Source organism: Pyrus communis, chromosome 15 (genome assembly GCF_963583255.1).
Source record: "Pyrus communis chromosome 15, drPyrComm1.1, whole genome shotgun sequence".
NCBI classification, from domain to species: domain Eukaryota; kingdom Viridiplantae; phylum Streptophyta; class Magnoliopsida; order Rosales; family Rosaceae; genus Pyrus; species Pyrus communis.
Genome location: NC_084817.1, coordinates 22,451,570 through 22,523,658, shown reverse-complemented (window position 1 = coordinate 22,523,658; position 72,089 = coordinate 22,451,570). Strand labels below are relative to the sequence as shown.

Genomic DNA, 72,089 nt, shown 5'->3' with positions numbered 1-72,089 from the left:
TAGTTGTCAAAGTCAGAGTCTCCTTTCTCTCTAAATAAGTGTGGATTGATATCAATGTACTAAATTTCGCTAACCCCAATTTAGAACACTATAATTGATAGTATATTGCGCGCGCGCGCGCACACACACATATATATATATATATATATATATATATATATATGCTTGCGAGTTCGAAGCATTTTCCATTTTGGCCTATTTATGAAATGGTCCTAAAATTCAATAGCTTACTATCTGTATCACACCTCTCACCGACCAAGTCCCACCCCTAAACGCTGGTACACAGAGTCTTAGACCATGGCATACCAATTTTTCAGTAACCTTTTTTTTTTAAGAAATTAAACCTCGATAGCGATCTTTCAGCCTGGTTTGGTGGTTGGCGGGGAGGGAGGGAGGGAGAGAGAGAGAGAGAGAGAGGTGGCGTTGGGGTTGGGACGCATGTGGTTCCTTTGTGGCTAAACGATCTTCCCCGATCCCCCATTCTCAATCGTTTTTTTTTTTTTTTTTTAATTTTTAATTTTTAATTTTAATTTTATTACTAAAACGAATTTTAAGTTTTCTGTAAAATTTCAGTTTACTCAATTAATGAATATTGTAAACTAAAGACTAACGGAAGTGACTAAGATTGCTAACCTTTAACAACAGAGTGACCTAATTGGTTAAATTTCACAATAACCATTTTTAAGTACAAACGATATATTGCCACTTAGTGCTACGGTCTAGTGTTATTCCTCTTCATTTGTAAGTGAGAGATCTTAGGTACGATTATCGTCAAAGACGAATTTAAACTATATTATTGCTAGCTCATTGTGAGGTTTAACCCACTCCCGCCCTTTAGTTTAGATAATATTGTTTGTTTAAAAAAAAAAAAAAGTACAAACAATATATTTTACACTAAGAGGAGGAAAGAGTTTGGCCAAGCCACACAATGGACAACCTACTCTGGTTTCGAATCTCTTACAAGTGAAGAGGAATACTACCAGACCGTAGTACTGAACTATTGACAATAACCAAATAGATTTTAACCTAAAACATAGTGAAAACTTTTTTTTTTTTTAAGGGTTTTTATCAAAAATGGTATCTGGAATTGACACTCACCATCAAGATGGTTCCTGAAATTAAAAATCAATCAATGTAGTCTCTAAAAATAGGTGTTGCAAATCAATTTGGTTCATTCGTTACAGTTTTTTTAAGTGCTGATGTGGCACATAAATGGGTCTCATAAAGTCTTTTTTGTCTCACAAATGGTCCTTGAATTGACCCACAACATCAAAATGGTCCTTGAAATTGACCCGCGATATTAAAATGGTCTTTGAAATTGAAAATTGATCATTGTAGTCCCGCAAATAAGTGTCTCAAATCAATGTAGTCATTCCGTCACAATTATATCAAAAATTTTGTTATGTGCTGATGTGACACATAAATGGGTCACACAAGTTTAATTAAATTATATAAAAAAAAAAATACAAATAGGCTTAATAATTTAATAGTTAATAAAAAAAATTAACCCAAAAACCCAATCCTGCAATCACCTTCGATCCCAGTCCATATTTCTATACCTCATTTGCTTTCTATTCTCTAAAAAAAAAAAAAATCAATACACCCATCTTTATACACTTTGACACCCTTCACTGTATTGAACTTGGATCGAGATCACCTTTGGTGACGGCTTGACCCATTGGCAACGACTTCTGGGACATCACTGTTAACATTTAGGTGATCAACATCCTCACAACCTTAATCTTGGAGAGTTTGGTAGGTAGTTCCCTGGTGGTTTGGTGATGCCAAAAAAGGGCAGTCTCCCTTGAGATAATGAGGTTATAACCAATATGCGTCTATTATTGGTTGAAAAATATTTCCACAACCCCTCTTGGGCCTTAGTTAAGCCTTGTGCCTTTGAGAATTTATGGAAGGGATATCTTTTTGGAGTAGGCCCTAGCTACTAAAAGAAAAAAAAAAATTCATTGTGCAAAAAGGTATTTAGACAATTTTTTTAATTAATTATTAAACCTACATCAGCACATAACAAATTTTTTTACATAATAGTGGCGGAAGGATCATATTGATTTGCGACATCTATTTTCAAGGACCACATTGATTGATTTTCAATTTCATGGACCATATGGATGGTGTGGGTCAATTTCAAGGACCATCTTGATGGTGTGGTCAATTTTAGGAACCATTTGTGATAAAAACTGACACACTCCGACCCGGAATGTCCACTAGGACTCCAAATTGAGTTGTGTTGGCTGACATCTATAAGGTGACGAAGCCATAAAGTGTAATAATGTGGAAAATGTGAATAAATTTAAACCTAAAAGTGCCTAAATACAAGAGTGCACAGTGAGCGGGTATGAACCCATTTCACACGTGATGATAGAGTATAAGTACAATACAATAAAATAGGGTGAGAATTATACCATCGATGGTAATCATCTACACCAAGATTTGCCAATAATCCTCGTCGGTACAAAAACTCTACTACTAGAATCTGGAGGGGCGAAAAACAAGGGTGAGTGGGCCTAAAAATAAAATTTTAATAAAAACCTTTTGAAAACATTATAACCCCTCGCAGTAAAGCCTGTATAGTTTCCAGAAAATAATAATACTACATAAGTACGAAAATGAATGCAAAAGTGCAGTGAAAACAGAAGCATGCCATGCTACAATATCTTAGCAATAATAAATGTAAGTCTGGTGTGAAATCTCTCTAAACTAGCATAACAGTCGAAGTCACCTAATGTGACATGTACGATTGGACCTATTGCTCATAAATCTATGCTAGCACACGAGTCAGAGTCAACTAGTGCGACCTATACAACAGGCTGGGTGTAAATACGTACGCTCTAGTGCTATGATCACGTGATGACTAACGATAAATCACGGGTCACCTACGAGTCGGAATTGCCTAATGCAGTTTGTACGACAGGCTAACACCTACTTAGGTCCAAGGCGAGCATGCAGTGCGGGAGGTGAACATACATGTGAAAGCTGTGCCTTGGCCCGGGGCGGGAGCACTAACACTGGGGTCCAGCAATGATGAGCTCTAAATGAATATATGCATGCTCATATAATGCAACCACTTCAATCACATAATAACTTACTTGAACTTACCTGCGCCCCCGTAGGATCATTTGGCATAATCACAAATCTCATCATAATGCAATATTTAAATATAACACCTTTAAATCATGGCATGCTATGCATAACTCAGTTCAAAGCATTTGTGGAAACTATAAAGTTTATATAGATATACTATAAAAAGGAAAAGGACCCACTCACCTGAGGTCTGTGCTACAACTCCCTAACATGAATATTGAGGTGTCACAAATGATCGGCGCCTAGAACAATTATCAAATCACATCTCAGAATTCTTATCAATAGAACACGTAACTTACATATCTTATTCGGGAAGATCCGTACTTCGGATTCCCAATCCATAAGTTTCTAATATTCTCAAATATTATGTACTATAACGTATCAAAGTTTGCTGACAATCCAACGGTCGGATTGTTGATTCATTTATTAACCAAGTGGCGGCCCTTAACGGAAATATAACCAAACAACGGAAATTTCAGAAAACGAAGGGCATATTTGGGTTCGGCATATCGATGAACCCAAGGAAGGACCTTGGGTTTTTCCCTCATGTGCCGCCGCATCTGCCGCCGAGCATGGCGGTCGGCAGCCCCAACTCACCCGAAAATCCAACAACTCCAAAAATTCTCAAATTTTATAGGAATGAAGATCTCGATGAGAGAAATAACTTTCATATCTATGACTAAGGCCAATTTGGCCAAGAAAAACCTCAATTTCACCCAAACTCGTCATAACCCTAAATTTGGGGGTGCATTGATTCGACTCCTCCGGTGCTCCGCCACCTCTATGGTTGATTGGGGTTTATTCTTAGGTTCAAGGAGAGTCTAATGGTGGTAGAGATCGATAGAAATCAATTCACAAATGGTGATTCAAGGTCGAGACCTACCCGGACCCGTCGGTGGGTTTTCTCACCACATTGGGGCTAAAATTCGTTGGGTTTAGTTAGAATTAGGTGATGGGGTGTTGTGGTGAGTTTTGGTGGTGATGGAAGGTTGAAGAGGGCCAGAAATTGGACGGAAAACCATCGAAAAACTCCAAGGAAGTCGGGTCATCGCGCGGGTCAAGGGGAACCCAACCGATTCGCTCAATCTCCTTTTCCCTCATTTCCCTTCTTAGTCTCTCTTCCCATTGGTCACTCACTTTTCTCTCTTTTCCCGGTCGGGCAGTGCCCATCCTCCTTCCTCTCTTTTATCTTTCATCTCCACCGCCCAACTTTTCTTCCCTTTAATCTGGGCCACACAAGTGGCTTTCTAGATTTTGCTTCAAAAATCTAAAGCATTCCAGAAAATAATAAATTTACAATTTTTCCGTAGACTTCATTTGTTAATAACTCCTTCGTTATAACTCCAAATTATGTTTTGTTTGGGCCCACGCTTTCATAAAGACGAGTACTACTAGGATACGCCAAGAAAATGAACCTTACGTGACATGACAAGATGGTAAACAAAAGTCAACGTCTTTGCCTCGAAGGGCATTTTCGTAAATTCACATTTAAAAATTATAAAGACTATAATTTTTGGGGACAGGTCATTACAAAAAGCCATAAATCTTGTGGGGCCTATTTATGTACCACATTCGCATTTAACTAAATTTTAAACAGAATTGTGACGGAATGACCACATTGATTTGCGACACCTATTTTCAGGGACTACATTGATTGATTTTTAATTTCAGGGACCATTTTGATGATAAGGTTCAATTTCAGGGACCATTTGTGATAAAAACCTTTTTTAAAATAATAATAAAAATAAGATCGTACTATTCACACACCCATTTTTTCCTATACACACTCTTGTTAATTTTTGGTCCTTTATATTCTTCAATTCATTCAATCAAATGGTTGAAAATTAAGAAACCTTTATTAATTTTCTACGCATACAGTATTGTGGATTTTTTTTTTTTGGTAAATTGGAAACAGTATTCCAGGGTAAAAGCCAGCAAGGTACAAAGAGCAAAAAGCATAAGAGAGCCTAGTTACAAGATAATCACAAAGCAAAAAAAGACCCCCAAAACAACAGTTTTGAGCCCAGAAACATACAAACCAAAAAGAAAACCTTTACATTCCTGCAACCACCATCGCCACCAACACTCAACCAAGAAATAGCCACAAACCAAAAATCCAACCCGTCATTATATATCCAGCCAACCAAATCCGCAAAAGTGAAAGAGAATGCGACTCTAACAACATCCAAAGACCACCACAAAGATTGGCACAACAACTAGAAACCAAAGAAAGTTAGTGAGAGATAACCCACCAGATAACCCACCAGCAACAAATCTATCAAAGGCAACGAAGCCACCAAAGACAAATCCATGAGAGGTGGTGGTGCGAATACCCGAGCTGGAGCTCTACGCACTTCCCGGGAGAATCCCTTCAAAACGTGTTGATGGTCCAATGTTGCATATCCGAAAATACATGGAATCAATGACTATTGGAACCAAGTGGGAAGGGTAAGAAAAAGACGGAAGAAAAACATGGAGATTGATGGTGGGAAAAGAAAAAAAAAAGGACGGGAAAAGGAGATCGGAAGTGATGGCTGAGAAATTTGATTTTTAAAGCACATAGGGTTGGGGGGAAAGGGCAGATCGGAGCAAAAGAAGTAGGAAAAATAAAAACTAAAAAAAGAAAAGGAAGCAAGGAAGAAGGACCACCGACCCTGGCCATAGCTAGGGCCGGCGATAGAGGCGAAACGGAAAAGTAGAACCAAGCTGTAACAACTCGTCTCGGGATTTATGAAACAAAAAGGGTATTTTTGTATTTTCACTAAGTTTGAGGATATTTTCCTTTGAAAAATGGTTTTTGGGTCTTAATTGGTGAGCCTAAGGGGCCCACCTCCTGATTTGTCCCTTGGTTCCCTTCCATTTTCTTTTATTTTTCTGAAAAGTTTCTTTCTCTCTTTTCTCTCATTCTCCCTCTGTGATCTTTCCCTTCTCCCTCTTTCGAAACCCTCTCACCCTCTGATCCACCCACATGCACACCCTTACCATTCACCTGCAACACCATCACCATCACCTTTGTGCTCTAAGAAAATGAAGAAAGAACTCCACAAACCCTTCTTTTCTTTTCGGCCGGTACTGTTCATCATCTTCTCCGTCGTGTTTCATATTTTTCCAATGTTGGTAAGCTTCTAAAAACCCTTGGGATGTGTTTTAGGGTTAGATCGAAACTTGTTTTAAGTTGTGTATACGTTTGAATCGCAGAAAATAGCTTGGAGTAGCTTTTCCAAATTTTCCGGCGAGCACCGCCCCTTTCGAGGCAATTTCCGGCCAAACCATTATGAGTTAGCTGCGTGCAAGGTATCAATCTCTTCGGCTCATTGAGCACTACAACTTTTCTTTTTGAATTACCCAATTTCGTTGAGTATCAAAGAAGTTATGAGCGTTTAAAGTTTGCCCAGAAATCGGCCAAAACCTTAGCCTAAAAATGGGTCAACCTGACCCATTAACCCAAGGTCCAACCCAATTACCCAAGCCCAAGTTTGAAATTCCAAACCCAGGCCTTTGGGCTGGATCATAAGCCCAACCCCTTTAAGACCCAACCTAGTTTCCTTTTATTTAATTTTTGTTTATTTTTATTTTCAAACCCAAAACCCCCAAGCCCAAAACTCAGGTCTAACTCGGATCCAAGCCCAGACCGATTGACCCGATCCGACCTGGACCTGTGACCCATTGACTTTGACCCGGTCTGACCGTTAAATCGATCATCGATCAGCGTTAACTTTGACTTTGACCGGTCAACGATCAACGTTGACTTTTTGGAAGTGGCATTTATTGAGTGCTTAGAAATAGAAAAAAGGCCTATTTCTGATGCCCACTTTTTGGTGGGTCGTTTTCCAAGCACGAATAGAACGATTGTGAAGGGGGTGCACAACCTAGAGAGATGGTTGTATCTCTTTGATGAATGTGGTATCGAGGTTCGGTTCATTTGGAAACCTCCTAGGCTAATTTCAACGTCCTGAACCCGTTTCCGAAGTTTGTTGTCCCAAATTAAGTCGTTTGAGTAAAGTTTGACTAAATGTACCTTTATGTGCTTAGGGGCAATTAATTGTGGCGTTTCCGTCTTCGCTAGTTGCGTGGCTTTTCGGCAGCTAAGTACTGTGAGTGGACCCCTTCTAAAAATGCATGTTTTGATAATAGAAATGCATACATGAAAAGCATGATTTGATGACTATGTTTTATAAAACGTTTTATGAGATAACATGCTTACTGAGGCTATTTTGAATTATTACTATTTTTCCTATAACCCGTGTTCTTATAAAATATCTGATGGATGACGATATGATATTTAAAACATGTTTAGAACACCTCTTTATAGTATAGATGATGGATGACTTTATACTATGAAGTTGCTTTTCAATATATGTATGTTCAATGGTTTTGTACCTACCTAGTGGTCCTTATTCTGCTACGGGACGTAGGGATAGATTCTGGTCCATCCTGGACTACGGTTTGGTGTTGGCATAGGGCCTGGAGTGTGTTTCCTCTGGCTATTAGCACAGGGATGAGGAGCTAGCATGGGGCCTAGAGTGTATTTTCCTCTGACTGTCTGCTCAGAGACAGGGAGCCGGCATGGGGCCTGGGGGTTTTCGGACATTCACTAGTGATTATTATATGTGCAATTTATGATTTGAGACATTCACTAGTGATTATTATATGTGCAATTTATGATTCGGAAAGCCTATGTTTATCATAATATATATGTGTTTCATCAAATATGGGGGTTAGTACGCTAATAACTGTTTTATTATATATATATATATATATATATATATATATATATTAACTTGGTCCACTCATGTTTGTTTTGCGCCCCTTTCAGGACTTAGAATCGAGGCGTACAATCCTGGCATTAAGGCACTTCCGCATCGGCATTTTCGAGTCCTCTCGGCGTAGGACCCATTCTTTTATTCATTCAATTTTATATTATTTCTTTTAGTGTTCTAGTTAGTTGTATGCTCTGAACACATTTCTTAAATGCATATTCATTATTTTTTTATATTTATAAGCCTTATCTACCTCTTGTTTTCGGCATTTGCACTCAATAAATGGCTTTCGTCACCCTCGGGTATCGGCCAGCACGTGCCTATCTTGGTATTCGAGGAATATCGGGATCGGGGAGTGTCACAAGCTCACACACAAGCAAGGTTTTAAAAAACGCTATGCGTTAGTCGAGCAGCGAGTTAGGGCCTAATGCCTAGGCGACCAGGTGGGGTCTAGGCAAACTAGGCGGATTTAATTAAATATATTATATTTCGTGTAAATAATTGTCTATTTATACTTAAAATATATACGATTTCATCATAAACTACAAAATGGAATGACATATATATTATGAGGTATTGGAACATAATGAAAACATAGAGAACAAGTATATAATGTGCGTTCCTTTAAGTATTCAAAAAATCTCTTACAACTTATTGAAAAAATAAAATGCAAAATGAAAGTTATCTATTTTTTGTCTAAGTAAGTCGCAACGTAGGTAGGTGTCTAGGTGGGTCTGGGCGGGCTTGGTGGTCTAGGAGGGCTAGGCGGTCTAGGTGCCCTTTCTTAATTTTTAAATGCTTAGGTATTAATCAGGGCGGTGACCAACTGCCTAGCGCCTAGACGGGGCTTAGGTGGCGCTAGGTGGAGATTTTTAGAACAGTGTACACAGACAAGAAGAAACTCTCACAGTAGGGAAAGAAAACCTCTCACATGAGGGAGAGAAAGTCACTTCAGTATTGTGGATATTTTGATATCAAAAAGAAAAGAGGAATGATATTTGACAGATCAACACAGGCAGGTAATGATATCCAAAAGAGAAAAAAAAGGGAAAGACATCCAAGTAAGTAAACTACTACTTTCTGCCAATAAAGTACTGCATTTGAACCGCAAAATTTTAGGTCTTAGAAAGAAGAATGAATGTGGCCCTAAATTGGAGCCCTATATATACAAACACAAACATAACCCAAGCCCTAAGCCGTAATCTTATCAAAATCATATCCTATATTTCATCTCTTTCGTCTACATCTTGTTGTTGGCGTTGTAAAAATGGGGAACAGTATGGGACATTGTGGCTGCGCCGATGGGAAAGATGCAGTGAAGGAAGGTCCTACGCCATTGCCAAAGCAACGAGATCGTGTCGATGCCTCTTCGATGACCAAAGTGGAGGATGATGTCGTGGCGCTCGCAGGCCCTGATAAGTCTATTGGGACATTGCTCAAGGCGGTAAGCATTAACTTTTTACTTGTCTAGCAATTTCTTCTGTGATCTTATAATTTTGTTTCATACTGAGTTCTTCTTTTACTTGATATTGGTTTTGTTTATCCAAGATTCCATGTTTTAAATTAAGAAATTTTTTTTTTTTTTTTTTATCAACACTTCTATGTGTTTCTTCCTTGCGTATATTAAGTGAGTTCAAATATTAAATTCGTTGTGGCCTCTCTGTGGCTTATCTTCTGCACCCAAATTTTTTAGGACCTCTGTAGCCTATCTTAGAGTTTGACACCTATCCACTGCTAAATTCATTTTTAAACATTGTTAACCCTCTAAAAAAGATTAAGAAAATGGCATCCACCTCCATCGCAAATTTGCAAGATTGTTAAAAGTGGAGTTAGTGTGAACAAGTGTCAAACTCTGAGAAAGGTTCCAAAGAATTTTGAGTGCAGAATATTTGAACACAATTTTAGCAGTCTTGCTATACCTTCTTATTATTATTATTATTATTATTATTATTTTTCACCTTTTTCACAATATAGAGGTTTATAAATTGCAATCTGCAAAACCTCAATTGTTATGAGAAATGATCTATCGTTGAAAAAAAAAAAAGAAAAAAAAGAAAAGAAGTGATCTATCCAACAACAGAAAAGATATAATCTCCACACGCTCTTGTTTATCTTCGTACTATTAATTTATTTAATTTAAAAAAATAAGTTAGTAGAGAAAAAGACAATTAGGATGCGAAAGTTACTTCTTATAATTCTTCTTTTTCTTATTTGTTTACTCATTCTCAGATATGGTATACTGTGTTTTATACATCCTCTTATTTAAAAGCGGTGTGCGGCATCATGTTTTATTCTAAAAGAAAGATGATAAGTAACTTGGAGGAATATGGTGATAGTATAGGTGGTGCCATGGTGGTGGTGGTGGCAGCCATGCTGATGACAAGTGGTGTGCTATTGATGGTGGCACATATGTTTTCACTTTTGTTAAAGTATAGAAATGATAAACTATTTAGATGAAATTTAAAATCAAAACTTAAGAGCTTTAAATTTCAAATTTTTTACCACATAGAATTTATTAATTATTTTATTTATGTATCCAAACAAGTGCATTTATAAATGTCAATTAGAAATTTTGACTTTGTCTATATTCTAAGTTTAATTATTTTTCTCTCCTCCTAATGGAAGGTACATGTTCTTATTGAATATTCACTAGTATTTTGTTATTTTTACTTTTTAGAGTCTATTGAAGCCATACATACTGAGGCTTTTGGTTATTATGTTTAATACAATGATTATAACCTATACAAAATTAGGTTAATATAGACGTTTTAGATTGGAACCTATAATTTAACATAGTGATTTGGCATCTGCAGATTGAAGAAATGAAACAAACCCATCGGGAAGGGCCATCTGAAGTTTTAAGTGAGTCAAAATAAGAAAAGCCAAAGAATGAGGAAAGAGGAGGTTCGTCACTAAATCAGGGTTTAGGGTAAAGTTTTTGAATCTGCAACCAACCACAGAAAAACGAAGAATAAATCCATATATCTGTCAAGAAAAGGAGAGACTTAGGGATTGCCTCTTATTCAATAATTTTGTCCTAAAAAATGGTGTATTTTGTTTAAGGTGGAAAAAGGTTTTGAATATTATGATCATGTCATTGTGTATCTAGCTAGGTTAATGAAGAGAATTCATCCAAATCAATTTCTCTTTTTCCTGATACAAGCACTCTTCTAGGATTTTTAAGTTCTCTCATACACTAGCGATACTCTTCATGATGGGGCGGGGATTTGAACTAATGCCAATTTGATGAAAATGCTCAAATAGTAAACAGATTAAAACAAAAGGACCAATTAGTCAGATTGCAAGCACATATATGCATGATACATTTTTTTTTTTTTTGAACAAATGATATTTGCTTTTACAGAGAATTGAACTTAATACCTCTCACTTACAAGTGAAGAAGAATATCACTAGACCATAGGATAAGTGTCCATATATCCATCACACATAAACATTGAAATCTAATCAAGCAACTCACTATTGACCAAAAAAATCACGATTGAACCCAAATTCTCTGCTAGTCGGGTGATCATCTAATACAAATACGTACAACTCAGACACATCAATTTGCCCAATATTGGTCTAAAATGGCTCTATATGTACCACATACGGAGTATATAAAATATACTAAGACATTAAGATAGTTTATATTGTTCTAAAGTATCTTCTCAATGTTGTAAGAGGTCTCAAGTTCAACTCATTCTCCCCATTAATAAGAAAGAGAGAAAAAAAACACCATGGTGTTGGTGAATCACACAATGGTGGCCCGTGGGAGGCTGAAATACTTTTGTGAGTCTTCCCGGCCCCCATAAAAGTAGATTGCCGTGGCAAAGCTAATAGTTGGTCTCCTTTTTTTTTTTTTTTTTTTATTTTTAAAAACACCATCTAGCTATTTAGTGTGACAGTATTTCTCTCTTAACACTATATATACTTTTTCTAGATCCTTTATTAGGGGTTCATAATGTCCTATTCCTACACAGACACACCTAACTATACACATTATAAGGTATGAAAAGAAAATAAGAGTTTTTATTCTTTTTGTCATTTAATTCAACAACTACAAAATCTTGTCTATCAATGAATGAGATGGAAACTCAAAGATTGCCAATGCAAATAGAGTTTTAAACATGTACTTTAAAACTAAAAATGAATAAGAAAGTAAAAATAGATTAAATAATGAAATAAAGCCACGAAGAAGACGGTAAAAAAAACCTTGTTCACGGAGGAGCAGACAAATTTACAACCGAGAACAATGTGGTTGAGTAAGCTGGTGAAATCTCCGCATCCCTGGGGATGCTTGGAATTCTCTTTAAGAACCAAACGAATGATGATCATCAGTTCAGTTCTGTAAGCATCAGCAGCATTTCTCTATTATTAGTGAATAATGAGGATTCAGATTTCAGAGATAGTTAAAATAAGAGTACATAGAAGAAGAAACTGAAATGAAAGAATGATGAAGAGGCATTAGTAGATATTGTATTCCACATTCCACTGTTATTGCTATAGTACTGCAAAGTCAGATGAGACATACTAATGTCAGATTGATGAGCGATCTATTCACCCCTATGAAATGAGGATACCGACATCCTCTGTATTGGCTTAAGATACCGCCACATTGAGGTAAGTTTCTCTCCTATAATTTGGGATCTTAACAAAGAGGATAAGAATAACTTCTTGTGGCCACTTCACTCTAGGGTTGGCCACAGGCCGGGCTGGGCCCAATTTTGAAGGGACTGGACCGGACCTGAATTTAAAAGAAACAGGTCGAGCTAGGGCAGGTACAACAAATTTTAATACAGAAATCGGACCTAACCCAGTCAGTTTGAAACGGGCTGGTTTGGGCCTGGTCCACGGGTCCTTTTTTTTTTTTTTTCTTTTTTTTTTCTCTTCTTCTTCTTCTTCGTCGACCGAGTCGCACCAGATTAGGCGGTCACCAACCGAGTTTGGAGCCTCGCACCCATCGTCTTTTTCGATTTGCAACAAGCCATCTTCATCTTATTCGATTTGCAACAAGCCATCTCCATCTTCTCCGATATGCACGAAGTTATCTTCATCTTCTTTGGTTTGCAACAAGCCATCTTTGTGATGTCGTGAATCGTATGGTGGCTGCTGTGATGTCGACGCAGTCGATTCGAGGGGTGGGAGGGAGATAGAAAACACTAAAGTTCTCTAAGTCTAGGATGTCGTCGAGGACTCAAGGAGGACAATCAAGGTTGTTGGGCCATCATGGTGGTCACCAAGGCCCAGACTCGCGATGATGGTGACGTCGGGGTGGTGGAGGAGATGATTGACGGAGAGTTACAAAATGTAGGTGGAAGAATCGTGGAGGGGATGATGCACACGAGAGAGAATCGATCAAGGAATCGAGTGACAGACAGAGAGGAGACCTAGGGTAAAACTAATGGTTAATAAGGTATACGACGGTGATGGGGTGGTGATGGTTGCGACGGTAATGATGGGTGACGATGGTGGTGAATCGGTGGTGGACTATGTTCGGTGATGTCGGCAAGGAGAGATAGCAATGGGAAAAGATGAGTTGAGTGGGAAAAGAGTCTAGGACCGCTAAGTCACTCGGAGAAGAGAAACAAATCCCATCCAGATTCCATTCATTCCATTTTAGAAACGGGCCTAGCCGGGGCGTTGTGCTTCTATAGATTTGGACTCGCCCCGCCCCACAAATACCATTGCCCCGCCCCACCCCACCCTGCCCCATTTCTTCTTTAAAAAAAAAAAAAATTAAACCCAGCCCGTACCCAATCGGAACAGCGATTACCCGCCCCGACCCATGGTTCCTAGGATCCAAGCCAACTACACAAGCCTCATGGTTATAATTTGTCATTGGATTTTCTTTTATCTTTTTTCATTGGATTATTATCTTTAGTTCTTTTTGTTGGATAGAATCAAAACACCATAAGATGTTATAAATTATTCTCAATACGGTCTAATCCAAAATCCAAACGTGAAAATAAGCAATAAAAGCATAATTTTTTTATTACAGAAGACGTGCTACCGGAAAGCTCTCACACAGCATAACATAAAAAATAAAAAAATAAAAAAGATGAAGCGTCATGCACCTCTTCTGTAACCTATCGAGTGAAAACTCTAAAATCCCATATCTTCTAAGATATGAAGTATTTTTTTTTTGGTAAAAAAGATACGAAGTATTTTGATCAGTCATGAAAATATAAAGCTCAAAATTGTACACTAATGCAGTGAGCCTCAATGAAAAAACCTTCTCGAAGAGAATCACATAGGACAAAACATTAAGTAGGAAAAATAAATCAATTGTACCACATGTCTACGACTCTTCTATCAACATATCAGAGCATCCATCATGCCAGGCTTAATCTTTGAATTTGGATCCTTTTCGGATCTCTGTCTAGAGACTCAGGATTAGGAAATCTGAGTCCTTAGTTTGTGTGAATGAGAGATTGGAGCCCGTGGTTTGTAAGAGATGAGCCAGCGGAATGAGTTAATTTGAATGATTCGAATTGCATGATCTTTGGACTCTAAACAGTAATATTCGTCGAGGATATTTGTCCCTAATCTTTGACTACTAGAAGGACTAGTAGAAGATGGATAAATAAGCAGCCAAAGAAGGAGAGGCAGTTTATGGACTGGGCTTATGTAGTTGGGTTGGATCCTAGCAGCCCAGGATACAAAACGCAGCGTCGCGTTATATGCTAAAGCAATAGAAAGGGGAAAGAAAGAATAGCAGCTGGATCAAGCTTTGGTTCGCCCACAACTCCCAACTCCCGCAGCGCAGACTTGTCGTGGACTCGGTTTCCAGAGGTAAAACTCTATTTTCTTCTCCACCTGTTTCGAGATATCTTGGGACCAACCTCTAATTTTTGTTATAATTGTTAATCAGAACTGTTTTACTCTCTAATCCCCCCCCCCCCCCCCCCCCCCACCCCAAAAATAATAATAATAATAAGAAAGTTAAATTAAACCTGTATTTGTTCATGCGAGATGTGGATGGATATGTGGAATTGTTTTGGGATTATAAGAATTGATAGGCTTTCAAGTGTTGGGTTATTTTGTTTCAGATTATTTTGGAGTAGTTCTCTGTTTAAACTTGCATATAAATAATTTAGTAATTAATTGAACTAATTTGTGTCTTTGATAGATCTAATGCTTGTAATTTGTAATTCAAAAACACCTGAATGGTCACCGGTGTTAGATTTGTTGCTATTTTGTTTAGTGATTTGCATCTTATTATGCAATTTTTCGACCCGGGTATTTGAGATATTTTTTGTGTGGGTTACTTGATGCAGTCAGGTCATTTGGAGGCTCCCCTGTACCGAGTCGTGTGACTTCTCAACTGATCTTTCTTCATTTGCCATGTGAGTGTTATTCTTTTGTTTTATTGTTAGAATCTGCTCAAAGTTTTGTATTCGGGTTTTATACGGCTTTGCTTTTGTTTTCCAATCTGAACAAGAGTCCAAATTGGTGTTTTGTTACGTTTTGTGAACTTCTTGTTTAAAACCGTTAAAAATGGTGCTCCATGGATTGAAAAATGTTAGATAAGCAAAAACCAGTGATTCAGTGAACTAGATAACCCGCTCTTTTGGTAAGGGACTGCAAAAGAGCTAAATATGTTGTACAATATCCATCAGATAGAGAGAAAGATTACCACTGTATATATTCCGTTGATCTTTTGATTTGTTACTCCATCAAGTTCATCCATCCAGTTAGCTTTGAAGTGGGTCTTCTATTGAGGACCTGGTTCTAAAGAATCTTCCGATTAGTTGTCAATTGAAACTGTGTTTTCTTCTGTTAGATGGTGATGATTGGTGAACAGGAGTTACTAACTTACTACTGACATTTTGTGTTAGCAACATGACAATACACAGAACTAGGCTCGGTGGCTAGCTAAGTTCTACCTCCTGCTTCTCTAACCTGTAGATATTTTTCCCTTAAAAAAGCAGATGGCTGCTCAAATGGTTTCATATTTTCTGTTATATTATTAAAGATGGGGTTGGAGAGCTTACTTTATCTTGTGACTCATGTAAGTAAAGAAATCATATTGCTGTATCTCACGATATCATTCTTCTAGTTCTAGTTGCTTGTCAGATGATGCTTGGTTTAGATTTCATTAACTAAGTTTTGGTGTAATATATGATGATATTGTGCCATAGCGGGCTTACTTTACTTTAACCAATTGAAAGATCACGTTCATTTTATTTATTTATTTATTTTATTTGTGGTATGTAATTATGTATGTATATGTATGTGGTTGTGTGAATATAATGAGTCCCTGTCTGTTGAGGAATCCCTCAAATAACCTTGTTTGGGGTTCACTAATTTGTTTTAATGATCCGAACTTTCTTCGTTCAAAGTTCATCCTCAAATGAAACAAATCTGAAACTGTAAGACATCTTTTTTCAGTAGATAGAATTAGACGAACAAGGTATTTGAAGGAAACACTGAAATGAAAGCCATACAATAATGATTTCAGATTTGAGTGATTTGTTGCAAGGATGATCTTTGAGAGAAGGCATGAAAACTTATTGTTTGAATCATTGAAATACAATGCTAAGTGGGCCCTACAGATGTGTTCCCTCTAATAAGCTTATTTGAGGGATCCCTCAGTTTAAGCTTCCTTTTTATGTACTAAGTTATTCAAAGAAGCCTTTGGCTCAATATGTTTACACGTAGGCAGAAGGGAGAAATAATTTGGATCCATACACATAATAGGGATTTTCTTTTCAGCTATTTGGCTTGACTGTGAAGTCACTTTATCGTAATCTTCTTGTGAGATACCCTTTTTGGTTGTTTTCTTCATTTTGGTTTTTTTGATTTGTATGGAGGATAAAAGATGTGGCATAGAAAATAAGAAATAGCAAACGATTTTACCATTAAGCATTACAACATGTTTACCACAGGATTAACTTGTAAGGATATAAGAACAGAAACAACTCACTCTTTTATATGACAAACACATATTCTAAGTTAGACTCTAGGTTATAATAATTAGTCCTTAGATTTTATGATTAATATCTCACGTGAGTAGCTAGGTAAATTACAAAAATACATGATCGTTGCAGAATTAGCAGAAAATCTTCTTTCCATAACAAAATGGTCAGTTCTGGATGTTCGTACTACTGGATCCTTCCCTTAATAGTTGGTTGGTATTTGTAGCTCAATTCCTTCTCTAGTGATTATACTATTATGTATTCTCCAATGCTCAATTGGTTTTGTGTGTAACACCTCTATTGTTGATTTAGTTTTGACATGTCCCTTTTTTATTTGTGTGTGCATGTACTGTACGTCTCTTCTTTATTTTCATAATATTTTTGGTAAAATCTTTATTTTCGTAATATTTTTGGTAAAACATATTTAGGGCGGACGACGAACCTGTTGATCAAAAGAAGTACCTTGAAGAGTCTTGCAAGCCGAAGTGTGTGAAACCGTTCCTCGAGTATCAGGTATTTCCCACATCCTAATGTTTTCCGGCTATGAAATGTCTTTCTCCATTGTTTCATTACTCTGACCAGGATAAGGGTTGCCCTTGAAGACCAGCATGGCATCTAATGTCTTGCTAGCTAGTAAGGCACATATCGAACACCAAAAACAGTTCGACAAATTTCTGAAAATAGAAAGTAAATTTTTTTCAAGATTCACGAGTTCAGCATAAACTCACGATGATAGGTGATGATAGTCAAACATGTAATATAATTTACAAACAAACACAGAAAGAGATTGAGTCATTCATATTTTAGTAGTTTGATTTCGTTGTTTAAGCAATTGGTCAGTGGTGGGTAGTCATGAGGAAACAAAAGGAAGGCAGAAATATTTCACCCTAAGTATATGGAATTAATAAGTAGAGATAGTTAAGATATAGAATATTGATTGTCAAACAGTCCACTGTAATTATTTTGTGGTTTTCTACCTTTTGTGCATTCTCTGCTACATGCCAGAGATGAACAAGAAAACATGTCTTTCCCAAAATGGTTGACCAACACGGAAGTTTGTGTCCCTTGCATTTGAATTAGTTTGCAAAGGGTGTGTAAAAATGGCAATTTCATACTTTGTTGTAGGCATGCGTTAAGAGGATCCAAGATGATGATAGCGGACACAAGCATTGTACTGGACAATATTTTGATTTCTGGTCTTGTATCGACAAATGTGTAAGTAGTAGTGTTGAATCGTCTTGAAACTCATTTAGTTACACCGTCTTGTTTGTTCACCTAAAGCCTAAAACTACAATTGCGCGGTGCAGGTTTCTCCAAAGCTCTTCCCGAAACTGAAGTGATGTGGTGTCCCTGAAGAGACAGAAGTACATGAAAGCAAAGAAATCTTCATAAATTATGCATGTACTAATGAGTTGTGGGATCAAAATGAAATAATCATTGACGACATGTTCGTATTTGCAGTAGCCATTGAAATCATATTAAGTGATGACATTGAGTCCTACTCTGTTGATGAATGCAAACAAAGACAAGATTGGCCTAAGTGGAAAAATGCAATCCTGGCAGAATTAAATTCCTTGGAAAGGCGAAATGTTTTTGGATAGGTAGTCCAAACCTTGCCTGGTGTAAACTCCATGGGTTACAAATGGGTATTCACAAGAAAGCGCAATGAGAAAGACGTACTCTCCTGTAATGGACACAATTACGTTCCGCCCTGTAATGGACACAATTACGTTCCGTTACTTAATAAGTTTGGTAGTTTTAGAAAAACTTGGTATGCGATTTCTGGATGTTATCACCGCATATCTATATAGAGAATTAGATACTGACATATATATGAAGGTCCAAGGACTTAAGTTGCCTGAAACGACCAACAAAGCATGAGCTATGCTCCCAATCAAATTAAGGCGATCATTATATGGGCTGAAACAATCTAGACAATTGTGGTATAATTGTCTTAGTGAGTATTTGATCAAATAAAGATGTACTAACAATGTCATTTGCCATTATGTGTTCATTAATAAATCAAATTCTGGATTCGTTATAGTGGTAGTATATGTTGATGATATGAACTTAGTTGGAACCCCTGAAGAGGTCAATAAAACTGCTAAATATCTGAAAAATGAATTTGAAATGAAAGACCTTGGGAAAACCAAATATTGCCTCAGCCTCCATATCGAGCATTGTGCTAATGAAATTTTGGTCCATCAATCAACTTACATTGAAAAAGTCCTGAAGCGATTTGGCATGGAAAAGGCTTATCCACTCAGCACGCCAATGGTCGTTCGTTCTCTGGACATTAAGAAAGATCTGTTTCATCCAAAAGAGGATGATGAAACGGTCATTGGTCTAGAAGTACCATATATGAGTGCAATTGGTGCTTTATTGTATTTAGCACAATGTACTAGACCAAATATAACTTTTTCAATCAACTTGTTAGCAAGGTACAGCTCTGCTCCAACAATTCATCATTGGAAGGGAGTCAAAGATGTCCTACGATACCTTCGTGGGACAATAAACATAGACCTCTTCAACTTAGAGAAATCCACTTGAAGCTTACTCACAAACTGGTTATGTGTTCACTCATGGAGGTACAACGATCTTATGGCGCTCAGCAAAGCAAACATTAGTTGCTACATCTTCCAATCACTCAGAAATACTTGCTTTACATGAAGCAAGTCGTGAATGTTCTTGGTTAAGATCAATGATCCATCACATCCGGAATTCATGTGGTCTACCTTCAAAGACAGACGCTCCAACTATCATTCATGAAGATAATGCAGCATGTGTTGCCCAAATGAAAGAAGAATTCATCAAGGGCGATAAAACTAAACACATATCTCCAAAGTTTTTCAGTGTACATGAGCTTCAGAAGGTTAAAGTTCTTAAAGTCAGACAAATCCGTTCCAATGAAAATCTGGCAGACTTATTCACCAAATCTTTAACAAAGTGCACGTTTTAGAAGCTAGTGCAGGGTATTGGGTTACGTCGGCTTACCAATCAATTAAATTTGAAGAATGAGGAAATAAGGGGAGATACATTTTAGGGGGGAGCATCCATGATACATGCCTGTTGGACTCTTTTTTCTTCGAATAGGATTTTTCTCACTGGGTTTTTCCTTTCAAGGTTTTAACGAGGCAACATAAACATACTTAACACTATATCAACAATCCAAGCAAAGTTGTATTATTTTTCCTTCGCTATGGTTTTTTCCCACTGAGTTTTTCTGAGCAAGGTTTTAACGAGGCAGCTAATGTTGATATGTGGGCATCCAAGGAGGAGTGTTATAAATTGTGGGAATGTATGCCCACATGCTAATAGTTATATTTTCACATGCCAATAGTGTTGTTGTTGTATGAAATTCTCCAAAAAAAGGCAATCGGTCATTCTTGTAAACATTCATGGATGTGGCTTTATATAAAAAGCACTCCATGTGTGATCAAAACACACAACAAAGGAAGAAGTGAAAGAAATAATATCAGTATCTCTCCCCTCCTCTCTTTACTTGCAATCCTTTGGTGTTATAGTTAAGAAACTAAATAGTGTGATACTTTGCACCTACTTTGCTCCTGTCCCTAGTAAAGGTTATCTCTCTAACTTTTGCCTATTTATAACAACTTCCAAATTATACAAAAGATAACAATACCTTCTGGAAGTGTTCATGATAAGCCAAATATGATTGCAAATTAAGGCAAATTGGTTCCATTAAAAAAGGAAAGGGATGATAAAAACAAATACAGTAACCATTATGGGAGAAAGCGAAACAAGCAATCAAATAATTTCAATACTTGTGAATATGAAACTATATATTATATTATATCATAATCAGAGCGGATATAGGGATCGATACAGATTGAGACCCTTATAAATATATTCAACACCGTAATAAAATAATATTTCGTGGTTTTTTCTCAAATCCGAAAAAATACCTAAATTTCATCTCCAAATCTACCACATTCGAACGGTTATCAATGATTATTGAATTTAACAGGTTAAATTGTCATCCCTATATTAAAGTCACCATTTATACAGTTGAACTTTGAAAAATATCTATTTACAAGCACAAAAGTACTAGATTTTAGAAGTATTGCAAATTGGCAGTTCTTTGAACAACACGAAAAAATCATAAACCAGCTCGAAGTTTAACGGGTCAGATGTTTTATTGAGTCAACCTATTAAATGTTTTTTTTTAAGTCCATGTCATTTATTTAAAATAGACAGTGATGAATCCAGAATTTTAACATCAATTGATTTCAATATAAAAGCTCCAAAAAAAAAATTAGATAAAAATAATGTTGAAAAAATAAACGAAAAACTACAACTTTTTATTCATAATCTTTATGCAAATAACATTATAAGCTAAAAGACTAAATTTATCCCCAACAAACTTTCATAATTTAGAAATTTATCATGATAATTTCATGTTCAGCGCCAAGGAAAGGGAGTCTGGTAGTGCACTGCTGGTGGTGGCCTTCGGTGAGTGGGTGGGGCGGGGATTGGGGGAAAAGCCATTTGGAATTTGAGTTAGGTAAAGTGAAGATGTGAAATGGGATTAGGTTGGAATTGGAGTCTGACTCGTTTGGCTTTTTTTATTTACATGCTTTAAACCTTTTGAATTAAAAATGCAGCTGCTACTAATTCCTGGTGTCTGACTCATTTGGCCTTTTTCTTATAATGCTTTGAACTTTTGAATTAAAAATGCTGCCGCTACTAAATGCTCTTTCATGTGGATTAGTAGGATTTTTCACGTTGCTAAGCTTTTTAAATTTGTTTTATGATTTGGTCAAGATGATGTTTTGATCAACTCATTTTTTAAAAAAAAAAGAATTTTTTTTCTTCTTTTTTCTTTGCAGAACGTGCCCTGAAATCGGCAGCCATGGTTGCTCTTTTTCTCCACCACAGCCCAAATTTGATTGGGTTTCAAAGGCTCTCGCAATCACTTATTTGAGCTTCCGGGTGGTGACCACTCCAGTCCTTGGCCTCTGAAGATACATTTAAAAAACTTGGATGCACAAAAAAATGCGTGAGCATGCTCTAGAATTGCAGATTGAATCTTAGTTAAAAAAAAATATGTTAAAGGATTTGATTAAATCGGATCAAATGATGGAACTTTAACAGAATAGTTGTTAAATGTTATAAAATAGATGATATGTGTACAGTAAAATATAAAATAAGACAAAATATTTATAAAGTTCGAAAAATGTACTTATATGTTTGAAACAGTAATAATTTTTTTTATTATCTGAACTAATAAGAATATAGATCTCACTTCTTTCCTTTGCATGTGATATTTTATTGCGTGTACAACGATATCAATTCACCTCCTTATATAAAGGTTTTTCATCCGACAATTACAAAAAGCAAACTAATCTTGTGTACAAAGTCTTCATGTAAACAGTAAAGACTTCAATAATCAGGCTTAAAGTCTTCATGTGCACAGTAATATTGCAATTATTAGCTTTCAATTTCTACATTGGACCATCCACCATGTTTTCAACGTTAAACATTAAAAACAATATAACTGGTATAAACAATATAACTGGGAATCATTGAAGAGGACATCATCATCCACCATCTCATCACCATTTTTTTTATTGTTGTTGGAATCATATTTGCAACCACAGTCCTCCTTGCTATTTAATATGATCACCAGTCTCGTCTAGACTACTGATCATCACCTTAATTAATTATACTGTTCTCGTTTGTCAGTTCGAACTGTACTGATTATTTCAGTCAGATTGGATAAATAATCATCGGATGGTACAGAATAAATTAGTCAGGTGTTTGGTGAACGTCAGACTAATTACCGTATTATTTGTGTTTGGTACTTTTTTTTGTGTTTGGCACTTGTTAATAATATTTTTAACTTGATAATTCAAAAAAAAAAAAAACGAAAAGCAAATGAAAAACCATCAATTCTTTCGTCACCATCATCGTCTTCCTTTTCTTTCATCCACCACCCAATCAAATTTGCAGAAGCAAATCTCCAAATTATTGATCGGAGTTTGCTCACCTAGCAAGTAGAAAGTCCATGTCCATGCTTTACAAGGGAGTCACTGCAGACAAAAACGCAGGTGAAATAAAAAAACCCAGTTTTGAGTTTTTAATCCATTGAAACCAAAACCCAGATGAAATCTTTTCCAGTTTTGAGTTTAATCACCAAATGTGACATCCCACATCGCCCAGGGGGGGTGATCCTTAAATGTATATTCCCATCTCTACCTAGCACGAGGCCTTTTGGGAGCTCACTGGCTTCGGGTTCCATGGGAACTCCGAAGTTAAGCGAGTAGCGCGCGAGAGCAATCCCATGATGGGTGACCCACTGGGAAGTTGCTCGTGAGTTCCCAAAAACAAAACCGTGAGGGAATGGTAAGCCCAAAACGGACAATATCGTGCTACGGTGGTGGAGCGGGCCCGGGAAGTGATCCGCCCGGGCCGGGATGTGACAATTTGGTATCAGAGCCAATCCCTGACCGGAAGTGTGCCGACGAGGACGTCGGGCCCCTAAGGGGGGTGGATTGTGACATCCCACATCGCCCAGGGGGGGTGATCCTTAAATGTATATTCCCATCTCTACCTAGCACGAGGCCTTTTGGGAGCTCACTGGCTTCGGGTTCCATGGGAACTCCGAAGTTAAGCGAGTAGCGCGCGAGAGCACTCCCAGGATGGGTGACCCATCGGGAAGTTCTCGTGTGAGTTCCCAGAAACAAAACCGTGAGGGCGTGGTCAGGGCCCAAAGCGGACAATATCGTGCTACGGTGGTGGAGCGGGCCCGGGAAGTGGTCCGCCCCGGGGCGGGATGTGACACCAAACATGATCAAAATCAAATAACAATTAAACCAAAAACTTAGATAATGTCTCTCCACAACGAGAACAGCGTGACTTGGATTCGATTTGCCACCTCTGGTTTTCCGTTCAAAATCTGCTTGATGCTAATCGGAGGTGGGGATGGAGAAAGAGGGAGAGAAGGAATACCTTAGTTGAGAAGGAGTTCCTGATGTGAAGAAGCAGATGGCAAGATGGTTGGAGCAATTATTTTTGCTTTAGCGTGAAGTTCATGAACCCGATTAAATAATACCAAGGTATTGGACGGGATAAGCAAGCGGGCGTAAGGGGTATAAAAAATGGTGTGGCCGGATTAATAATCCGGTGCTTATTTAGTCCAAAACTCACCAAACACCTGTTTCGTATTATATAGTACAATCTGATGTCTTATACGGTGTGCCAAACGAGGCCTAAATGTTTAAAAAATAAAAAATGTCACTTAAACTTGCTTAGATTTCCGCTAAATCTATTCAGATCCACCTAGACATCCATCTAAATCACGACTCTTACTACAAATAGATCCTTACAACTAGAAATAAAGGTTCATTACGAATAAGTCCTTACAACTCGTGTTTTCTAGACAAAAACTGGCTTATATATAAATATTTAACAAAAATATTAAAATTCAAATAAACTGCCATACAAAAATATTTAAGTAATCTATTACAAATTATTTACAACTTATGCCACATCTCTGTTGAACTGTTTCTCTTTTATTTATTTATTTTTTATTTTTGGTCAAACATAGATTTTGTTAGATTGATGTTAGATTAGCCAATGACAGAGTTCGAATCTATGCTACTATGCAATAGCTCAACTCCTTTTTTACCACTGTGATAAAAAGGCACTCGCTTCTAAGCTGTTTCTCACTCACACTTGAATTTTGGCTCCAATCAAACAGTTAAAAACAAACAAATAATGTAACTTTTTTTTTATAGTATTTGTTTTTTAATTTTCTAACAATCTAAAGCATTCCCATATTTAATAACTACATCATTTAGGATTGTTTAATGGACTCGTTTTACATATAAATTAATTTCCCTACTAAAATAACTTGTCTACTCCTTATTTTATATGCAAATAGGTAAGCTAAAATAACTTACGTACTGTCACTCAGTACTATGGTCTTGTGGTATTCTTCTTTACTTGGAAGTGAGAGGTCTTAGTGTGACGACCCGTCCTTACTTTTACAATTTTATTAATTTTAAAAGCGTGAACTGACGAAGATGCCCCTAGAGGCAAAGATTTTGACTTTCATTGACCATCGGTTAGACTCAATTACTTTCGTTGACCATCAGTTAGACTCATTCTTTTAGCGTATTTACGTTGTTCGCGACAATACGAACGTGTAGGCACTAGCGGAAGTGAATTTAGAGCTACGACGAAGATTTTATGGACTTATGAAGTTCAAGGACATTTGGTAAATTCATTATTTCAGATAATGTTCTTCATTATTTTATTAATTTTTCTATGTAAAATTTTCTGCATGGTGAGACCCACCCATGTAGGTTTCCTCTTCCTTGCGCCCGCGTGTCACTCATATTCCTCTACTTTCTCAGTTCTCTCATCCCTCACCTCTCTTTTCCCTAAGCTCCATCTCTCGTAAACCTTTCTCGGACCTATCTCCCTTTTCGTTCCTGGCGACACCTAAACACACACACCCACTCCTCGCGACGACACCACCACTATCACTACCGTGAGGGACCTTCTCCCTTTCTCTCCCCCTCGTCCATGCGAAGCACCTGGACACCCAGAGGCCACCCAAACCCTTCGACGAGCCCCATGGCTTTCGAGTGAAAACCCGGCCAACTTCGACCACCGCACGAGGTAATCGAGGTACGAAAACTCTTCTCCTTGTCCTTACTTTCATTTTGGTAGTCAGATCACCCCTTAAGGTGGCGAATCAATGTCGACCAGAGCTCGGGATGCTTCTGTCTTCTTCCCCAACGAGAAATGGGTCATGACGACCCAAATTCAACCTTTTGAGCCGGGCTTTCAAGCCTTAAGCCCTTTAACCTAAACCTAGGGCCTTTGGCCCTATAAATCTAGAAGCCCAGGTCTTTGGGCCGTATTGACTTGGGCCTCAAGCTTAAAGAACCTAGGCCCAGCCTACACAGCCTAAACCTAATCCGGCTTTTAGGTCGTGTAGGACTTGGGCCTTCAGCCCATGAACCTAAGCCCAAAATGAACTGGACCAACACAGGACTCGAGCTCAGATTCGACCTGGATCCGACCCAACCCAATTGGATCCCATAACCCCAGGTCGCGCGTGGGCTGCATATAAGGCTAAGCCTTGGCCAGTGCGTGGCGGCATGTGGCCGTCGGAGCCGCCACCTTACGGCGGCACATGAGGGAACTCGAGGTCCCTTATTAGGTTTCTCGACGTGCTGGACCCAAATATGCCTTTCATTTTCTGAAATTCGGTCGTTTTAAGAAAGTTTCTTAATTAGCCATACTTTGTATGAAAATGCATATTTATACCAGTACATTATATTTACCAAATGGTTTCGTTTCTAGGCGAAACACTACGTAATAACTCTTAATGCTATGAGGCAGGTTTTACTCGACGACATGATTTGTGAGTGGGTTTTTTCTTTGATATACATATTGGTCAGTTTCCTTATATACATTTATTAACAAATTTCCTATGTGATTGCAATAATTAATTTAACGTTCGTAAGAAATGCTTTATTGTTGGGAAATGATGAAAGAATCATATGGGATGCACATGTAAGCTTATAATTAAGGGGACGCCTTAAATATATTTATGATCATGTATAGTATTATAATGACTAGAATTATTGAATCATTATGGCATGATTATATTTATGTAGTTTGCTCATTATTGTTGCAACCCGGTGTTAGTGCTCGCACAAGGCTAGGGCCAGTCTTTCATGTGTATGTTCACATTTGCACCACATGCTCGTCTTGGATCCTAGTAGGTGCCAGTTATGTCGTATAGGTTGCAATAGGCAACTCCGACATCTTGTCGTACATGTTGCAATAGGCAACTCTAACTCGTATGTGACCGCGAATAACACCAGTCTTCACATGATTGTAGCACTAGAGTGTATATTATGATTACACCTAGTCATGTCGTACATGTTGCATTAGGCAACTCCGACTTGTGTGCTAGCATAGGTTGATGAACATCAATTTAGTCGTACAGGTCGCATTAGGCGACTCCGACTTGTATGCTAGAATAGATTGTTGAGCACTTGATTTTACTTATGCTACTGTTGAGATTTTATGTTTTGGCATATCTTTGGATTTACTATTGTTTTGCATTTGGTTTCATACTTATACGTAGTATGATTTTCTGGAAACTATACATGTTTTACGGCGAGGGGTTATAAAGTTTTCAAAAGGTTTTTACTAAAATTTTATTTCAAGCCTACTCACCTTTGTTTTTCACCCCTCCAGGTTTTAGTAGCTGAGCTTATGTATCGACGAGGATTATTGGCAAATCTTGGTATTGGAGATTACCTTGGATGGTATAATTCTCACCCTATCTTACTATACTGTACTTATGCTCTAACATCACATGTGAAATGGGTTCATTCCCATTCACCAGCGCACTCTTGTATTTAGGCACTTTTAGGTTTAAATTTGTACATATTTTCCACATTACTACACTTTATGGCTTCGTCACCTTCCAGGTGTCAACCAGCACAGCTCGATTTAGAGTACTAGTGGACATTCTGGGTTGGGGTGTGTTACTTAGGTTTAAATCTCGTGGATGACAAATTCTATACCAAATTAGGCTACCTATTGTGTGGCTTAGCCAAACTCCCCCTCCCCTGGGTGTAAAAAACATCAATGTTCTAAAATAAAAAATAAAAAAAAAAGCTAACTTACCTACTCCTTATTATATATGCAAAAGGTAAGCTAAAATAACTTATCAACTCTTTATTTATAGGGAGTTCAATGAAAAAAGTTTTGGCTAAATTTATTTCAACCAAAAACCATCATATAACTTTATTTAATAAAAATGGCTTACACCTTAATGAAAATGACTTAAATTTTAATAAAAATGACAAAGGTTTAATAATAAAAATAAAATAGAAAAGTAATTAAAAACTAATGCATAGGACCTCGCGCATCCATCACACACACTATTTCTGAAACTGAACAATATTTCTAAAAACTGGACACTAATTATTTTTGAAACTAAACACGAGTACTACATTATTTCTGAAATTGAACATGAGTACTACATTATTTCTGAAATTGAACATGAACACTATTTCTGAAATTGAATACAGATTAGTGTGCATTGACTATTTCTTAAACTGAATATGGTACCTTTTCTTTTATCTGAAATTGAATAGGAAGTCTAACGACCATTCTTCTATCTCTCTTCTTTAATTTTCTCAACACTTTCTCACATTCCAAACACCTTTTCTTCTTCTGGCATCACAAAGGCATAGATCCTATGAGGATATGATTGAGAAGGCCTTGAGGATCGAACAGACGAGATGAGACAATCTTAACCAGGGTCAACCTTAGAGTTAGAACCAGTCTCGGAGTCAAAACTGACCTTGGAATCAGAATAAGAGGGATCGAGGATTCCGATCCGTGAGTATGAGGGAGACTTCTACTTCTTCTAATTCCTTTGGCCCTAGACGCTATCATTCGTTCAAACGACATGGTCAAGGTTCGAGATCATCTAGTGACGGCTCAGGCAGTGAGTCAACGAGGCGATCTTTCAGCCACTTTGATTCAGGCGCAGCTAGACCGAATGTGTGTTACAGGTGCAGCGGCATTGGACACATTGCCCGAGATTGCGGTACTCCACCTTCATCTGTTAATTATGCTGCTGATTCGGGTTACAATGAGAGTAATAACCTGAATATTAGTTATGGTGGGAGCAATAATACTCAGGGTTATGGCAGTACGTAGAACTATAGCAGCAGTGGTGGCCAGAGTACCCAGTTTTTTGCCCAGCAACAACCACAGCATTCCGGAGTAGCTTCAGGTAGCCATGCTCGGGGGAATAGAGCATGCCGTAACAACCACGTTCTTAGGACTTAAGGTAGCAGTAATAGTGGAGTAGGACGTCAGGTTCATGGATGTATCAACGCCATGACTCAGCAGAAGGCGGAGCAAGACCCTAAAGTCATTATTTGTACGTTACTTATGTGTGGTAATTGGGCTAGAGTTTTGATTAATCCGGGTGCCACTTATTCATTTGCATCTCCATTATTTGCATGGGTTGTAAACTCACAACCTACACCTTTCGGTTTTGATATGCTCTTGGAGACTAATTTAATTCCCTTCAAACTTGCGGAGTTCGATGTCGTCTTGGGAATAGATTGGCTATCCAGGCACCATGCTTATGTCGAATGTAGGGAGAAATTTGTGACATTCAATCAACTTACTCGACCGTCGATCAAGTTTCAGGGTGAGCGATGAATCTTTCCAAATAGTATCATTTCTACCATCCAGGCGACTACGCTATTGCAGAAGGGATATGTGGGGTTCTTAGCCCACGTAGTCACGAGGGATGAACCTTCTTTGGTGCCAAAGATGTATCCGTTATGAATAAATTCACCGATGTGTTTCCTGAGGATTTGCCAGGGTTACCACTTACAAGGGAAATCAAACTATTGATTTACTTTTTAGTAATAACCCTATTTCCTTGGCACCAACGGAGTTGAGAGAATTGAAAATTCAACTTCAGGAGCTCGTGGATAAAGGTTACATGCAACCCAGCATGTCTCCCTAGGGCACTTCTGTTTTATTTGTCAGAAAGAATGATAGGTCGATGAGACTTTGCATTAACCATAGGCAACTGAATCGAGTGACGGTGAAGAATTGTTATCCTTTGCCTCAAATTGATGATCTATATGACTAGCTGAAAGGTGTTGAAGTATTTTCTAAGATCGATATTCGTTCGGTTTAGCATCAGCTACTGATCTAAGATGAAGATGTGCTGAAGGTTGCCTTCCGCACTAGGTATAGACACTATGAGTTCCGTGTCATGCCTTTTGGGTTAACAAATGCACCTATAACATTCATAGATTTGATGAACAGAGTTTTCAGATCGTATCTGGATCGGTTTATGATTGTGTTCATTGATGACATCTTGATTTATTCCAAAAGTAATGCTGAGCACATGAAGCATTTAAGGTTGGTGTTGGAGAGGTTGAGAAATCATCAGTTGTATGCCAAGTTCAGTAAATGTCAATTTTGGCTAAACCAGATCAGTTTCCTCAAACATATGATCTCTGCTGAGGGCATTAGTGTGGACCCTCAGAAGGTTTTGGCAGCATCTTACTCAAGCTCCCGTCCTTGCTCTTCCAGACGATTGACGGTGAGTTCGAGATTTACACTGATGCGTCCTTGTCAGGATTAGGGTGTGTACTGATGTAGCATAGGAAAGTCATTGTATATTCTTCTAGATAGCTCAAGAATCACGAGAGAAACCACACTATCTGTCCATTCTATTACTGGTTTGGGATGAAACAGGATATGGCAGATTATGTGAGGATATGCATTATTTGCTAGCAAGTGAAGGCAAAGAGACAAAGACTTGAGGGGCTAATGCAGAATCTCCCGATACTAGCATGGAAGTGGGAAGACATCACCATGGATTTTGTGTATGGTTTACCGATGATGCAGTCAGGATTTGATAGCATTTGGGTGATTATGGATTGACTCACCAAGACCGCTCATTTCTTGCCTGTTCAACATACCTACTCACTAGAAAAGTTGGCAAGGTTGTTCATTGATAATATTGTCAAGCTTCATGATGTGCCCATCACTATCGTTTCGGATAGAGATCTAAAATTCATCTCCAAGTTTTGGAAAGCTTTTAATGCCACCATGGATACTCAATTAATGTATAGCATTGCTTATCATCCACAGACTGATGATCAATCTGAGAGGACGATTCAGACTTTGGATGACATGTTGAGAGTGTTTATTCTCCAATGGAAGGGCAGCTGGGATAACTATTTGCCGTTGGTCGAGTTCGCCTACAACAACATCTATCACTCTAATATCGGCATGACACATTTTGAGGCACTATATGGGAAGACGTGCTAGACACCGTTGAGTTGGACAGACGTCGACGAATGGGTGTTAGTGGGGTCGAAAATTGTTGACACAACTAATACTAACATCCAGCTGATGAAGAGGAACCTGAAGGCAACACAAGACCGATAAAAGAGCATTGCGGACCAACATTCTAAGGACTGTGAGCATAAGATTGGTGACTTAGTTTTCTTGAAGTTGTCTCCCTTGAAGGGTGTGGTTTGATTTGGTAAGCGAGGGAAGTTAAGCACTCGATATGTTGGTCTCTACCATATTACGGAGAGGATTGGTACATTTGCCTATAGATTAGAGCTACAACCAGAATTGGCTCAGATTCACAACGTTTTTCATGTTTGTTTCGAAAGTATGTGCCGGATCCTTCGCATGTTATTTAACCGGAACCACTAGAAGTGAATTAGGATGCAAGTTATGTGAAGACACCAATGGTGAACGTCTATTGGTAGGAGAAGATTATGAGGAATAATGTCATCCCGTTAGTAAAAGTGATGTGGAGAAACCATGCCGTCGAGGAAGCGACATGGGAAACGGAGGATTTGATAAGGAACCAGTACCCATACCTTTTTAGTTGAGTTATAATTTCGAGTACGAAATTGTTTTAAAGGGGGTAGATTGTAAAACCTCTCCCCAAATTCTTTGTAATTTTGTACCAAATGTTCATGAAATGACAATTTTACACCCGGAATCCTACCCCTATCCAGATCCCTTTTCAGATTTCTCTCATCTCTCTACCTACCACGTGGCAGCCCACTAACTCATTCCTATCTCTCTCTCATTTCCCCAAGTCAACACTCTCATTTCTCTCTCTCAGCTCAACACACACTCACACTCTCTCGAACCCTCTCCCTTTCCTTTTCCCGACGACACCCAACCATCCATCGACCTCACCACCACCACCTTCACAAGACCTCTCATCTCTCTTCATCGTCCATGTGAAGCTCCAAGGCACCTAGAGGATACCCAACCTAGGTCTGACGAGCCTGCAAGTTTCGAGCAACGATCTAGCCACCTCCGGCCACCATTTGACATTATCAAGGTACGAAATCCTTTCCCCTCATCCGTACCTTCTTTTTGGTTGTTAGATCCTAGGGTTTAGTAGTCAAACGACGACGATCGGAGCTCGGAAGGCTCCAACCTTTTTTGCCCAGTGAGAAACGGGCAGACTAGGCCCAACCTTAGGAGTCCAAGACCTTTATATGCAACCCAGGGCCCTTGGCCCGTTGAACCCAAAACTTTTTTCCTTTGGGCCGGAATAAAAGCCCAAGCCCATTGACCCAAGCCCAAACCCGGATCCGGCCTAACCCAATCGAATCCCAACAACCCAGGCCGTGCATGGGCATGTGTGTAAACGCACGTGTACAGCTGCCGGTGCTGGCACGTGGAGCACACATGCCACTGTACACAAGACGACGCTGGTGACTTTTTCGGCCAACTTTCCAGCGACCCACAACAATGCTTGGCCCCTAGAGCTGCCACCTTGTGGCAACGTGTAAAGGCGCGTGCGGTGACAAGTGAGGTACCCGAGGTCCCCATTTATGTTTTTCGACGTCTTGAATCCGTTTATGATGTCCATTTTCGAAATTCAATGGTTTAAGTATAGTTTTGTTAATTGGACCCTTTTTGTGCTTAGGTGTGATTATTAGCGACGATTTCGTTCCTTCTATTTCACACAGCTCTTCAACGACGGAGTATCTGTGAGTGGACCCCTTCTAAAATGCATGATTTTACTATTAGAAATGCATATATGAAAAGTATTGATTTAATGGTTACGTTTTATGAGTAAACTAAATTTACACTTTATTACTGAGAATATTTTGGGATACCATGCTTTATTGATTTTCATGTTCTTTGTAGTATATATGATGGATGACTATATACAATAAAGATGTTTTGAGATATGATGTTTGAGCTACTGAGCTCGGATGGTGTGTATATATATATATATATATATATATATATATATTATGTTTGGAAACATTATGTTTAATGTTTTGTGCTCATCTAGTGGTCACTGTTCTACCTACGAGCGATGATACTTATATTGACCTACGAGTTGGCTTCTGTAAGAGCCTACGAGCGATGATACTTATATTGACCTATGAGTTGGGTGTTGTAGGAGCCTACGGGTGATTGATACTTGTGAAGAAAGTTTTCTGAAGGAAGAACTCTATATGCCTTCAGGCGATACTGATACCACTAGTTAGCACACTATATATGATTTATGTTTTACGAAAGTTTTATGGCATGCTAGGGTTTCAAAAAACCTAACACATATTATGCTATTAGTTTTCATAAAACTTTGGGGGTCAGTATGTTGTTGTATAACTATTTCCGTAGTACTTATATATCAACTTGATTCACTCATGTTTGTTTTGCACCCTCTCAGGACTTAGGAACGAGGCATACAATCTAAGCTACGAGGCATTCCCCTACCAATGACATTGTGTCATCCTTTCTACTTTGACATCATTGTAATAGCACATTCCACTTGTATTCTGAATTAGCTATACGCTTTTAACATGTCATGCATTATCACTATCATTTTCATTATTGGCAGTTGAATTTTTTTTTTATATTTCGGAAAGTTTGTGTTTCGAATAATACTTTGCGTAGTTACGCATGAAATTTATATGCCTGTTTCACATGTTCTCGGCATACGCATTCATTAAATGGCTTGCGTCACCCTCAGGTATCGGCCAACACATGGTCATCCTACTGTTCTCCGGACATCGGGATTGGGACATGTCACATGTTCATGTCAGGATATCTCTACATGAACTCATGTGTCAGCATGTGTCGATGAGCACTTGATGTCATATGTTTATTTCTAAGAGATTTTGTGATTACTAGAAGTTAGATGCTTATTTATGAATTTTATGACATATTGAATTCTTGAGTTATTGCAGGTTACAGTAAGTATTTTCATACCATACGTAGTATGTATATTTTAGAAACTATACTGATTTTACGGCGAGGGGTTATTATGTTTTCAAAAAAAAATTTACAAATCTTATTTTTAGGCCCACTCACCCTTGTTTTTCACCCCTCCAGGTTTTAGTAGCTGAGCCTTCATCTCGATGAGGATTCTTGGTAAATCTTGGTATAGGAGGTTACCTTCGATGGTATAATTCTCAATCCATTATGTTGTACTTTACATATGCTCTGACATCACGTGTAGAATGGGTTCATTCCTACTTACTAGCTCACTCTTACATTTAAGCACCTTTAGGTTTAAATTTACTCACTTTTCCACATCGCTACACTTTATGGCTTTGTCATCCTCCTGGTGACGGCCAGCACAACTTGATTCGGAGTCTAAGTGGACATTCCGGGTCGGGGTGTGCAGTACGTAACGTATAACAATAAAATGAAATTGAGGTTTTACCATAAAATTGATTGGCAACTTAATGTTTTACAATGACATATATAGTTAATCTACCATAAAATTGGGTGAATATTTTAATTATCTTGAATTTATCTTGCAAAATAATGGAGAATTAGATGGAGATATCAACCATAGAGTACAAGCTGGATGGATGAAATGAAAGAGTGCATCAGGTGTTGAGTGATCAAAAAGCAACACGTGCAAAAAATGATAGTAACAGAGATAAGAATTCTTCGTTGGATGTATGAGCACACGAGAAAGGATATGAAGAAGAATGAAGATATCTAAGGTAAAGTATGAGTGACCGCAATTGAAGTTAAGATGAGAGAAAATTGGTTAAGATGGTTTATTACGTGAATTGAAGACCTACAATTGCTCGGTTAAAAGATGCAACTATGAGACGAAGGCTCAGAGTAAAAGGAGTAGAGGAAGACGTTGAAAGAGACTATAAAAAAAATATAGAGTACTTGGAGCTAACGGAAGACTTGGCAAAAAACTGAGTGCAGTGGTGTTTTAGGATTCATACAGCCGACCCCATTTAGTGGAGTAAGACTTTGTTGTTATTGTATATAATCATCTAAACCTAATACATGAAGTAATAGAAAATGCATATCTGGTAATGTGAGAGCACGTGGACTGTTAGGCTCAGCACATTGTTTAGTGTGCCTTGATACCAAAAAAAAAAAGGGTTCCATCATAAACCAAGTCACAATTTTTGGAGAGTAATCCAACTCTTTATAATGAAGCATGTGAGAGGTCTATTCATTCCTTGATGAGAGATTCACATAAATCGACTGCTTTGAAGAAGAATAATACAAAAAAGCCTCTGTTTGGTATGAAGGATTGGATTGGAATAGATCAATACCTATTTTCAAGTTATGTTGAAAGAAGAAAATGAAAATTTTGGTCTAATCCCCTTAAAATGAAAAATCATCCTCCCATAATTTTTTTTAGAGGTTTACCAAAGAACAATAGATAATCTACCTAAATTGATCTAAACTAGGGGGTGTGTTTGGTTATGTTCGGTTTTTTGCCTAAACCGAAAACCAAATTTAAGTCACTGTTCGTTGGTTCGATTCAGTAGTGGTTGAAGAGGAAGACTATATCTACCAAGGCAACTTACCACTTTGTCATTTTCTTCTTCCTTCAAAATAACTTAAATTAAAGAGTTCTTCATTCCAATCTCGAAGACGATGATGTATAGAGTATATATATACCAAGCTTTTTTTATTAATGGAGAGGGAAGATTTCGAAATCATAAAAACCTGTCTAATTAATCTTGGAAAGAAAATATTATTGGTCATTCTCAGAAAACAAAAGTAAAAGAGTAATGCTACACTTACAATATTTTTGTATTATCATTTGTACCATCTCACTAATAGAGGTAAGGCCTACCATCACATATGAATCTCATCTTTGTTGGAGAGATGATATATATATATATATATATATATATATATATATAATAGATAATATTTCTTTCTTAATAGTACTATAATTACTTTGGGCAGAGTTCCATACTCCTGAATGGAAACGAACAATTTGTTCAAGAGATCCGGAAGAAATTGACTGTTTGAGGATACCATAACCAATGTCAGACGCATCGGTTTCAACTATCTTAAATGAGTTGGGCGTTGGAATGCCAAGACAGGGCAAAGCTTAACATGTAATTTGATCTGTTTGACAATAGAAGTATGAATGATAGACCATGTTGGAGGATTATTTTTGAGTCGATCAAATAGTGGTTTACATTACTGACGCAGATGAGGATAAAATTCAGAAACAAAATTCAAAGAACCAAGAAATCGCTGGAGTTGAGTTTTATCAGTAATTTGATCTGGAAATTTGTCAACAAATTGGATGACTCAATTAATAGGTCGAATGGTAGATTTATGGATATTGTATCCTAAAAATCTAATGTTAGTTTGAAACAATTTGATTTTAGATGCAGAGACAACTAATCCATTGGATTAATTATTCTAGCAAACAAATGCGATCATACTCTAAACGACTTTAGATGGTACAAGGATGTATTCATGTCTAGAGTCATGCTCAGAGAAGACAGTGACCAACCATTTTGGAAAGAAAAATTTATAAATGGATTACCAAATCTTTTTGCACATCAAATTAGAAATGTCTTAGTAATTGAGGAAGGTATCATACCATATTATACCCTTACTTATGGAAATATAATTAATATTATCCAGAAGGAATGCTTGAAAATGTGCATCGATATGAAAATTTCAAAACAAGTTAATAAAGACAAATCCATCGCTAAGTATGAGCTAGGAACATTCTGTGAACAATACGAATTACCTCCTATTGCTCCCTCCAACAAAAAGAGAAATTCTCAAGTCTATCACAAGTACTCCAATAAGTACTCAGGTAGACAATACCCCAAATACAATAAATAAAAATCCAAAAATAAACATTTTGAAACAAATAAATTTTATGAAAAACCCAAAACCAACAAGTGGAAGAGGAAACCCTCTAGAAAAATCCACTCCAGAAACCCAAAACAAAAAGGAAATTGTTACAAATGTGGCAAATTTGGTCATTACGCCAATGAATGCCGTGTTAAGAAAACAATTAACCAATTGAAGATCTCTGAGGAAGAGAAACTTCAATTAATCCAAGTCTTATATCTTCAGGACACAGACCATAGTCAATCAGAAGATGATTTAGAATTATCCTCTTCTGATAATAGTTCCTCAACCAATATTTCATCTCCCAACATCAAGCTGGGATGTACCGATGCTTGCTATAATAAAATTTCAGTCTTAAATAAACAAGAAGATCTTCTTATAAAACTAATAAGTAAAGTTGATGACCCTGAACTTAAATCTTTATATCTTAAGAAATTAAAGAAATTAGTTTCTTTAGATGAATTTGGCACTAGCCAACCTTAACCAACTCCAAAAATCTCTCTTAGCACAACCTTGGAAAGGTTTAATAAGACTAAGAAAGAGATCACAATCAAGGACCTTCAGCATGAAGTTAATAAAATCAAAGACGAAATTAGGTTTCTAAAGTCAGAAATTCTAGAAATTCGTACACATCTCAGTACAGTCGAAACCCAAACACTCAATGATGAAGAACAAAATAGTTCTTCAGATCAACACTCAGATACTCATTTGAGTAAAAAGTCCACACAAGAATTAGTCTTAGGTCTTTTAGACAAGACAAGAATCTAGAAATGGTATTCTAAAATCAAAATAATAATTCATGATTTTCATTTTGAAACCATTGCTTTGATGGATTCGGGCGCAGACTTGAATTGTATTCAAAAAGGGTTAATTCCTACCAAGTATTTTCATAAGTCAAACGAAATATTTAGTGCTGCAAACCAATCCCCAATGCAATTAAATTTTGAAATTCCAAAAGCGCATGTTTGCCAAATGATATTTGTTTTAAAACCTCATTTGTTTTAATGAAAAACATTTATGATCCAGTCATTTTAGGTCTCCCTTTTATGGCACTCATATATCCTTTTAAGGTTCATCACAATAGGATCACCACCCAAGTCTTAGGACAAAAAGTCACCTTTGAGTTCTGTAAGGAAACAGGTCTCAAAAATCTAAAACATCTTTAGAAGGATAGCATATCACAATCCATCAATTTAATCACTCATAAAACACAACAAATTAATTTCTTACAAGAAGAAATTAATCACAAAAGAATTTAAGAACAGTTAACAAATAAATCTTTGTTAGAAGCTATTAATAATTTTCAAGTGAAACTTGTTAATGACATCTGTTCTGGTGTGTGTGTATATATATATACATATATATGTGGTAAAAGTAACATTTTTGAAAGAAAAACGCAATTCCCGCATTTTATGGCATTCTTGTTTAAAGTCTGGTAATTTGTTTATTATTCAGTCGTACGACTTCTACAACACAGATGATTATTTTGTTAGTTTATTATTATTTTTTCCTTTGATATGTGCTGTCCAATCTCTTCCGTCGAAAGCCGGGGTCTGATCGATCTTATATATATTGTCTGTAGGTTACGGAAGAAGAAGAAGAGAATAAGAGAAAAGAAAATGGTGGTACTGATGAAACTAATAACTGAAACCCTATGCTTATTGCACCCATTTTCCTTCAAATATTTCTTGCTGGTGGCTATTTTCCTCATTCTTATATACAAATGGTCCTTCACCTCCACCCCAAACTCATCGCCACCTTCTCCGCGAAAGCTGCCTGTCATCGGAAACCTTCACCAACTAGGGTTGTACCCTCATCGCTCACTTCGAGCTTTAGCCCAACGCCACGGGTCTCTCATGATGCTTCATTTCGGAAGCATGCCAGTCCTCGTTGTCTCGTCGGCTGAGGCTGCCTCCGACGTCATGAAGACCCATGACATCACATTCTCCGACAGACCCAAGATCACCTTCTTTAAGAAATTGCTCTATGACTTCAAAGACGTGGCATCGGCGCCTTATGGCGAGTATTGGAGGCAGGTCAAGAGCATATGTGTGTTACATCTTCTGAGCAGCAAAAAGGTTCGCTCTTTTCGCGCTGTGAGAGAAGAGGAAGCCAGATCCATGATCAACAAAATCATGAAGCAATCGACGTCAACTACATCGTCAGTTTTTAATTTAAGCGATATCTTTCTGACACTTACTAATGATGTTATCTGTAGAATTACAGTGGGAACCAAGTACAACGATGGCCGCAAAGATAGGAAGATGTTTAAGAGGCTTTCCGTGGAGTTCGCTGAGATCATGTCACGCATCAATATTGGTGACTATGTCCCATGGCTTTCTTGGTTCTCACGTCTCAATGGTTTGGATGCGAAGCAAGACAATCTCGCTAAACGATATGATGACTTCTTAGATACAATTGTTCAAGAGCACATGGATGTCGATCATGTCAAGAACGAGGACGAAAAGGATCTTGTGGACGTTTTGCTTTCCCTTCAGAAAGAAAACGTGCTTGCTATTCCTATTGATCGAGTTTGCATCAAAGCTATTACCTTGGTAATGAACATTCTCTCTTACTGCTGTGTGCGCGACCTAAAGCACTAAAAATTGATTTTATGGTCGAACTTTTTTTGAACTAGTTCTACCAAATGATAACGAATAAGCAATCAATATATGTTTAGGATAATTAAGTTAATGAATAATCTTGCAGGATGTGTTTACGGCTGGCACTGATACGATATCTACAGCCCTAGAGTGGGCAATGTCTGAGCTTTTAAGGCATCCCAGAGTGATGAAAAAATTGCAGAACGAGGTACGGGGAATAGTCGGCAACAAAACAGACTTAACAGAGGATGATTTAGTCGGAATGCACTACCTGAAGGCCGTGATTAAGGAGACTCTTCGCTTACATCCTCCACTTCCGCTACTGTTGCCCAGGATGTCAAGCCAAGATGTTAAAATAAGCGGTTACGACATTAAGGCTAACACGCAAGTTATTGTGAATGCATGGCAGATTGGAAGAGATCCCAAGTCATACAACAACCCAGAGGTGTTTGAGCCGGAAAGGTTCTTGAGTAATGACATAGATTATAAAGGGACTTACTACGAATTAATTCCGTTTGGGGCTGGCAGACGGGGTTGCCCCGGAATTCAGTTTGCTGTGGCTGTTAAAGAGATTGTTTTGGCAAGTTTAGTGCACAAGTTTGATTGGGCATTGCCTAGTGGGGCAAGAGGAGAGGACCTAGACATGACCGAATACCCGGGTGGGACTGTCCATAAAAAATATCCTCTTAAGGCCGTAGCTATTCCATATTCTTGCTGAAATATACTGTTTGTGTGCACGTGCGCTTTGGGAATTAATAAAATAATGCTTTATTGTTGTTTTTGTATGGGCATGTAAAATATGTTGCACTTAGATCATACAATTGGGCAAAGACAATTATTGCCTTATTGTACAAGGTTATCAGTAAATGGAGCATGTTTGAGCAAAGTCCACCTCACAAAGGCAATAAATGCCCAGACAATTGGGCAAAGACAAGTATTGCCTTAGTGAATAGTGATTGTTGTGAGAATGCAGAGATCTGAGCTTGAAGGTTATCAATGGAGGTAATGAGATTGCAGAATATAGAGAGAGAAGTTAGAGAGAAAGATAAATGAGAAATGCTTATTGTATATTTTTACTGTATTATGAATAAAACTGTAATCTTGCCTTTCCTACTAGTTACAGTGCTTACTCTTCTCTCAACAAACACAAAATTGTGACCGGAATACGAGTGGTACACCATTACATCACGTGTTTTTATATAAGTGGTGGGAAATTGTATTTTTTAAATTATTAACATTTTAACACATATATTTCACGATTTTTATAGTAACATATAATGTACCACTCCGTGTATCGATCACGCTAAAAAATCTCTAGCCCTTACCACATAATCTAGTGACAAATATCAGCATCTTGATCATTGAATGTAGCTCGATCCTTGTCATCCTTACAATTGTCATCCGTAAATAAATTGCTCAAAGTATTGGCTTTAAAGTTCTTCAAAAAAAAAAAAAAAAAAGTATTGGCATTAAAAAATTATTTTTTATAAAGATATTTATTTTATTATTAATTTTATCCTTCCCGTCGAACCTGCAACTCATCTTCACCACCGTCTCTCCTCTCTCTCTCGAGTTGTTCTTAATCCCGCCCTCGACTCGGAATTCAATGAGTAGGAGGAAGGAGCGAATGCAATTTTGGGTTTGGTCTAACGGCCCGTTAGTAACGGGTGTCGGAATTTCCTGGCGTGGGGGCGTTGCAGACGAAGAGTCGCAGACAAGTGATTGGAGGGCTCGTTAGCAATCTCGTGCTGGAATCCAGTCTCTGATGGCTGTGTCAAGAACCAGATCTGCCGCCATTGTTGGAGCTTCACGGGCAGTCACAGGTCGCCGACGCCCCAGAGATATCCGGAGCTGATGACTTGGGTTTTGAGTGGGTGGAAAGAGAGGCAGTTCTGGTACAATTTCCAGAGCTTCAGCATCATTCGGTGTGGCTGCTGCGACTCGGTGCTCGGTGTCTGACAGATCTACTCAGTCGCAAACTTGGGCCATTCCCGCCCGATTGAGCAGTCTAGCTATGCTGGGCTTCCCTTAGCACGGCTGATTGGGCTGGGGTGGAGAGACTGTTTTGGATTTTGGAGGGTTGGATCGCCAAATTACCCAAGTAATTGGCATGAGGTGGACTTGCTCTTTAAGCATAATCGACAATCAGATGAGGATGCCTCAGTGATGCTGAGTGATTAACTACGATTTGGTTCAGTCACCCTCGCAATTGTTTACAACTTGCATTCATATGCTTTCATTTTCGTTGACTATCAATTTGTAGTCACAAAAATAAGCAACTCGAATTGATAAGATACACAGTGTTAAGATGAATCGATTTCAGATCAACCAGTTCCTACCCGTCAAGTACGCTGAAATCCTAGTCCAGCAGCATGAATATGGAAACATAGCATACAAGAATTAGCTTTCTCAATCTTTCAACGTACACATTTTTCTAAGTTTGGCAACCCAATCTTGGTTTGTTTCTTGGACACACCTAACTTCATCCCAACGGATCGAAACCACCGTCTCCAGTGATCTCGCACTGTTTGCTAGAAGGTCATCATCTATCTCAATGGCATCCAGCATAGTTAACATCCCACGCAATAAGCCAGATGGAAATAATCAAGTTAAAGTCAGATTTACGCTTGCATGACACCATAAATCATAAACAGCAAACTTAGGACGATTTATTAATATTTTCTGTTATATTATTAAATTTAGGTTCGGAGAGCTTAGTTTAACTCGTGGCTCATGTAAGTAAAGAAATCATATATTCTGTATCTCATGATATCATTCTTCTAATTGCTTGTCAGATGATGCTTGGTTTAGATATCAATAACAAAGTTTTAATGTAAAATATGATGATATTGTGACATAGCTGACTGACTTTTAACCAACTAAAAGATCACGTTCAGCGTTTGATTATTATTTGTTATTTTTATTTGTGGGGTTCACACCATATTTTGTTTCAATAATCCGAAATTACAGACTGTCTTCCTTCAAAGTTCATCTTCATGTGAGACAAATCCGAAATTGTAAGATATCAAGTCTCAGTAGAATAACTAGACGAACACGGTATTTCAAGGAAAAATTAAAATGAAAGCCATACAATAATGGTGTAAGATTTGAGTCAATGGCGGAACCATAAATCAGTCACATGAGGGGCCTTTAAGCCATAAGAAAGAAATTAGACAAAATATAGCAATATAATTAGTTGGAAATTGGGATGAAAGTTTTTAATCAAACAAATATCGGTGAGGGACAAAGTTTGCTATGTGCTTATATGGTCTTGGGCTATTCCTCATATTGCCAATTGGTTTTATGGTGGAACCTCAATTTCATCATGGTATCAGAGCAAGGTTGTCCACGTGTGAAGCCCAACGGGCACATGCGCGCCACGTCACCCAGTTGTTGTCCACGTGTAGGCTTGAAAATCCGCCACACGTGCAGGGGCATGTTGAGAGTTGTCCCACATCGGCGAGGGACAAGGTTTACTATGTGCTTATATGGTCTTGGGCTACTCCTTATATTGCCAATTGGTTTTATGGTGGAACCTCAATTTCATCAAGATTTACGCTTGCATGATACCATAAATCATAAACAGCAAACTTACGACGATTTATTAATATTTTTTGTTATATTATTAAATTTAGGTTTGGAGAGCTTAGTTTAACTCGTGACTCATGGAAGTAAAGAAATCATATATGCTATATTTCATGATATCATTCTTCTAGTTGCTTGTCAGATGATGCTTGGTTTAGATATCAATAACAAAGTTTTAATGTAATATATGATGATATTGTGCCATAGCTGACTGACTTTTAACCAACTAAAAGATCACGTTCAGCGTTTTATTATTATTTATTATTTGTTATTTTTATTCGTGGGGTTCATTCCAGATTTTGTTTCAATAATCCGAAATTATGAACTGTCTTCTTTCAAAGTTCATCTTCATGTGAGACAAATCCAAAATTGTAAGATATCAAGTCTCAATAGAATAACTAGACGAACATGGTATTTCAAGGAAACATTAAAATGAAAGCCATACAATAATGGTGTTAGATTTGAGTCAGTGGCGAAACCAAAAATTGGTCACAGGAGAGGCCTTTAAGCCATAAGAAAGAAATTAGACAAAATATAGCAATATATTTAGTTGGAAATTGGGATGAAGGTTTTTAATCAAACAAATATCGGTGAGGGACAAAGTTTGCTATGTGCTTATATGGTCTTGGGCTACTTGTCATATTGCCAATTGGTTTTATGGTGGAACCTCAATTTCGTCATGGTGTATCTGAGCAAGGTTGTCCACGTGTGAAGCCCAACGGCCACACGCGTGCCATGTCATGCAGTTGTTGTCCACGTGTAGGCTTTAAAATCTGCTACACGTGGAGGGGCGTGTTGAGAGTTGTCCCACATCGGTGAGAGACAAGGTTTGCTATGTGCTTATATGGTCTTGGACTACTCCTCATATTGCCAATTAATTTTATGGTGGAACCTCAATTTCATCAAGATTTACGCTTGCATGACACCATAAATCATAAACAGCAAACTTACGATGATTTATTAATATTTTCTGTTATATTATTAAATTTAGGTTTGGAGAGCTTAGTTTAACTCGTGACTCATGGAAGTAAAGAAATCATATATGCTGTATCTCATGATATCATTCCTCTAGTTACAACTTCGAAGCCAGTTCATAATTTCGGATTATTGAAACAAAATCTGGAGTGAACCCCATGAATAAAAATAACAAATAATAAATAATAATAAAATGCTGAACGTGATCTTTTAGTTGGTTAAAAGTCAATCAGCTATGGCACAATATCATCATATATTACATTAAAACTTTGTTATTTATATCTAAACCAAGCATCATCTGACAAACTAGATTTTCTTTCAAAGTTCATCTTCATGTGAGACAAATCTGAAATTGTAAGATATCAAGTTTCAGTAGAATAACTAGACGAACACGGTATTTCAAGGAAACATTAAAATGAAAGCCATACAATAATGGTGTAAGATTTGAGTCAGTGGCGGAACCAGAAATCGGTCACAGGAGGGGCCCTTAAACCATAAGAAAGAAATTAGACAAATTATAGCAATATAATTAGTTGGAAATTGGGATGAAAGTTTTTAATCAAATAAATATATAATGTGATGGAGCTTTAAAATTCATATGAAAAAATTGGTATTGAGAAGATTATATCATAAGAACATAACTTCTTTATGAGTTTTGATAAAATAATAAATAAATAAAAAGAAAAAAAGCCCCAACAAAAATTTAAAGTTAAGAATCAAAACTATTCCTATGAGATTTTTCTTTAAGCATAATTTCTTCTTCTAAATTGTATAGACCTTGTTTTGTGTGGAGTTGTGAACTGACTAGAAAGAGCAATTGAATTTCATAACAGAAGGCTGGTTAGGTTTTTGCTCCAACAAGCTTCGAACCAATCACTCCTCCAGTATTATCAAATAGTAATCACCAATACACCACAAGCTGTTTATAAAAGGAAGCAGACAACTTGTATATATTGGAAAATTTCAGGATGGGCCTGCCCTATGCTGGCTACCATGTGGCACCGCCACTGATTTGAGTGATTTGTTGCAAGGATGATCTTGGGAAAAGACATGAAAACTTAGATTGTTTGAATCACTGATATACAATGCTAAGATGTGTTCACTCTAATAAGCTTATTTGAGGGATCCCCAATCGAAGCTTCCTCTGTGTAATAAGTTATTCAAAGAAGCCTTTGGCTGAATATCTTTACACAGACAGAAGGGAGAAATAAATTGGATCCGTGAATGGAGAAGTCTGCTATGTTTGTACGTAATAGGGATTTCCTTTTCAGCTATTTCTGCCATGCCACGATATTTTATTATCGTTGTGGGAGAGCCTTCTTGGTTTTTTTTCTTCGTTTTGGTTTTTCTGATTTCTAGTGGAGGATAAAAAATATGGGGTAGAAAATAAGAAATGGGAGACATTTTTAGGGCGGACAAGGAATTTTCATACTACTGGTCAGTTCTGAATGTTTATACTACTGGATCCTTCCCTCAATAGGTGGTATTGGTAGCTCAATTCTTTCTTTAGTGATAATACTTTTATGGACTCTCCAATGCTCTACTTGTTTTGTATGCAACGCCGATCTATTGTCGATTTATATTGAGCATGTCCCTTTTCTTTTTTGTGTGCATGTATAGTTCATATGACTTTTCTATTTTTTGTACTAGTTTTGGTAAAACATATTTAGGGCGGACGAGGAACCTATTTATCAAAAGAAGTACCCCGAAAAGTCGTGCAATCCAAAGTGTGTGACACCGTTCCTCGAGTATCAGGAATTTGCAACACCCTAAGGTTTTTTGGCAATGAACTGTCTTTCTCCCTTGTTTCATTACTCTGACCAGGTTAAGGTTTGTCCTTGAAGACCAGCTTGACATCTAATGTCTTGCTTGCTAGTAAGGCACATACCAAACTCCAAAAACGGTTTGGCAAAATTCTGAAAAATAGAAAGCAACTTTTCATTCAAGATTCAAGAGTTCAGCATAAACTCACAGTGACAGGAGATGATAGTCAAACATGTAATATAATTTACAAACAATTGGTCAGTGGTGGGTCGTCACTAAGGAAGAGAATGCTTTGAATGTGTTAATTGTATTCTTCTCATTCTAAGGTGTATATAATCATGTACAATCCTACTACAATAAGGAAAGACTAATTACAATCAATCTACAACCTAAACTAAGAAACCCAAAATTATAGCAATCCTAGAATTAAAGGAAAATATTATACAAGTCAACATTCCTCCTCAAGTTGGTGCATATATGTCACACATGCCCAACTTGTTCAAGAAGCTAGAGAACTTGTCACTCAAACCAGCCTTTGTGAGTATATCAGCCACTTGATCCTCGGTCCTAATTGGGGGCAATTCAATTATTTTTCCCTCCAATTTCTCTTTAATGAAGAATCTATCAACCTCCACCTGCTTCGTCCTATCATGTTGTATTATCATGTTGTACTGGATTAAGAGCGATATCCCTAGCAGCTTTGTTGTCACAAAATAACTTCATCGGCGAACTATGATTGACCCCCAAATCTCGTAATAGAAACTTAAGCCACAAGAGTTCACAAATACCAAGAGCCATAACTCTATATTCTACTTCTGCACTTGAACAAGCTACTACATTCTACTTTTTACTTCTCCATGTTACCAGATTACCACAACAAAAGTGAAATATCCTGATGTTGAGCATCTATCAGCTATTAAACCCACCCAGTCGGCATCGGTATACCCTTCAATTTTGAAATGCTCATTTTTCCTAAATAGAATTCCTTTACCTGGACTTCCCTTCAAGTAACATAGTATCCTCATTACCGTACTCATATGTTGTTCTCTAGGATCATGCATATACTGACTGATTACGCTCAACGCATGAGCAAGATCAGGTTTTGTATGTGCCAAATACATTAATCTCCCAACTAACCTTTGATATCTTCCTTTGTCTACCGGTACTTGATTCTTGTCGAGGCTCAACTTCGTTCCTTCAACCAATGGAGTTGCTACAAGTTTACAAGCTAACATCCCAGTCTCCTTTAACAAATCAATGATATACTTTCTTTGGGACAAGAATATCCCAGACTTGCCTCTTGATACCTCAATCCCAAGAAAGTATTTCAGTGATCCAAGATCTTTCATTTTGAACTCCGTAGACAAATACTTCTTTAGAGCCGATTGTTCCACTGAGTCATTCTAGGTAACCACCATGTCATCCATATATACAATGAGTGCTGTAATTTTTTTATTCTTTCGTTTCAAGAATAGGGTGTGATCCCAATTGCTTTGGCTAATACCCGAATGCCTTCATTGATTTAGTAAACCTGCAGAACCATGCCTTTGGTGACTGCTTTAATCCATATAGTGACTTTTTTAGCTTACATACCTTACCTTTGTTCATGTTTATTCTGGTACATCTCAGTGAAAGCTCCATATAAATTTCTTCAGTTAAATCTCCATGTCGGAATGCATTTTTGACATCAAATTGTTGAAGTGGCCAATCTAGGTTCACAACCATGGACAAGAGAACTCGAACAGTATTGATCTTGGCTACTAGCACAAAGGTGTCTGTGTAATCTATGCCATACTTCTGAATGTACACCTTTGCTACTAGTCTTGCTTTAAACTGATAAACCGTTCCATCTACTCCATTTACATCCCACAGGTTTCTTGCCTGCTGGCAAGTTTGACAGTTCCCAGGTAGCATTCTTCTTCAACAACCTTAGTTCCCCATTCATTGCTTCTTTCCATCTAGGATCGGCTAAGGCTTCTTGCACACTGTTAGGAATATATACAGTAGGCAATTGATTCACAAACAACTTATTTGATTCAGACAGGTGACAGGTGGACACATAGTTGTTTAATGGGTACCTCACTCTCGGTTCGCTCATTGAATACTTAGTTTTACACTTAGGGCCTACCTCATAAATGGGTTTAAGAATACCTCGATTAATTCTTTCCGGGAGACTACAGAGCGGTGGTTCATTTGGCATAGAAGACGATTGGTTATGAGAATCATTAAGGGACGAGTCAGCATGTACTGTTTTTTCTACAATCGTGGGTTCCACCTGCAATGGGGCCGAATGAGCCATGTCTCTTGCTATCTCAGACTCGACAGAAAGCTGATGTACAATAGACATATGTTCGGTGGTAAGCTGATTTGCAGTAGCCTGCTGCTCGGCAGTCGGTTGCTGCACCGTAGCTTGCTGCTTGACGGCAGACGGCTATGGAGTGGTCTGCCTTTCGGTGGTGGGTGGCTGCACCATAGTTTGTTGCTCGGTTCCATAATCAAACATACAAACTTCATCACCTTGAAACTCCCCATGAAGTGAGGACTCAGAGGAACCAAAATACATCTCTGTTTCATGAAAAATGACATCAGCAGTGATAAACATTTTCTTAGTGGGAGGGTGATAGCACCGATAACCTTTCTGAGTACTAGCATACCCTATAAACACACATTGAAAAGCTCGAGATTTAAGTTTGTTTTTCCATTGTGAATGATGCACGTAGACAGAAGCCATGCAATCAAGAACTTGAGGGGAAAGGTTAGGGACTGGCGGGCAGCTAAGCAGAGACATAAAAGTCTAAAATGGTGTCTGAAACTCGAGGGTACGAGAAGGAAGCCAATTAATAAGGTAGGAAGCTAACGTGAGGGCCTCACCCTAATAATACAAGGGAAGACATGCCTTAATAAGAGAAGCACGAACCATTTCTAACAAGTGTCGATTCTTCCGTTTAACCACCCCATTCTACTGAAGAGTATTCGAACATGTGTCTGATTAACAATACTGTGTGTATCAAAGAAAGAACGGAGTTCAATATTAACATACTCGCCTCCATTATGACTTCAAACCATCTGAATTTTCATATTGTTTTGTATCGAAACCATTTTGTGAAATTTTTGAAAGGCCATACTCACATCACTTTTCGATTTTAGCAAAGTAACCCAAGTCATTCTTGTACAATCATCAATAAATGTGACAAACCAATGAGCTCCACCAAGAAAGACAATTTTGGAAGAGCCCCAAACTTGGAGGAAAAAAAGTTTGATGGCTTTTAGCCATTTCACACAAATCACACTTAAACTGAGAAACATCGTTTTTCGCAAACAAACTAGGAAATAACTTATATAAATAACCAAACGAAGCATGGCCAAGACGACAGTGCCACATCCACACATCGAACCCTTTATTATTCTCGGGTGGAGTCTCATTCACTGATAGTACTTGAGTGAACAATCCCGAGCTACTGGAATTCAACTCGAGGTAGTACAACTTTCCTTGTCTAATACCATAACCAATCGTTTTATGCGTCCGTATGTCCTTAAATACACAAAAATAAGGTCAAAACACCACCAAACAATGTAAGCCAAGGGTTATTTGGGCAACCGATAATAAATTGTAATTCAAGGAGGGAACCACAAGAATAGTATCAAGTTTCATGGTATCAAAAAGGGAAATCGTGCCTTCCCCAAAGACTAGGGCGGCATTACCATTAGCCACATTAACCCTGGTGTAGGTAGAGTTTTTTAGTGAGTAAACCTGTCTAGAATCACAAGTCATAAGTTCAGTCGCTCCATAATCAATTATCCATGTATTATTCATAACAGAAATGCAGACATTAAATGCCTTACCACTTGTACCTGCCACGGTAATCAAAGCTAATGCTTTACTTGCTACATCAGCTGAATCATCCTTGGTTTTTGCAACATAAGCTCGAGATTTGTTGAAGCGAGGATCACGTGTCTTATCCCAATTATTGGGATGCCCAATTAGCTCAAAGCACCAACTTTTGGAATATCCCGTCATACCACAATAGGGACATTTACCCTGAGGGCGATCACAACCGAGTTGCCCGATTCTGGGCTGCCCACTCTTATTCTCGGACCCACCTCGATCGGTGTGGTTGGAGGGACCACGGGATTTAGCTGCCATTGCAGTCGGTTCTATGCTTTGGCCCTCCATCTTTATAGCATAAGCAGCCTGAAGTACAAGTGGTGGGTATTTGCGTAATATTTCTCCATGAACTTGATCATACCAATCATCAAGCCCACCAAGAAACAAATACGACCTTTGTCGCTCGGTTGTCTTCTGGAAAATCAGGACATCTTTTTTCACATGCCATGGCCACTTTATTAAAGTGGTCTAATTCTTGAAAAAATCTCTATCAATTCTTCAAAGTAACTAGCCAAAGGCTGCCCATTTTGCCTGAGACGTGAGGCTTTCTGATTTAATGAATAAATTCTAGCCTCATCACTCTCATCAAAATAAGCAGCCTTAAGAGCATCCCAGATCTCTTTCGAAGTTGACAAACAAATATAACGTTTCATGATCTTCGGCTTCATTGCTGACAAGAGCTAACTCTTAATTCTCTGATCTTCAGAGAACCAATCATCATATTTAGGATCATCCTCTGCATGAGCCTTAATGGGCGCATGAAGATATCTCATCCTCTTCCTTCTAGCAATATGAATTTGAATAAAAGGATCCCAAAAATCATAGTTACTCTCATCCAAAACCATCCCAATGTTGAAGTTTGAATTATTCGGCTGAATCATGACCAGAGCGATAGCAGAAATGATTTGGTTGTTCTCGACATACATCTTTCACGGAGAGTAGAAAACCTGTGCAACGACAAAGGTACTTGGGGTAGCAACATCACATGTTGCTTATCAGAATTCAGGGCAGTAAGATCGTGACACAGCAACAACTTCACGTTGCTCGCTGTTTGTCAAAGGCACCACGGTGGTGCTGTGCATGGCACAATAACAAACCATGTTAGGGTTTGAAACTTTCTTTCCTTTTTTTACGATCTGGCTCTGATGCCAAGAAGAGAATGCTTTGAATGTGTTAATTGTATTCTTCTCATTTTGAGGTATATATAATCATGTACAATCCTACTATAATAAGGAAAGAATAATTACAATCAATCTACAACCTAAACTAGGAAACCCAATATTATAGGAATACCAAAATTAAAGGAAAATATTATACAAGTCAACAACTAGTCATGAGGAAACAAAAGGAAGTCAGAAATATTTCATCCTAACTGTATGGAATTAATAAATAGAGATAGTTAAGATTTAGAATATTAACTGTTGAACTCTCCACTATAATTATTTTGTGGTTTTCTACATTTTGCCAGAGAAAGAATAATTACAATCAATCTACAACCTAAACTAGGAAACCCAATATTATAGGAATACCATAATTAAAGAAAAATATTATACAAGTCAACAACTAGTCATGAGGAAACAAAAGGAAGTCAGAAATATTTCACCCTAACTATATGGAATGAATAAATAGAGATAGTTAAGATTTAGACTATTAACTGTTAAACTCTCCACTGTAATTATTTTGTGGTTTTCTACCTTTTACCAGAGATGAACAAGAAAACACAAGTGTTTCCCAACTTGGTTGACCTACACGGAAGTTTGTAGCCCTAGAAGTTGAATTAGTTTGCAAAGGGTGTGTAAAAATGGCAATTTCATACTTCAGGCATGCGTTAAGAGGATCCAAGATTATGAAAGCGGACACAAGCATTGTACTGGACAATATTTTGATTTCTGGTCTTGTATCGACAAATGTGTTAGTAGTGTTCAATGGTCTTGAAACTCATTTAGTTATACTGTCTTGTTTGTTGACCTAAAAGCCTAAAACTATAATTGCGCGATGCAGGTTGCTCCGAAGCTTTTCCCGAAGCTGAAGTGATGTGGTGATTAGTTTTGCCCTAAAATGGTGGCATTTTGTTTTTCAGATTTTAACTCAATCTCAATGCTTCAGAAGAGTATGTGTTTTTCCCTGAACTAGGGATGGATGTATGACACATGTTATGAATATGGAGGCACTGAATTTGTGATGAATAAAAAGTAAAGTTATGGTTTTTGGTGCGCTCGACACACACGTTAATTTCTTGATAGTCTTGTAAACACAAGTTAAGACGCTTTGGAGTTCATCCGGCCAGCGTGTCAATTACTTGTATAATCATGCTAAAATTAAAAAATTAAAAGATAATGCTAAAATGATGGTTAATGCATTATTATATAATATAATTAATAATAAATGAAAAGGTTAACTAGGGTCAAGTAAGAGGACACTTGGCATGCTTAGAGGTGGGTGAGCAAAAATGCACCGAAAGCAAAACTATCAGATAATTTCCATACATGAATATAGTATATTGTATTGTATTGTAGTGTAGTGTATTTATATTATACTATATCATTTGGGGAGGAAGCGTGACAGAAATGGATAGGGGATTCCAATAATCATAAACAAAACTGTAATCGAATAATATTCACTGTTTTTCTCCACATCCGAAATATACCTCAATTTTCATCCCCAAATTTGCCCCCGTTTGGATGGTTATCCAAAGTTATTGGATTTATTTGTTGAATTACCATACCTATACCCATGTCACCATTAATAGAGTTGAACTTTGAAACTATCCAGTTACAAGCACAGAAGTACTAGATTTTAGACGTATCCAATTACAAGGGAAAATAGGGTGTGAACTAGATTTGCAATTTTATGAACGACACGAAAAAAAATCAGAAATCAGGTCGAAATTTAACGGGTCAAATGTTTTATCGAACCAACCAGTTAATATGTTTTTTTGTTTAAGTCCATGTCGTTCATTCACAGTAGATAGTGGGATTGAGGACAGATTTTTCAGTATAACTGGTACACGGGGTTAAGGTGCTCTGGTGACCATTAAATTCTCTTTCATGTGGATCCGAAGGGTCTCAAACATGGATTTCTTTTTAGGGTTTAATGGCTTTGGGTTTACTCAAAAGTCATTTGAAAATGCTTTGAACTTTTGAATTAAAAATGCTGCTAATACTAAAAGCGAATTTAAATCATATTATTACTAATTTATTGTGAAATTAATTAAATCCACCATTTCCATCTTAATGTAAACAATATTGTTTGTTAAAAAAAAAAATTTGCTACTACTAAATGCTCTTTCATGTGGATTCGAAAGATCTCTTATGTTGCAGTGCTTTTTAGGTTTTTTTTTTTTTTTTTTTTAATGATTTGACTCAAAACAACAGTTTTGGTCAAATCTTTAAAAAAAAAAAAAAAAAATTGTCTTTTTTCTTTCTCCTTCTGTTTTGCAGAACGTGAGCTGCAATCGGCATCTATGGCTGTTCTTCTCTTCCACCACAGCCCAAATTTGATCCGCCTCTGATGGTAGATACATAAAAAAATGCATGAGCATGCTGCAGAATGTAGATTGAATCTTAGTTAAAAAATTAAAAAAAATGTTAAAGGATTTGATTAAAAAGCGTCAAATGATGGAATTATAATGGAAAAGTTGTAAAATATTGTAAAATAGACGATATATGCAATGAAATATAAAATAAATAAGGTACAATATTTACAAAATTTAACAAGTATGCTTACGTCCTCATAGCAGCCATAGTTTTCCTCTTATCTCTTGCCTTAGTATAGCTCACTATTATTTTCTTCTGCATCTCTTTTCTTTATTTTGCGTGTGATGTTTTGTTGCGTGTACAATGAACTATATTCACCCTTATATAAAGAATTTTCATCCGCCTATTACAAAAAGCAAGCTAACCTTATCTACAAAGTCTTCAAGTGAACAGTAAAGACTCCAATTTCTTTCATATGGGTCATCCACCATATTTATAACTTAAACAAATAAAAGCAATATAGCTGCATACATATCATCGAAGAGGACAAACAGCATCCACCATCTCTTCATTTCAGCGTTTTGGCATTTTATTTTTGTTGATGTTTGAATTGTTCATATCATGTTTGCAACGACACTGCTCTTGGTATATAATATGATCCGTATGTAGCTAGAAATAAAGGTTCATTACAAATAGGTGAGGTAAGAGGTCCTTACAACTCGTATTTTCTAACCAAAAACTTGTTTACATATAAATATTTAACAAAAATCCTCCATGGAAAAATATCAGTGAAATATTTAATAATTTTTTTTATTAATTTATCTATTTGATTTATCAAATAAAACAATACGTAATTTTTTTTCCTCCAAAATAGATAGATAGATAGATGTGGAAGACCAAGAGTAATATGCATGGGGTAGGTAAATTAATCTTCCTAATACTAGCTTATATTTCATGAGCTGGCCAATAGCATCAATACCCCTCATACATTTTTTTTCCAGAATCATTAATTTCCCAACCCCCCCCCCCCCCCCCATTTTTTTTGGTCAAATAATAGAATTTGTTAGATTAACCATTGACGGAGTTCAAAAAATATTTCCTGTTTCAATTTGCAGTTTGAAAAATATTTGATGACATTGATTCACATAATCCATACAATTAATTGTAGATAACAAATATAAAAATTGTGTAAAATCACACTTAATTAAGAAATTTGCTTAGTGGAGCTTAATCACTAGTTTTAGATAGAAAAGTAAATTATGTCGGATTAAGCAAAGAAAATTGAGTTTTAAGGTCTAAAGCCATATTTTCATCAAATATAATTCTAATATTATTACCCTAGTTATCTCTAGATTATTGGCAACCTAAAACACAATGATTAAAGAAAGTTGAGGTTCTACCATAAAATATTGACAACCTAACTTTTTACAATGATATATACGGTTGTACCATAAAATTGAGTGAACATTTTCGTTATCTTGGATCTATCTTGCAAAATAATGGAGAATTAGATAGAGATACCAACCATAGAATACAAGTTGGATGGATGAAATGGAAGAGTGCATTTGGTGTTCAGTGTCCAAAAAGCAACACATGCAAAAAAAAAATAAGTGTAGTGGAAATGAGAATGTTTCGTTGGATGTATAGTCACATGAGATAAGATCGATAAGATTAAGAATAAGGATATCCGAGTTAAAGTAGGAGTGACCGCAATTGAAGATAAGATGAGATAAAATTGGTTAAGATGGTTTGGACACATGAACCAAAGACTTACAGATGCTCCAGTTAAAAGATGCAACTATGAGACGGAGACTCAGGGCAAAAGGAGTAGAGGAAGATCTAGGAAGACTTTAAAATATACTATAAGAAAAGATATGGAGTACTTGGAGCTAACAGAAGGATTGACGAAAAATCGAGCGCATTGGCGTTTTAGGATTCATACAGTCGACCCCACATAGTGAAATAAGGCTTGGTTGTTGTTGTTGTTGTTTAGCGAAATAAGGCTTGGTTGTATGTAGTTATCTAAATCTAACACATGAAGTAATGGACAATGCATATCAGGTGACGTGAGAGCATGTGGACTATTAGGCTCAACACATTGATTAGTGTGCATTGATACCAAAAATAAAGTAAGGTTCCACCATAAACCAAGTCACAATTTGGAGAGTAATCCAACTCTTATAATGAAGCATATAAGAGGTCCATTCATTCTTTGACGTGAGATTCACATAGATTGACTGCTAACTTGAAAAAACTTGTGAGAATTACTTTGAAGAAGTTATATAGAAAAACTAAAAAATTTGGTCTTAAAATAAAAATTTATTCTCATCTACTTTTATAGAGGTCTATCAAAGAACGATAGATAATCTACACTACTTCAGTTGATCTAAAGTAGGGTTGGGTTCGGTTCAATTTTTTGCCTATACCGAAAATCAAACTGAAGTTACTGTTGTTCGGTTTGGTTCACAGTGGTTGAAGTGGAAGACTTTGTCCACTAAGGCAACTTACCACTTTGCCATTCTTCTCTTCCTTCAAATAACTTAAATTTAAAGAGATTCATTCCAATCCAATCCTTCGTACCAAAACAAGGCTACATACATAGATCGAAGATGGTGATATATATAGAGTGTGTGCGTGTGTGTGTGTACACCAAGTTTATTAATTAATGGAGAGGGAAGATTTAAAATCATCAAAACCTGTCTAATTAGTATTAGAAAGAAAATATTACTGGTCGTGGATTGTCATTTTCAGAAAACAAAAGAAAAAGAGTAATGTTACACTTACCACATTTTTGTACTATCAATTTGTAACATCTCTCTAATAAGGTTAGGGCCCTATATCACATGTGGATCATATCTCTATTCAAAAGATGCATGGAACGAATATGTGGTAAAAATAACATTTCTGAAAGAAAAATGCAATAAATAAAGAGTAATGTTATTCATACCATATTTTTGTACCACATTAGGTGGCATCTGATGTGGACAGCCACATCATTTGAAAAATTTGCTAAACCCAAGGAAAGGACAGCCACATCAAATGCCACCTAAAGTGCGTGGTATGAAAATATGGTACAAAAACATGGTAAGAATAGCATTACTCATAAATAAATAAACTCGACCAGGTTTCCTGCATTTTACGGCGTTCTTGTTTAAAGTCTCTGGTAATTAATTTGTTTGTTTATTCTGATCGATCTTTTATATATATATGTGTGTGTGTGTGTGTGTGTGTGTGTGTGTGTGTGTGTGTGTGTGTGTGTCCATATGTATATGTGTATATATATATTGTCTGTAGGTTAGGGAAGAAGAAGAAGAGATTAACAGAAAAGAAAATGCTGGAGCTGATGAAACTAATAACTGAAACCCTGTCAAGCTTATTGCAACCATTTTCCTTCAAGTATTTCTTACTGGTGACCATTTTCCTCATCCTCATACACAAATGGTCCTTCACATCCACCCCAAATTCATCGCCACCTTCTCCGCGAAAGTTGCCTGTCATCGGAAACCTTCATCAACTAGGGTTGTACCCTCATCGCTCACTTCGAGCTTTAGCTCAACGCCACGGGTCTGTCATGATGCTCCATTTCGGAAGCATGCCAGTCCTCGTGGTCTCGTCAGCTGAGGCTGCCTCCGAGGTCATGAAGACCCATGACATCACATTCTCCAACAGACCCAAGATCACCTTCTTTAAGAAACTTCTCTATGACTTCAAAGATGTGGCATCGGCGCCATATGGCGAGTATTGGAGGCAGGTCAAGAGCATATGTGTGTTAAATCTTCTGAGCAGCAAAAAGGTTCGCTCTTTTCGCACTGTGAGAGAAGAGGAAGCCAAATCCATGATCAACAACATCATGAAGCAATCGACGTCAACTACATCGTCAGTTTTTAATTTAAGCGATATCTTTTTGACACTTACTAATGATGTTATCTGTAGAGTTGTACTCGGGACCAAGTACAGCGATGGCGGCGAGAATGGGAAGTTGTTTAAGGGGCTTTCCGTGGAGTTCACTGCGATCATGTCACGCATCAATATTGGTGACTATATCCCATGGCTTTCTTGGTTCTCACGTTTCAATGGTTTGGATGCCAAGCAAGACGATCTCGCTAAACGATATGATGACTTCTTACAGACAGTTGTTCAAGAGCATATGGATGCCGATCATGTCAAGAACGAGCACGAAAAGGATCTTGTGGACATTTTGCTTTCCCTTCAGAAAGAAAACCTGCTTGGTATTCCTCTCGATCTAGTTTCCATCAAAGCTATTACCTTGGTAATGAACATTCTCTCTCACTGCTGTGTGTGCGACACAACGCACTAAAAATTGATTTTATGGTTGAAATTTTTTTGAACTAGTTCTACCAAATGATAACGAATATGCAATGCAATATATGTTTAGAATAATTAAGTTAATGAACAACCTTGCAGGATATGTTTACAGCTGGCACTGATACGACATATACAGCCCTAGAGTGGACAATGTCTGAGCTTTTAAGGCATCCCAGAGTGATGAAAAAACTGCAGAACGAGGTACGGGGAATAGTCGGCAACAAAACAGACATAATAGAGGATGATTTAGTCGGAATGCACTACCTGAAGGCGGTGATTAAGGAGACTCTTCGCTTACATCCTCCACTTCCGCTACTGTTGCCTAGGATGTCAACCCAAGATGTTAAAATCAACGGTTACGACATTAAGGCCAACACACAAGTTATAGTGAATGCATGGCAGATAGGAAGAGATCCCAAGTCATACAACAACCCAGAGGAGTACGAGCCGGAAAGGTTCTTGAATAGTGACATAGACTATAAAGGGACTGACTACGAATTAATTCCGTTTGGGGCTGGCAGACGGGGTTGCCCCGGAATTCAGTTTGCTGTGGCTGTTAAAGAGATTGCTTTGGCAAATTTAGTGCACAAGTTTGATTGGGCATTGCCTGGTGGTGCAAGAGGGGAGGACCTAGACATGACCGAGTCCACAGGTGCGACTGTCCAGAGAAAGTATCCTCTAAAAGCCGTAGCAATTCCATATTCTTGCTGAAATATATAAATGTTAACGTTTGTGTGCGCGTGTAAAGTATTTTGTACTCGATTGATGTAGAAAAAGTTATGGGTCAATTCAGACGAAAAAAGATAAATAAAATAAAATGTTTCAAATTCTAGAAAAGAAGAATTAAAGTTTGGAAATATTGGTTTAAATTAATATGGTGACAAAAAAAAACAGTAAAAAATATTCTCGTGTCAAAATTGAGCATATAATATGTTGCTTTGTAGCGAGCTCAAGACTCCTAGTTGTAGTATGAACCTGTCATGTTTAAGGCAAGAACAATCGTTTAGGCCTCCACAATTGTAATTCGATTTTTGTAATAAAAACTGAACTTTTCGATTGTCGTGTGATTAATGTCATCTTAATTTTGTTAAATTCCCTAAGCCACTTAAGCTTCCCCATATATGGCTTTTTTTTATTATGTTATTTAAGATTTTGACTTCCATTGTGATGTCATTTTCAATTAATAACTTTAACAAGTTTTTTGGTTTTATCCCAATCTTGGATTCCGGAAGCCTTTTTCTTCAGAATTTATGTTTGTAATCTTTATACATTTGTGCTGCGTCAATTAGTATCAGAGTAGAGATTTGCCATGTTCTAATGACAATCGATCGTCGGATATACAAACATCTATTCAACATTGATCATGGCAGATACCATGAGTTGGTCGTGTTTAAGGCCAACATCGATCATGTAGGCTTCTAAAACTAAATTTATTTTTGTAATAAAAATCAAACTTTTGATTTGTTTGTCGTCCGTTTAATGTCATTTTTCTTTCATTTAATTTCCTAAGACCTTTGAGTTACCCTTGTAATCAAGTTATTTAAGTCATTGGTCTGCTTTTATTGTAATCATCTTTCAATCATTAATCAGACTAACTTTTTAGGATTTCTCTCAAAATCTGGTGGACTCCAGATCCAAAACTTATTCTTCAAAATGCTTACATTGGTATCCCTTTTAGCTTCGAGTTGCGTTAATTAGTATCAAAGCATGGATTTGCCATGTTCTAATGGCAATCAACCGTGGGAGATACAAACTTGTTTTCGACATTGATTGTGAGAGGAATGCTATTTGTGGCACACCAAAGATCTTCTATATATGGTGATGTTGGGAAGATTCATCGTTTTAAGGGTGGTGAATGCATAGAAGATTTTTTTTGAGTGGTTTTCAGTTGTGGACCAATTCTTCGAAGAAATAACTATTCTAGAGGAGAAGATGACCAAGATAGTTGCTTTTAGTCTAAAGGAAATATTACTTTTGGTGAGATAGTTTGCAAAGGGGCACAAAAGAAAGAAGGAAAGAATCATATCCGATTTTGACGTAGGATGAAGAGAGTTATTGTAAAGGTATCATTTTCGTTTGAATATGATTTGCATCTTTAAGAACATGAAAACGTTATTTTCAAAGAAAAGTAATGAGAAGGAAAAATTATTTGATGATCCCAAGAAAAAATGGAGGAACAAAATTGAAGAATAGGAAGTTGAATCGTCCATTCAAAGTGATGTCATGATTGAAGAGGCAGCCGTAATAGAAGAAGACAATCAAGTTAGCATTCATGACGAACAAGGTATTGATAAAACTCAAACTATATCTGGTCGATATATACTTGTAGGATATAAGTCATTATCAAACACAAACATGAACTACCAAGCACGTGAACCCTTACAACAAAATGAGTCAACTACATTCAAATTGTTTTTATGGAATCGAATACATGATTGTTCTAACCAGGTTTGAAGAAGTTTGGCTCCTCATGTTTAGAGATTATATGTGCTTATGCAGCTTCGTGATTTCTAATGTCAGAGTCAATTTTAAGACTAACTCGAGATCGAGTTCCTTTCAAGTGGAGAAGTCTGATATAGGACAAAAATGCGTCAATTCAGACGAAAAAAGATAAAGAAAATAAAATATTTTAAATTCTGGAAAAGAAGAATTAAAGTTCTAAAATATTTGATTAAATTGATCTGGTAACATGAAATATAACAAGAAACATTGTGGTGTTAGAATTAGGCGTATGATATACATCGTTTTGAAAGGAATCACAAGCAGAACAAGACTCAGGGGTATACCATAAGCCAGTCATGTTTAAGGCAAAAAACGATCATTTAGCTTCCAAACTGAATTTTAATTTCTACAACATAAATCAAATTTTTCGTTTATTGTCCGATTAATGTCATTTTGATTTCAGTTAATTCCCTAAGCCCCTTGGGCATCCCCCAGAGCATTTTGATTATGTTATTTAAGTTGTTGGTTTCCATCTGTAATGTCATCTATCAATCAATAATCAAACAACCTTTGTATTGTGTCTCAATCTCTCTAGAAACCTTTGTTCTTCACGATTTACATTTGTAACCGTTGTACGCTGGTGCTGCGTCACACATAGGAACATGTTTAAGTTTAATCGATAATCAGATGAGAAAGAATGCTTCCATTTTCGTTGGGTATCATCAATTTGTAGTCACAAAAATAAGCAACTCGAATTGATAAGATACACAGTGTCATTAAGATGATCGATTTCAGATCAACCAGTTCCTTTAAACCATCCTTATAACAGGACTACAAATACCCGTCGAGTACGCTGAAATCCTAGTCCAGCAGAATGAATATGGAAACATAGCATACAAGAATTAGCTCCCTCAATCTTGCAACACACATTTTTCCAAGTTTAGAAATCCAATTTTGGTTTGTTTTTTGGACACGCCTAACTTCATCCGAACCGAAACCAACATCTCCAGTGATCTCGCACTGTTTGTTATCATCTATCTCAATGAGATCCTGCATAATTAACATCCCACGCAATAAGCCAGATGGAAATAATCATTTGCAGCAGTTAAGGTCAGATATACGCTTGCATGACACCATAAATCATAAACAGAAAACTTACGACGATTTAATAATATTTTCTGTTATATTATTAAAGTTAGGGTTGGGGAGCTTTGGTTTAACTCGTGACTCATGGAAGTAAAGAAAATCATATATGCTGTATCTCATGATATCTTTCTTCTAGTTGCTTGTCAGATGATGCTTGGTTTAGATTTCATTAACTAAGCTTTAATGTAATATATGACGATATTGTGCCATAGCTGACTGACTTTAACCAACTAAAAGATCACGTTCAGTGTTTTTTTTATTACTTTTTATTTTTTATTTATGGTATATATCTATAAGTATGTGTTTGTGTGAATATAATGTCCTGTCCATTTCGAAATCCCTCAAATAATCTTATTTGAGAGACACATCGTGGGGTTCACTCCAGATTTTGTTTCAATGATCCGAAATTACGAACTGTCTTCTTCCAAAGTTCATCCTCATGTGAGACAAATCTGAAATTGTAAGATATCGTCTCAATAGAAAAACAAGACGAACACGGTATTTCAAGGAAATATTAAAATGAAAGTCATACAAAAATGGTTTCGGATTTGAGTCAGTGGTGGAACTAGAAATTGTTCACAGGAGAGGCCTTTAAGCCATAAGAAAGAAATTAGGCAAAATATTGCAATATAATTAGTTGGAAATTGGCATGAAAATTTTTAATCAAACAAATGTGATGGAGCTTTAAAATTCATATAAAAATATTGGTATTGAGAAGATTATATCATAAAAAACATAACTTCTTTACGAGTTTTGATAAATAAAAAAGAAGAAGATAAAAGGGACGAACAAAAATTTAAGGTCAAGAATCAAAACTATTCCCATGAGATTTTCTTTAAGCATAATTTCTTCTTCTAAATTAATAGACCTTGTTTTGTGTGAAGTTGTGAACTGACTAGAAAGAGCAATTGAATTTTATAACAGAAGACTAGTTATAGGGTCGGGTCTATAAAAATAGAAGGCTTGGGTTAAAAATAATAATAAAATAAAAAATAAAAAATAAAAAATAAAAAAATAAAAAAATAAAAAAACAGAAAGTTAAAAAAAAAACAAAACGGAAGGTTTTTTGCTCCAGTAAGCTTCAAACCCATCACTCCTCCAGTATTGTCAAATACTAATCACCAATACAGCACAAGCTTTTTTTTGGTAAAGGAAGCAGACAATTTGTATATATTGGAAAATTTTCAGGATGGGCCTGCCCATATCTTGGCCACCATGTGGCTCCGCCATTGATTTGAGTGATTTGTTGTAAGGATGATCTTCGAGAAAAGACATGAAAACTTAAATTGTTTGAATTATTGACATGAAAAGACATGAAAACTTAAATTGTTTGAATCATTGATATACAATGCTAAGATGTGTTCTCTCTGATAAGCTTATTTGAGGGATCCTTCAATCGAAGCTTCCCCTATGTGTAATAAGTTATTCAAAGAAGCCTTTGGCTGAATATGTTTACACACAGACAGAAGGGAGAAATAAATTGGATCCTTGAATTGAGAAGTCTGCTACATAATAGAGATTTTCTTTTCAGCTATTTCAGCCAAGCCACAATATCTTAATATCGTTGTAGGAGAGACTTCTTGGTTTTTTTCTTCGTTTTGTTTTTTCTGACTTCTAGTGGAGGATAAAATATGTGTAGAAAATAAGAAATGGGAGACTATTTTTACCATTAGACTTTACAACACGAATAACGCAGGAGTACTTAGAATTTTACGATTAATTAATCTCACATGTAGCTAGGTAAATTACCAAAACGCATGATCACTGCAGAATTAGCAGAAAATCTTCTTTCCACAACAAAATGGTCAGTTCTGAATGTTCATACTACTGGATATCCTTCCCTTAATAGGTGGTATTGGTAGCTCAATTCTCTCTCTAGTGATAATACTATTATGTACTCTCCAATGCTCTACTAGTTTTGCGTGTAACGCCTCTATTCTTGATTACTGTTGAGCAAGTCCCTTTTCATTTGTGTGTGCGTGTATAGTATGTCTCTTCTATTTTTCGTAATAGTTTTGGTAAAACATATGTATAGTATGTCTCTTCTATTTTTCGAAAAGTCGTGCAAGCCAATTTGTGTGACACCGTTCCTTGAGTATCAGGTATTTGCAACACCCTAAGGTTTTTTGGCAGTGAAGTGTCTTTCTCCCCTGTTTCATTACTCTGACCAGGATAAGGGTCGTCCTTGAAGACCAGCTTGACATCTAATGTCTTGCTTGCTAGTAAGGCACATACCGAACACCCAAAAACGGTTTGGCAAAATTCTGAAAATAGAAAGCAACTTTTGGATCAAGATTCAAGAGTTCAGCATAAACTCACAATGACAGAAGATGATAGTTAAATATGTTATATATAAATTACAAACAAAAACAGAGAGAGATTGAGCAATACATGTTTTCGTAATTTGATTTCGTTGTTTAAGCAATTGGTCAGTGGTGGGTAGTCACTAGTCATGAGGAAACAAAAGGAAGTCAGAAATATTTCACCCTAACTATATGGAATTAGTAAATGGAGATGGTTAAGATTCAGAATATTAACTGTTAAACTCTCCACTGTAATTATTTTGTGGTTTTCTACCTTTTATGCATTCTCTGCTACGTACATGCCAGAGATGAACAAGAAAACATAAGTCTTTCCCAAAATAGTTTTACCTACACGGAAGTTTGTGGCCCTCAAATTTGAATTAGTTTGCGAAGGGTGTGTAAAAATGGCAATTTCATACTTCGTTGCAGCAGGGCCGGTCCGGAGATTTTGGAGGTCCTGTGCGAGACTCAAACGGAGGCCCTTTCAAGGTCTAAATTTTGGTTGCTATATTTTCTTTTATATATATTTTTTTTTGTGTATAAATTGATATAAACCAAAAGAAAATAAATAAAAAAGAAGCATGGTTTGGTGGCTATGTATCTACTTTTTTTTTTTTTTTTAGTTCGAAGCTCCTTACTTTTTAAATACAAAAAGCATGGTATGGTGGCTATGTACATATCATATCACCGTACATATATCATAATCAGAACAACTTATGCTCTTTATTATGAACTAGTTAGACAAATCACTGGTTATGATATTGTAGCATCTTATAATGAATTGCATTTTTTCTCACTCCCTAAAGTGAGGATGATTCTAATCCCCACTTGGTTGATTGTTGTTAGATTAGTTAGAATTCGAGATTCATGTCTTAAATCAATTAAAGCAAATTAATTTAACAGTAAGTGTTGTGAGCAAAGTTGTATTATATATATATGACTAAATGGTTTTCAAATAGAATGAAAATTAGATGATCATTAAAAGTTGACCATAGAAGTTGACCAAAGAATAAACGAATGGCATGTATTCGATTAAATGATATCATATATGGAAAGGGGGTTTGAAAGATTATATATTCAAACTTTTAAGGATTTTAATTAATTATGATATTCCTAATCATAATTTTATCATCAAAAGTTATCTTTTATAACGATACTACAAATATTAAAGAGAAAAGAAAAAATTAATGTAGTTCAAAAAAGGTTCTACTGGGACTCGAACCCTTACAGATATTAATGTAAGTATCTGCGTTTGAAAATTTCCCTCAGGCAAGATTGTGAATTGCATTCACACTCTTTTTATATGTAGGACATTATAAAGGTTAATAAAATTCAGGGCCCCCCCCTCAGGGCCGGCCCTTGCAGGCATGCGTTAAAGAGGATCCAATATGATGGTAGCGGACACAAGCATAGTACTGGACAATATTTTGATTTCTGATCTTGTATACACAAATGTGTAAGTAGTAGTGTTCAATTGTCTTGAAACTCATTTAGTTATACTGTCTTGTTTGTTCATTTAAAAGCCTAAACTACAATTGCGGGATGCAGGTCGCTCCGAAGCTTTTCCCGAAGCTGAAGTGATGTGGTGATTAGTTTTGTCCTAGAATGACGGCGTTTGGTTTTTCAATTTTTGAGTCAATTAAGAGCTTTGGTTTTTCAATTTTTGAGTCACTTAAGAGCTTCAAAACAGTATGTTTTGTACCTGAACTAGGGATGGATGTGTGATACAATCGATGGACATGGAGACACTGAATTTGTGATCAATAAAAAGTAAAGTTATGGTCTTTGGTGCGCCCAATGCACACTTTAATTTTTTGATTGTCTTGTAAACACGAGTTAAGACGCTTTGGAGTTTGTCCGGCAGTTAGTGTGTCATTTACTTGTACATGTTTTTGATGTGAGTTGGAGTGTTTTCCTCCTTATTGGCATCTATATTTGTTGACGCTGTTATGGAACTTAAAAGTCAAAACCCCCTGGAGTTGGAGTACACAAATTAAAAATGCGTTGGTACGTATTTGGTATTGAAGTAGGGATGGCAACGGTTTGAAGGCGGAAATGCCGTATTCATCTTCATAACCACGAAAATTAACTATAACTAAAATTGCGAATTAACTATCGGGAATTAGCCATATTCACTGGGTAACAGATTCTCCATTAGTTAACGGTTCTATTAGTCATTGTCAATGCCAAAAAAAATTATTGTTCAACTCACATATTATAATTTAATAAATACTCATTTCATCAATATTCTCATCCAAATCATCAAAAGCATAACAATGCTTTATGGAGGTGTTCATGATAATTCAAATATGATAGCAAATTAAGGTAAATTCGTCCCATTAAAAAAGGAAAGGAATGACAAAAGCAAATACAATAGCCACTATAGGAGAAAGCGAATCAAACTATCAAATAATTTCAATACTTATGAATATATAAAATATTATATTATATTGTTAGGGACGGATACGGATCGAGAACCTCTGTAATTATATTCAAAACCGTATGAATAATATTCACAGTTTTTTCCCATATCCGAAAAATACCTGAATTCACAAAATACTGGATTTTAGAAGTATCCAATTACAAGGGGAAATGGGGTGTGAACTAGATCTAGCAAATTAATGAACGACATGTAAAAATCAGAAATCAGATCGAGGTTTAACGGTTCAGGTGTTTTATCGAAACAACTTGTTAACATGTTTTTTTGTCCAGTCCATGTCATTCATTCACAGTAGATAGTGGTGATATCGGATGGTCCCTATATAAGTTCTAAAAATATTAGACGAAAATAACATTGAAAAAATAAATAACAGACTACAACTTTTCTTTTCTAATCTTCGAACAAACAACATTATGAGCTACAAAGACTAAATTTATGCAATATGAGGTTTCATAATCTGAAAACGTATCATGATAGTTTTATTGTCAGCACAAGAGGGAGTCTGGTGCTGCCCTGTTGGTGGTGGCCTTCGGTGGTTGAGTGGGGTGGGGGTGGGTGGTGTAGGGGTGGGGTGGGGGTGGGTGGTGTAGGGGTGGGGTGGGTTGGGTGGTGGGTGGTGGGTTGGTTGGTGGAATAGCCAATTAGGAATTAGAATTTAGTCAGGTGAAGATGTGTTAATGAGATTGGGTTGGAATTGGTGTCTGACTCATTTGGCATTTCTCTTGAAAATTCTTTGAACTTTTAAATTAAAAAATGCTGCTGCTACTAAACGTTCTTTCACGTGGATCCGAAGGGTCTGTCAAGTTGATGTGTTTTTAATTTTTTTTTTTTAAGAGAGCTGTTATTGGCACTCTTAAAATCTCGATTCACACTCCTTCTATATTTCTTATTTGTTTATTTTAATTCTTTTAATGTGATTTCTGATTTTACCCCTATATTACATTTACTGTCTACAATCTTGAAAACCTCATTAAGTATGATGACATAAATATGGGTAAATATTTATAGGGAGTTGTAAAGACCTTTTGTGCTCTAGAAGCAAGTACACTTTTGCTCTCAAGTCTAAGCATATATGCAAAAGACTGTAGCTCTATACATAATCGGTGGCTGCTTTATCAAGTCAGCCATTTCTTCGTCCTCAAACTTTTTTCCTCCTAGTCTGAGCAAAATTCTTCATTTTTTTTTAGAGGTAAGTCATGGATGAACAACCATACATGGACCCAATACTACTAGAAAGTTCTGACGAAATTTACAATGGTGAAATGGAAGAAGTGTCAGACTTGAGTAATCCTTCTAACTCTCTTGAATCAAATTTTCATGGTATGTCTTCTCATGAGTTTTTTTTTTTCTTTTTATTTACTCATTTAATTATGTTTAGTATTATAGGTGTTTCATTATGAGTTTGAACATATTTGTATTTCAATCTCAATAACATGAATTAGATATTCAATTTCATGGATTAGAATTGGGGTTTTCTAGTAGACAAATTTATTTACTGGTGCAATGCAATTTCATGAATAAGTTTTTATGTTACTGGCCTTTGAATGCTTGTTGTTTTTTACCCTGATTTGCTTTTCATGTAATGAGTTCTACCCTCTTATCAATTGACTTACTTCTTTTGTTTTATTAACTAGTATGATAGCTTCCATTGTTAGTAAGTTACTATATATTATGTTGAAATAAATGGTTCACATGCTATAAAACTAAGTTTGTTTTTATCCAGGGAGTCAAGAAGAGATCAGTGAATATGACACAATGCTCTCTTTGACTGAAAAAAAAAACTTTCAAAGTCGGGAAGACCTCCTTGGTATTGTTCATGAAATTGCATTAAAGCAAGGGTATGCAACTGTTATTCGAAGATCGAAGGCTGATAAATATGTTATCATTGGTTGTGATAAAGGGGGTAATTATCGAAATACCAATCTTTCGTTAAAGGACAAGAAAAGGAAAACAACATCTCGATTGATAAATTGTCCTTTTGAAATTTGGGGAAAGAAGAAACAAGAAGGATTTTGGAGGGTGGACATAAAAAATTTGTCACATAACCATGATCCTTCAGCTGACATGTCTGGGCATCACTATTGTCGTCGATTTTCAGAAGATGACATCTTGCGCATTAAACAAATGACTGTGGCTGGTATACCACCTCGCCAGATTCTTTCTTCACTTCGTCAAAGTAATCCTAATCTTCAAGCAATTTCTCAAAGTGTATATAATGAAGGGTATAAGATTGTGAAGCAGAGTTTAGGAGGACGTATGGTTGTTCAAGCCTTATTGGACGAACTTGGTCAAGGTGGTTTCACTTATAACATTGAGTATGATCAGAATGGTCATTTGACTCATTTGTTCTTTGCCCATCCCATTTCAATTGCACTGACTAAGAGCTACTCAAATGTTTTTGTGATGGATTGCACCTATAAGACTAATAAGTACAAGATGTCATTGTTGGATATATTGGGGTATCAAGTTTCAACACATCATTTTATTCTTGTTTTGCCTTCATGCAAAAGGAGGAGGAAGAGGACTATTTGTTTCATAGGAAATCTGGAAAGAAAACAAATCTACTAGAAATCCCTCCAATTTTTTTCGTCAGCAAAATCAATTCCAAATGAAAGATTAACGAGGCTTTCAAAATAAGAAGAAGAAAAAAAAAAAAAAAAAAAAAAAAGGGATGCACAAAATCCAAGCATTCCCACCAATTTCTTTTACACTATGTTTGGGTGAAGAAATTTAAGATTACTAAGGAATTTAAAAATGACGGAAATTGAAATGACGAGATTTTATTTTCTAGAATTTGTAAATTTTCTTGTTTGGTTAACCTAAAAAAACAATGGAATTGAATACAGAATTTGTTTTTTTTTAACTCTCAATCATAGAAATTGAGAAATGACACATATTTACATGGAATTTGAACTTGGGATTTGGAGGTCCCGAATTCCAAGTTTTTTTTTCCATACGGAAATTCTAAATTTCTATGCTTATGAATTCAAACAAGAGAATTGGTGCATGTTAATTTATAAATTCTGACTTTTACCAAAATTCCATGTTTATTTCCCTCATCCAAACATAGTGTTAGTCATTAAAATTATACTTAATGAGGTTTTCAAAATTCTAGGCACATTAAAAACAATACAAGGGCACGATCGGAAATCACATTAAAAGAAATAAAATAAATAAATTAGATATATAGAAAGAGTGTGGATTGAGATTTTAGAAATGTCAATAACAGATCTCATTTTTAATGGCTTAACTCAAAATAATATCGTTTTGGTCATTTTTTTTTTTAAAGTGTCTTTCTTCTTTCTCCTTTTGTTTTGCAGAAAGTGCGCAATAATCAACATCCATGGTTGCTCTTCTCCTCCACCAAATCCCATATTTGATTGGTCTTCAAAGGTCCTCACAATCACTTATTCGAGATTCTGGGTGGTGGTCACTTCGGTCTCTTAATAGATCCACCTCTGATGGTAGATACATTTAAAAAACTTGGATGGACAAAAAAGCGCGTGAGCATGCTGCAGAAATGCAGATTGAATCTTTAACAAACAAAATGTTAGAGGATTTGATTAAATTGGATCAAATGATGGAACTGTAATAGAAAACTTGTTAAATGTTGTAAAATAGACGATATACGTATTGTGAAATATAAAATAAATAAGGTACAATATTTATGAAGTTTGACAAGTGTGCTTATATTCTTAAGGCATGGGTAGTTTCTTTATTATTTGAAATTAAAAGAGTATAAAATTAACTCTTTCTTTTTCTCTCTTATAGCCTTGGATAGCTTACAAATATTTTATCCTGTATCTCTCTTTTTTCTTTTGCATATACATTTTGTTGCGTGTACAATGATATAAATTAAAGGTTTTTCTTCCGACAATTACAAAAAGCAAACTAACCTTGTTTCCAAAGTCTTTATGTAAACAGTAAAGATTTCAATTATCAGGCTTCAAAGTCTTCATATGCACAGTAACATTGCAATTATCTTTCGAATTCTTCATTTGGGGCATCCACCATATTTACAACATTAAAAAATTAAAACAATATAAGTGGCAGTCATTGAAGAGGACAAACAGCATCCACCACCTCATCAATTTCAACGTTTTGGCATTATATTTTTGTTGTTGTTAGAATTGTTCATCAAGTAATGTTAGAAAAATTAATATTTTAAATTAAATTTTATAAATTAAATAATATGAAAGTTAATAGTTAGATTATTATTTAAGTATCAATTAACGTACTTATTTTATATTAATAACATATCATTTAATTTACAAATTTGATTTCAAATTTAGTTTTTTTAGTATTATCCTTATTCATATCATCTTTGCAATGACAATGCTTCTGGGTATGTATTATTATGTTTGCAGCTAGAAATAAAAAATATAAGTAGTCAATTACAAATTTTTACAACTTACGTCTCTTCTAAACTATTTCTCACTCACACTTGAATTTTGGCTTCAATCAAACCTTTAATAACAAACTAATAATGCTAATGTTTTCTAGTATTTGTTTTTTTATTTTCCACCAATCTAACGCATTGCCACATATAATAACTGCATCATTTAATATGTTTGATGGACTCGTTTTTCCATATTAAATTAATTTCCCTACTAAAGTAACTTATCTACTCCTTATTATATATGCAAAAGGTAATCTAAAATAACTTACCTACTCTTTATTTTATATATATAAGGGGCGGATCCGTGTTACAAAAACAATACAAGTTTTAACGCAAGTCTTAGATCATTAGATGCGTATCTAATTAGTCCAATTAATTTTCTTTATTCAAATAATTATGAATTGGGAATAAAATTCTAAAAACCTAATGAAGATTTTTATATTCTCTTTCCTATCTCATTTATTGTTTTTCATTAATTTCTCCTTTCTCCTTTAACTCTTTCTTCTCCCTCTTCATCGTTCATCCTATGTACAGATATTTCCCCCTCTTTCCTCTCCATTCATCATCCCATGGCCATGCTATCTTATTTCTAATTTTTTGGTTTTGTTTTTAAATTTCCTCTCTCCATCTTGGTGATCGAATCTTTCTGCACCAGCTAATTAAACTTATATCCCTTGGAATGTTTTGAACATATACGGAATTATAATCCATATATTGTTGCACAACTTAGCCAACTAACAACATATTAGTGCGTCCAGGAATCATCCATTTATTGAAGAAATAATTGAAATTGTTGCAGCCTATAAGCCTCATGCATCCCATGATATTAATTATTTGACTGCAGAACCCTAACTCAATGTGAAATATAAAGCCATATTAACCCCTTGAGATTTTAGAAAAATTAAAATTCCGAACATCCTGAACTAATATATAAATTCAAACAATATGATGCCAAGTTTTAGGTTCATTACCTAACCTTTAGAAAATAGACATTGTGAACAAAGTATTCATTCTTTTACAATTCATATTATTCAATTATATATGTTTTGCTATTGAAGTTGGGTTCATGCCCTTATGGTTAGTGCAATGAGACATGTGATTATAAGGATGGAGAAAAAAATTATAAAGGAAGAAAGAAGTAGAGAAAAAAAATGCAGAGGAGAGAGCACTACTGGAGAAGAAAGAGAGAGCAAAAAATATGCAGAGGAAGGAAAGATAGGAAACAAAAGAACCCTGATATTCACCAAACACCAGGGTAAGCATGTGCTGATTAACACCCGAATGTGAGAAAGCCATATTAGGATGTATGAGAACCAAAAACAATTAACCTACATAAATAAAACTTGAAAACTTAATTATAATGAATATGCAATTGTGCAACGTGTTCATAGCATACAACTAAACTAATCCGAGACACTAAAAATGAATAATATAAAATTGAATGAACAAAAGTATGGGTCCTACACCGAGAGGACTCGAAGATGCCGATGTGGGAGTGCCTTGACGCCAGGATTGTATGCTTCGAATCTAAGTCCTAAGGGGGCACAAAACAAAATATGAGTGGACCAAGTTGATATATAAGTAGTAATAAAATAGTTAATCTTTAACATAATAACTCATAGGTTTAGAAAATTCGTGTAGCATAATAATTAATAGGTTTTTCCGAAAACCCTAGCATGCATAAAACTTCATAAAACATATATCATATATAGTGCTTAGTAATAGTAGCACAAGGCATATATATATATATATATATATATATATATATATAAACATATATCTTCATTCGCCCGAAGGCACTACATCTCCCGGCAGAAGCCAATATAAATATCTTCCGGCCAAAGCCAGCTACAAATGCCTGGCCGAAGCCAATCCAATATAAATATCTTCCAGCCAAAGCCACCTATACATGCCCGGTCGAAGCCAATATAAATATCTTCTGCCCGTAGGCACCAACCAAACGCCCGGCCGTAACTAATATAAATATCTTCTGCCCGTAGGCCAATGTTCTAGGCGCTGAACGGCCAGTGACCGCCGTGATTAAGTCCTAATCGGTCACAAAATCAGAAAGCATATTAGGCAGACGACTGGGCGGGATTAGGTGGGACTAGGCTAGTCTAGGCGGGCATATGTGGAGAACGCCAAAATCTCAAATTTTTCTTTGTTGCAGACCCCAGCGTCGCGAGGAAGAAGATGAAGTTCTTTGGTTTGTTTAATTGCACCGTTTTATCATTAAGATGGTCCCCACCATCTTTTCCTTTTACTTATTTTTAAATTC

At 36.6% G+C, this 72,089-nt stretch overlaps 3 protein-coding genes across 3 annotated transcripts; all 3 read left to right on the top strand.

Annotated features, from left to right (window-relative positions):
• The first annotated feature begins 14,508 nt into the window (after positions 1-14,508).
• LOC137717867 (cytochrome b-c1 complex subunit 6-1, mitochondrial) lies at positions 14,509-18,342 on the top strand. The gene is made up of 5 exons (XM_068457363.1): positions 14,509-14,651; positions 15,137-15,205; positions 17,206-17,290; positions 17,903-17,992; positions 18,085-18,342. Coding segments are annotated over exons 2-5 (210 nt in total). The 5' UTR covers positions 14,509-14,651; positions 15,137-15,203; the 3' UTR covers positions 18,118-18,342.
• A 19,743-nt stretch (positions 18,343-38,085) lies between these two features.
• LOC137716846 (cytochrome P450 736A117-like) lies at positions 38,086-39,787 on the top strand. The gene is made up of 2 exons (XM_068456213.1): positions 38,086-39,021; positions 39,176-39,787. Exons 1-2 carry the CDS (start codon positions 38,086-38,088, stop codon positions 39,785-39,787), a joined length of 1,548 nt encoding a protein of 515 aa, XP_068312314.1.
• A 16,413-nt stretch (positions 39,788-56,200) lies between these two features.
• Positions 56,201-57,792, top strand: LOC137716779 (cytochrome P450 736A117-like). The gene is made up of 2 exons (XM_068456159.1): positions 56,201-57,025; positions 57,181-57,792. The coding sequence occupies exons 1-2, from the start codon at positions 56,327-56,329 to the stop codon at positions 57,790-57,792; spliced, it is 1,311 nt and encodes a 436-aa protein (XP_068312260.1). The 5' UTR covers positions 56,201-56,326.
• The last annotated feature ends 14,297 nt before the right edge of the window (positions 57,793-72,089 follow it).

Bases quoted from the DNA above. Each gene is read 5' to 3' on its own strand.
- LOC137716779 (XM_068456159.1), top strand. From the start codon at position 56,327: ATGATGCTCCATTTCGGAAGCATGCCAGTCCTCGTGGTCTCGTCAGCT. The intron at 57,026-57,180 runs GTAATGAACATT...ACAACCTTGCAG, and splicing joins CCATCAAAGCTATTACCTTG to GATATGTTTACAGCTGGCAC.
- LOC137716846 (XM_068456213.1), top strand. From the start codon at position 38,086: ATGGTGGTACTGATGAAACTAATAACTGAAACCCTATGCTTATTGCAC. The intron at 39,022-39,175 runs GTAATGAACATT...ATAATCTTGCAG, and splicing joins GCATCAAAGCTATTACCTTG to GATGTGTTTACGGCTGGCAC.
- LOC137717867 (XM_068457363.1), top strand. The intron at 17,291-17,902 runs GTATTTCCCACA...ACTTTGTTGTAG, and splicing joins AACCGTTCCTCGAGTATCAG to GCATGCGTTAAGAGGATCCA. The intron at 17,993-18,084 runs GTAAGTAGTAGT...TGCGCGGTGCAG, and splicing joins GGTCTTGTATCGACAAATGT to GTTTCTCCAAAGCTCTTCCC.